The 72,089-nt window shown below is 28.9% G+C and overlaps 2 protein-coding genes and 1 long non-coding RNA gene across 8 annotated transcripts; 2 read left to right on the top strand and 1 right to left on the bottom strand.

The window, feature by feature from the left end:
• Nucleotides 1–42,998: 42,998 nt before the first annotated feature.
• On the top strand, nt 42,999–47,478 carry LOC111293990 (serine/threonine-protein kinase BSK2-like). The gene is made up of 9 exons (XM_022887091.2): nt 42,999–43,335; nt 43,428–43,778; nt 43,926–44,059; nt 44,667–44,772; nt 44,961–45,046; nt 45,775–45,963; nt 46,071–46,229; nt 46,546–46,659; nt 46,999–47,478. Exons 1-9 carry the CDS (start codon nt 43,251–43,253, stop codon nt 47,269–47,271), a joined length of 1,497 nt encoding a protein of 498 aa, XP_022742826.2. The 5' UTR covers nt 42,999–43,250; the 3' UTR covers nt 47,272–47,478.
• A 1,725-nt stretch (nt 47,479–49,203) lies between these two features.
• On the top strand, nt 49,204–50,433 carry LOC149515051 (uncharacterized). Its single transcript, XR_016327532.1, has 2 exons — nt 49,204–49,975; nt 50,197–50,433. It is a non-coding gene; the product is annotated as an uncharacterized LOC149515051 (long non-coding RNA).
• Nucleotides 50,434–50,545: 112 nt separating this feature from the next.
• On the bottom strand, nt 50,546–56,703 carry LOC149515050 (P-loop containing nucleoside triphosphate hydrolases superfamily protein). Of its 6 annotated transcripts, none has more exons than XM_089743553.1 (11): nt 56,403–56,703; nt 56,043–56,144; nt 54,259–54,329; nt 54,044–54,171; nt 53,859–53,967; nt 53,705–53,782; nt 53,414–53,567; nt 53,181–53,251; nt 52,967–53,063; nt 52,639–52,844; nt 50,546–50,881 (listed from the first exon to the last, which is right to left on the bottom strand). In XM_089743553.1, the coding sequence occupies exons 4-11, from the start codon at nt 54,127–54,129 to the stop codon at nt 50,621–50,623; spliced, it is 1,062 nt and encodes a 353-aa protein (XP_089599679.1). In that variant the 5' UTR covers nt 54,130–54,171; nt 54,259–54,329; nt 56,043–56,144; nt 56,403–56,703; the 3' UTR covers nt 50,546–50,620. The 6 variants fall into 6 exon arrangements, 5 of the variants coding, with proteins under 5 accessions (XP_089599679.1, XP_089599680.1, XP_089599678.1 ...); XM_089743554.1 differs by having other exon boundaries at nt 53,859–53,960; nt 56,403–56,700; XR_016327531.1 differs by adding an exon at nt 51,177–51,342 and having other exon boundaries at nt 50,744–50,881; nt 53,859–53,960; nt 54,044–54,329; nt 56,403–56,702.
• Nucleotides 56,704–72,089: the final 15,386 nt, after the last annotated feature.

Raw genomic sequence — 72,089 nt, 5'->3', positions numbered from 1 at the left:
TATCATTCTTGATTGCATTTTCAATGATTTCTCCTGAAATCACCATATTAACAAAATTTTTAATCGCATTTCCTATCATCTTCTCATAGTCGGGTAACTTTAGAGTGTTTACAAATAGCAATGTTATTTTTTTTTCTATTAAGGGAGGCTGGACCTAAACGACAACATTCATCACTTTTGAGCATATTTTTTTAAAGACTCATATGTTTTTTTCTTCATACCTTGTAACGAAAGGCGATCATGAGCCATGTCTATGATGTGGCAATATTGATTGATAAAGGATCGAGTCAAATCCTTTCATGACTTAATACGAGTCTTATACAACTGAACATACCACCTTATAGCAGATTTAGTTAAACTTTCCTAGAATACATGCATTAGTAGTTTCTTATTGCTGGCATGTGCTGTCATCTTACAATAGTACATTATGATATGCATAATAGAAAACTTGGTACTGTCATACTTATCAAATTTTGGTACCTTGAATTTTGGAAGAATCACAACATTTGAAACTAAACAAAGGTTGGTAGCATCTATGGATCTATAAAAATCAATGCCCTCTATAGCCCGTAATCTTTCTTCAATCATGTTCATAGCTTGATCGATCTTAGAGTCTTTTAAGGGTATAACCATCAATAACTTTTCTTTCTCTCTAGTTTCATCCATTTTAAAAATTTGGATTAACTCATCTGCCTTTTTAGTGAAGATAGAATTTGTATAGTTTTGAACATTCCCTTGATTGAAATTTGAGAATGTGGTCTATTGTTGATGAGAGCTTGGAGTGACTTGACTCTGATGTGGAATGAAACCTGGAGGATATAATGGCTCAGTATCTTCATATGAGATATCTTTTTCTGTTGCCTTTCCTCTATTTCCTTTTTTCAAAGCTTCCATAATTTTGCTCAATTTTTCTTCAAGTATCTCTTAAGTTTTTTTTATTTTTTCAAGCCAATCTACATTGTCTTGCTCTATTTTTCTAGCTTTAACAGGAGTGTAGTACTGGTGTTAAGCTATCCTTGAACCTTGATTTCCCATAATTATAGTGCAAAATTAGGATGATATTTATGAATCTATTAGATTATGTATGAGAATGAATGTAATGATGCATGAATGCATGTATACAAAAAAAAAGTTAGTAAGTATAATATGTAATCTGCATGTATTTTTATGAATATGCATAAGAAAAAAAGAAATAAAAAGAAGATAAAAAATCGATTAGTCACCTAAAAAAAAAAGAATAAACACTATAAGTAAAATAACAACATGACTATAAATTTGGATTAACTATAAAAGGTGGAAGAACATGGCTCTATTTATGGTTAGGCTCTTAAAGTTAACTATATGTGGTTTGGATTACTTCTAAAAGGTTCACAAATTGTTTCTTACATCATAGTCTATCACAGACTATTAGGCATCCCAATCCTCACCCATTATAGGCTATAAGCGAAAAGGGTCCAATTTGAGTGAGAGTGTTTTGTAGGCCCATGCGGAGACTTGAAATCTCATGAGAATATAAGTACTTCACTCCCTCCTAAAAGTAGAGCTCGGGTGAAAGGCTTATGTTATGCATATGCAAATGAATGATAGATATATACAATAAGTAGATAGTTAAGAAAATATAAGTAATGAATAAAAAGACAGACAAATGAACAATTAGGCAAGTATACACAATGAAAGGAAAATAAATAATAAAAAAAATATAAGCAATGAAAGGGAATAAAATAACTTCAAATTTATTAAGCGAGGCCTAGATAATAAGAAATTATTTACTTGCTTGACTCTCAATGTCCCCAGCAGAGTCACTAAACTGTCATAATATATAGATCTGTGGACTTATCGCTAGACATTGATTAGAGGAGTCGCCACCAATCTTTTTTGGTTAGGTGTGATTGGCCACTTGAAACATATTTTGATCTATGAAAATAGATGTTAAGTTCGGGAGTCGATTATGCATGAAAAAAGTTATGGCACCCCTACAACACCCATTTAAAGGATGGTACTAGTTTAATTTCAAATTATCCAAGCCTTGATCATTTTTATGATTTTCAAATAATTTAATATTGAAAATTAATCTTAAAATTATCTCAATAGTTTGGTAGCAATTTAAAATAAATTTTTCACCTCAAGAGTATTCATAGAGACTAGTGTCCATTCCTGAAGAGGTTTCATCATCGAATTTATTGATTTATTTTATTATAAAAAAATTAGTAAAGTCTCACAATAGTTTGGTGGGACTTACTTTGAAGCAATCTTTCAATAGTTTAAAGGATAAAAATTATTTTTGTTTATTTAAAAGACTTTTTTTATTGAAAAGCTTTTTTTATTATTTTGAAAACTTTATTTACAAAGATTTTTTTTTATTTGAAAAGATTTTTTTTTAGAATTTTTTTTTTACTTTTAGAAACAAAATGGCAGTAATAACCTTTTTTAAAAAATTAAAGCCAAAAAAATAATATGAAAAAATAAAATGGGTTAAAAATAAAATAAATTGAAATTAAAATTAAAAAATAAAAATAAAATAGAAAAAAAAACCTGCGATTGGGTCAGGTCACAACGCGGGCCGATATACGGGTCATCGGGTCAACATGCGGATTTTGGTTTGCCCAAAACGTTACCTTTTGGGCATCGTATAAAAGGTAATTCCCAACCTTTCTTCTCAGAAAGCCAGTCCTCTCTCTCTTTCTCTAAACTTAAAACAATCTCCCTTCTCTCTAAAATCCAACCAAGACCCATCGAAAACTGAAGATTCTTGCCCGTTTCTGAAAAATCCCGCGGGAAAGTTCATACTTCATCGAAAAATTCATCCAAAACCAAAAAAAAACCCCAAAAACCTAAAAATTTCTCAGATTTTCCAAATCTTTTCAAAAACTCCCTAGAAACCTAACCATAATCCTAGAAACCTAAATTTAAACTCATAAACCTCACACCAAATTTAAACAATCAAAATCCAAAATTCCAAAACCCAGAAATCTTAGAAACCGAAATCTAATTTCCAGAATCTTTCCAAAACCTTCCTTCCCTTCTATTGATCATGTCCTGAATTTTCTAAAAGCTGTTCACTTTATAGTAACCTCTAGGACAAATTTCAAAAAATGAATAAAATCAATCCAAGCTTGAATCCTAAAATTTTATTCTGCCAGAGCCTTAGTTTAGGGTTCTGATTTAGTCCCAATTGAATTAGGTCAGTTATTTAGGCTTGATTCATCATTGACTATGAGATTTTGACCTACCTGATTCAGTTTCCATAATTTATGCCAAAAATCAAAAAAGGAAAAAAGGAAAAAATGAAAAATGAAAAATAGAAATAATGATGATGATGATGATAATAATAATAATAATAATAATAATAATAATAATAATAATAATAATAATAATGTAATGCTATACAATATGATAATAACAAAATAATGAAATACGATCCAATTATCCCCAGACATGGTCAGATTGACCTTGGACATAGTCTAATTGACCCTGACACAAATGGGTGTCTACAATGAAAAGTACATTAAAATTTTCAAAAGCTTCGAAAATTCCTTTTAAATTCCTAAATAATTTTTTTTTTTAAATCATAACCAATATATGACGTAACAAAAAGACATACAAAAAAATTCAAAAATCCAAAAGGATTATTTTAAGAAAATATCTCTTGATCCTAAATATTTTTCTTAAAATTTATTTTAGATCTCATCCAAAGTAAAATAATTTGAGAGTACATAAAGGGTATTTTAATTGAAGAAAAAAATTTAGAAAAAAAAAAAAAGAGGAAGACAATATGAAAAAGATCTTTATGAGATAAAATAGATGATGATAGAGTGAAAAAAAAAAAAAGATGACTATAAGCGGCTGTTGAAAGAAAAAAAAAGGGAGAAAAAAAGAAAGTTAGAGTTCTAACTTCTAAGTTAAGGTTTGAAAAGATGTGGTGTGAAAAAAAATGAAAGAAGGAATTAGGATGGATCGTTTGAGGATGAGCCCTGTATGTTTGGCCAATTTATTATTATTGATAATGGTATTTTTTTAAGAAGTAATTTTTAAATAAAGAATGTTTAAAAAGTTTCAACAAAATTTTTAAGTATAAGGATTAGTTTTCAAAGAATCTTGATAAAAAAAAATGAAAATATACAAATAAAATATAAGGAATTTCTTAAAAATAAAATTGAAACTATGATATAATTAAAAAATAAATGATTAAATTTTTGTTAAATTACAAAAGATGAAAAAAAATGATATTATTGCAATTACTGCAACAATATTTAAGGTTTACTTGAATGGGTAGTGAGATTAATTTTGGTGATATTGAAAATTGTGATGGAGGTGAAATTGGTTATTGTTAAAGTGAAATTAAAATTAATGGTGAGATATGTGTTTAAATATAAAAACATTAATGATGGTGAGGTTAAATATAATGAAAAAAAATGACCTTTAAGGGTATTAAATTAAAAATTATATATAATAAAAAAATAAATGATTTAACATTTATAAAATTTATTTATTATATAAAATTTATTAAAAAATAACATATTTTATTTAAATTATTTATTAATATATTATATAATAAAATTTATTTATTATATTAAATTAATAAAATTATTTCACAATAATCAAAATGAAAAAAATAAATTTGAAAGGCATTTTGAAATATAATGATATAATTCAGAGGACAAAAATGAAAAGGAAAAATAAAAACATTGGCCGGTCACTGACTGGACTAAAAGTGACCACTTGATGACTAGCGTTTATTCAACTGCATTGGAACACCATTTGGATGCAAAATTCGTAGTTGACACAATTTTTTACAGTAATTGCACTGTTATTGATGGTGCTTTGAAATCCAAACTCACCCTTAGTGGCTATACAAAATAATAATCTCCAAAATTTTTGTTAAAATTTATGATTTATACATAATAATATCTCCAAAATATTTATTTTTTTGACACATGATGAGTATTTAATAATTAAATAATATTTACAATGCATATAAATTATATTTGCAAATGAATTTATATTATGTATTATAAATAATTAATTATTATATATTTAATTTTAACAATTAACAAACTATATTTATATTTTATATTAATATATAATATATATTAAAACATACAAAATAAAATTTATTTGAGTAAATTATTAAAATATTATTTAAATTAAATAAAAAAATCCCCTGCAAAGCGGGATTATCATTCTTGTTATATATAAAAGTAACCTACAATAAAAACAACAATTTTATCCCTTTAATTTTTACTAATCACTTAACATGTGTTTAAAATGATAATAATGTCTTCTTATGTAAATGATAAAAATATCTCTCTTTTAAATGATAAATTTTTTAATGCCTTTCTTTTTTTTAAAATAACAAAAATATCCCTCTTATAAATATCAAATCATTATAATACCCCTCTTTTAAATAACAAATAATTATAATATACTTATATCTTAATTACAAAAATGCTCGTCATTATATTGGACAAAAATTACTATATCCCTCTTAATATAATTAAGAAAATGTTCTTATTATCAAGATTGATCAAAATTACTATAATATCTTTCTTATCATAATTACAAAAATAATCTCTTATCAAAATTTATCAAAATAATTATAATACTTTCACCATAATTACAAAAATATCTTTATAATTACTTTATAGGCAATTGATATGTACCATTTTATTTAAAAATCTATAATTATATAATGAAGGTGAACCTTATTGGAAATAACAATTATGCCATTCCAATTATTTGCTTATGACTTGATACATGTACAAATTTATTGCAATGTTCCTCTTTTCATAATCAATCAAAATTACAATAATGTCTTCTTATCATAATGATTAAAATGTCTCTATTATCATAATTATAAAAATACTCTTCTATCGTGATTGGTTAAAATTATTATAATGACACTCATACCATAATTATAGAAATGTCTTTTTTACCATAATTAGTCAAAATTATTTTAGTACTCTTATTAAATTATGAATTTATAACTATAATTAAAAGTAAACCCCACCAAAATTACATTAATACCCTTTTGATTATTTCATAATTCATTAACATGTGACATTTTTTATATCATTTTTACCAAAATTACAAAAATGCATGTTATGTCTATTTAATTACATTATTTAAATTACTAGAATACCCTTCTTCTCATAAATAACCAAAATTATTATACTACCACTACAATCATAATTACGAAAATATCCCTCTTACATAAATGATCAAAATTACTATAATGTTTCTTTTATCATAATTATGAAAATACCCTTAATACTATAATGGATCAAAATTACTATAATACCCTTTGATCATTATTACAAAAATACCATTTTCAATTGTTTCATAATTAAATATTAAATTTTAACATCTATATAATAATAATTATAATTAAAAGTAAACCCTACCAAAATTATATTAATACCCTTTTGATTGTTTCATAATTCGTTGACACGTGACATTTTATGTCATCTCTCACCAAAATTACAACAATACCCTTCTATCCATTTAATAACATCATATAAATTACTATAATACCCTTATTCTCAAAAATAGCCAAAATTATTATATTGCCACCCTTGTTATAATTACAAAAATACATATTTTATTATAATTGATCAAAATTACTATAATGCTCCTCCTATCATAATTACAAAAATTCCTTTAATATTATAATTGATCAAAATTACTATAATACACTCTTACTATAATTACAAAAATGTGCTTTTAATTGCTTCATAATTACATATTAAATTTTAACATCTATATAATAATATGAGAGTAAATATCTTGGAAATAACCATAATGTCTTTCTAATTACTTGACAATTGAATACATGTCTTAATTAACTGTAATGTCCCTCCTTCTATAATCAACTAAAATTGTTATAATAACCCTCCTATCATAATTATTGAAATACACCTCCTACCTTAATTGGTTAAAGTTACTATAATGCTTCTCTAGCCATAATTACAAAAATATTCTCCTACTATTATTGGTCAAAATTACTATAATGCTTCTCTTACTATAGTAAAATTATGAATTTTTTTTTTTTTTACAAAATTAAGTTGAATGGGTGATAATATTAATGGCTTTTGATTTTATGAGTAAATGGGTTTGAATTTGATAATTGATTAATATTGATAATTGGTAAATATTGTATTTGATAATTGATTAATATTTGTAACAGGTAAATATTATATTGAAAAGTTGGAATGTCATGTATGTATATTAGGTTTGGATTTAATCTATACTATTTTTTTAAAGTAATCTTCCTTATTTAAAATATAAACTAATACCTTTCCGATTATAATTGAGTGACATAATTAGAGAATAATTTTTTTTCAAAAGATTATATTTTTAAAAATAAAAATAAAAAACCAAAAAATACTAAAAAATATTTAATTTTTTTAATTTATTATTAAATTAAAAATTAAAAAACTTACAACCCCGGCACAACTGGGTAAGTAATAGAAATAAAAGCACATCCACTAAGTAAAGAAGTGAAGCAAGTAATTTGACTTTTGCTTAATTAGAAAGGGAAATTTATACTTAAATGTCACAACCATTAACATCATATATAGTTCCACCAACATCATCTATTAATTATCTGTGCACTCTAGCTTTATTTTGTAAAGTACGTAGTAATAATCACGTGCATACAAATCCTTCAATAATTAATTTGAATGTCCCCTTTAATATGGATGTTGATTGCAATACGGAAAATCCATTTATTTGATGGCTTGGTTGAAATTCATTATTGTGCAAAACCAAACTTTTAATTTATAACTATATTTAAAAAAAAATCTTAAGAAAAGAAAAAAATTATCCTATAAAGAAACATTGTTTACAATAGCAAAATATATGCTTTACTATCGTTTTAAAAACACACCAAGGACGATTTAAAAAATAGTAAAAATTATAGCTTATTTGCAGAACCACCAATTAATAAACGGTGCAGAGAAATGGATTTGCAGAAAACCAAACAAATCACTAATAGCAAAAGACACATCATTTCATTCTTTTTCAATGATCGGTGTTGTAACAATTTTGTATCCGACTGATAAATTTGAAAACGAAATAAAAAATAACGGAATCATTATCAATTTTTTTTTAGTTAGGTACGATTGGCTACCTACTAAAACATATCATTTTAAAAAATTTTAAAATTACTTAAAATTTATTAAAAAGATAATTTTACAGTCTGCGAAATAGTCTGAGTTCGGAAGTCGATTACGTGTGAGAAAAGATTAGCACCCCCACAGCACCCGTTAAAAACGGTACCAATTAACTACATGTTATCCTTCGATTTTGATAAAAATAATCTTATTTCGGTATTTGAAAATTAATTTTCTTGATTTTTTATTTATTATTTTTATATTAAAATATTATTTGAGAAAAATAAATTAAAAACCTTTTTATTGAAATAATTTTTAAAATATTCCAGTACGTTGGTAACATTAGAAGAACTCTTTCTCACTTATAGATTTCTTAGGCATCACTTTTCGGAATACCTTAGAATTTCATTTTTAGAGGTCTGAATTTACTTTTCATAAAAAAAATATGACATGTATGCAATGCAAATAATAACATATTGATGCACACATTTTATTCTTTTTCAAAAATTTTATTAATTGTTTTATTTTTAATTGAAATTTTGAAGAAAAAAAAATTTATTTATATTGAAGATTTTCTATAAATATTTCAATACGCTGGTAATATTTTACAAAAAATCTTCTCACCTAGAGATTTCTTAAAACATCTCTACTCGAAATACTTTTAGAATCTCATCATTAGATAAAATTTATTTTCTTCCTATTTTTATTACATATATTTTTAATTTATTAACCAATTTTTATTTATTATTTAAAAAAGAAGAAAATCTTTACTGTATTAAATTTTTTTTATAAATACTCCAATACACTGGTAGTATTTTTAAAAAATCTTCTCACCTAGAGATTTCGTAGGCATCACTACTCGGAATACCTTTAAATCTCATCGTCGGATAAAATTTCTTTTCTTCTTATTTTTATTACATGTATTTTTAATTTATTAACCAATTTTTATTTATTATTTAAAAAAAAAGAAAATCTTTACTGTATTGAAAATTTTTTATAAATACTCCAATACACTGGTAGTATTTTAAAAAAATCTTCTCACCTAGAGATTTCGTAGGCATCACTACTCGAAATACCTTTGAATCTCATCGTCAAATAAAAATTTCCTTTTCCTATATTTTTTATTAGTTTAGTATTATTATTAAATTTATTTTTATATTATTTTGTTTTTAAAGTTTATTTTAAAAATTAACAAAATTATAAAAAAAATTAATCACATATTTCATCATTTAATCTAACAAATATAAATATTTTAATATGCATAAATATTTATAAAATAATATATAAAAAATAATAATAATAATAAAAAAAAAAAATTTTTACTTGAACCGGATTGATCAACGGTCTGGTTAATGTTCGGTTCGGTTCGACGGTTCGGTTCGACGGTTCGGTCCGATGGTTCGACTCGATTTGAGAACGGTCTGGGTGGCTCAGCGGTTCGAGCGCGGTTCGGTTCGATTTGATCCGGTTCAGATGGACCAATCAGGGGCTGAAAGAGAAGTGGGTCGCGGGTCGGGTGCACGGACCTCGGGTCGGGTCGCAGGTTGACGAGCGGATCCTCAGGGGTTAAAATGACATCGTTTTGGGCTTTATCGAAACGACGTCGTTTTGGTTTTCAACGTTTATATAAAAGGTTCCAAAAAAATTTTTCACTCATTTTTTTCGTTTTTGAAAAAAAACACCTTTTTTTTTTCTCTCCTTTCTTCTTCAACCGGATGCCAGCTAGCCGATCGCCGTTACAGTCACCGTCGTCGGTAGTCAAAAAATTCATAAAAACACCAAACTGTTTTTCTCGACCTCCTGAATGCAGATCTGATCTCTTTTTCACCAAAAGGAGTCTCCACTTCCCTAGATCTGCTTTCAAAGTTTCGACCAAAAAAGAAAAAAAAAATTTATGTTTTTCTGGTTTGGTTTTTTGTTGTGTGTTTTTATAGGTATGTTTTGGTGCTGGGTTCCCCGTTCTAGGGGACTGTTTTTATTTTTTTTGGGTTTTTGTAAAAAAAATTTTTTAACCGAAGCCTTTTCTTTTGTAAAAATTTTTTCTTTTTTTTTTTCGGTTCCTCCATTTGTTTGCAGATAACATGCTCTATTTATAGAGCTTTTTGGGATTCAAATCCCAGATCTTCTGGATTTGAATCCCATTTTTTTCAACTGAGAAATCATGCCTGCCGTTCGTGATTGATGGCTTGTCAGTCTGTCACTGACAGCTAGCGACGGTGATTTTAAACTTTAAAGATTGTGCATTTAATGCACTAGATCTCAATCGGATAAGGATGAAGAAAAAGGAAAAAGAAATGACGAAAGAAAGAAGAAAGAAAAAAGAAAAAGAAAAACGTAAAAAATGAAAAGAAAGAGAAAGAGAGAAAAAAATTAAATAAATAATAATAATAATAAAATAATAAAAAATTGATGTTTACAGTTGCCCATCTTTGCCTATTTTTGTGAATCAAGAATAAGGCAAAGACAAACAAACAACCATTTTGCTTGGAAAGATGAAACATTGAGAAAAGAGAAAAAAAAAATTTTTTATTTTTTGGTTCGATAGAAAAAGGACTTCTCTCAACAGAGGTTTAATCGGTATTTTTGAAAGTTTAAAAGGCTCCTCTTAGCAGAGGCTCAACAACTTTAAAATTTTTTTAGAAAGGGCTTCTCTCAGCAAAGGCTTAATAACTTTAAAATTCTCTTGAAAAAGCTCCTATTAGCAGAGGCTCAACAACTTTAAAAATCTCTTGGAAAGGGGTCATCTCAGCAGAGGCTCAACAACTTTAAAATTCTCTTGAAAATGCTCCTCTCAGCAGAGGCTCAACAACTTTAAAATCTCATTTTGGAAAAAGCTCCTCTCCGTAGAGGCTCAACAACTTTAAAATTTCATCTGAAAAAGCTCTTTTCAGCAGAGGCTCAACAACTTTAAAATCTCTTGGAAAGGACTCCTCTCAGCAAAGGCTCAACAATTTTAAAATTCTCTTGAAAAAAGGCTCCTCTCAGCAAAGGCTAAACAACTTTAAAATTTTTTTGAAAAAGCTCCTCTCAGTAGAGGCTCAACAACTTTAAAATCTCATCTGAAAAAGCTCATCTCAGTAGAGGCTCAACAACTTTAAAATCTCATTTTGAAAAAAGCTCCTCTCAGCAGAGGCTCAGTAATTTTAAAAAATTTTCATTTGTTTTCAAATTTGAGTTCTCATATTTGAACAAGTAAATTTTTCTCTTTTGAATTCTTTTGTTTGATACCAAAATCTTGTTTTTCATTAAGAAATGGAAAATTTCTATCTTTGTTACAACTTCTCATGGATGCATGTATTGAGTGCTCTAAATGCAATACATATAATGTAATCAAAATTATTCATTATAGCAAAAAAGTTCTCGAAATCTCTCACTTTTGGCTTCTTTGATCAGAATTCTTATATGACCAATATGTTCTTAACATCTGACCATAATATTTTTCTTCTTCAAAAGTCTGCAACATCAATGTCTGGTCATACTTTTTTCATCCTTTTTCATTTGCCTTTGTCAACTTTAAAAGTAATGCTGAGATATTTCATGTTTGTTTTTCTTTTCATCATTTTAAGTTCAAGACAAATAAAATGCAATCACAAATTTCTCTTATTCACTTGTACGATGAACAAAAATATCAGATAAGGATAAAAGAAAGGATAAGTGTATTTCATTAAGCTGATAACAAGTGCATGATAAAGTGTTTGAGTTGAAACAAAGGTGCCCAAATAATGATCACAAGATAATCATGAATAAAATATTCTTAAATTCTTTCTTTAAAACTAAATCAGATGACTTCTTTGATCATTCAGAGTTCGTCAAACTATACTTGCCCCTGTATTATGGGATCTTCTTCTGATGATGCTTTTGCTTCACATCTAAGCCGCTTTTTCAGGTTTTTAGCTTAGATAAGTCATCATTTTTTTTTCTTTTTTTTAAGTAAAATATTTCTTCACAACATCAGAATTTATTGGAGTAGGCAAATCACCTCCATTCATTTCTGTCAAAATTAATGTCCCATCAGAAAAGACCTTTTTCACCACATACGAGCCTTCTCAATTTGGTGTCCATTTCCCTCGATTATCATGTTGATTTGGAATGATTCTTTTTAGCACTAAGTCTTCTTCCCTAAAGCAACGGGGATGAATTTTGTTGTCATGTTCTCTTATCATCCTCTTTTGATATAATTAACCATGACAAAGTGCTGACGGTCTTTTCTCTTCAATGAGGTTTAATTGTTCATAGCAATTTTGAACCCATTATGCTTCCTCTAACTCTACTTCCATCAGGACTCTCAATGAGGGAATTTTTACTTTGACTGGTAGCACAGCTTTCATTCCATATACCAAAGAGAACAGTGTGGCCCTAGTAGATGTTTGAACTGATGTTCTATAAGCATGCAAAGCAAAAGGCAACTTTTCATATCAATCTTTGTAAGTTTTAATCATTTTTTCCAAAATTTTTTTGATATTCTTATTCGCAGCCTCTACTGTCCCATTCATTTTTGGATGATATGGTGTCCAATTACGATGACGGATCTTGAACTAAGTGCATACTTCATTCATTATTTTGTTGTTCAAATTTTTGGTATTATTAGAAATAATTATCTCTAGAAGCTTATATCTACATATTATCTTTCTTTTTATGAACTTACATAACACAGATTAGGTCACGCTAGTATATGATGCAGTTCTACCCATTTGATAAAGTAATCAATCATCACAAAAATGAATCTATACCCATTTGAAGCTTTTGGAGTAATGGGAGCAATGACATCTATGCCCCACATAAAGAATGGCCACAGAAGAGCCAGAACATGTAATGTTGATGGTGGAGCATGAATCTTGTCAGCATAAATCTGACATTTATGACATCTTCTAGTATAATCAATACAGTCGCCCTCTATTGTCAACCAATAATAGCCAGCCCTCATAATTTTTCTAGCTATCATATGACCATTTACATGTGCCTCACAAATTCCATCATGCACTTCTTCAATAATCTTTTTTGCTTCAATTGCATTTACACATCTTAAGAGTACTTGATCTCGATCTCTTTTGTAAAGGATATCTTCATCAATGAAAAAACTCATAGCCAATCTTTTGATAGTCTTCTTATCATTTTTTGTTACATGTTCTGGGTATTACTGACTTTTAATGTATTACATGATATCATGATATCATGGCCTCCCATCAACTTCTTTTTCAACACCTGAGTAATGTGTTGTACATCTTTTACATCCAGCTTGATGGCTTAAATTTCAGTATTTGATTCTATTTAATCATTACAGCTATAGTAGCCAGTGCATCTGTAATTTGGTTTTCCTTTCTGGGTAGTGCTTAAACTGGATTTTTTAAAATTGTTTGACCAACTCAGAGATGTAGTTATGGTATCGGATCAACTTAGAGTCTTTTGTCTGCCATTCACCTCGTAACTGATAGATGACTAGAGTTGAATCTCCAAACACATCTAACACTTGGATCTTCTTTTCAATTACTGCTTGTAGACTCATAACACAGGCTCATATTCAGTCATATTATTTTATGCAATTGAAATTTAACCTGGTTGTGATGGGGTAATAATGCCCATCAGAAGATATCAAAATTATCTTAATACTATGACCTAAAGCATTAGCAGCTCCATCAAAATACATCCTCCATGATTTTGTAACAGGTTCATTTTCTTCAATGGCTATCACATCCTCATCAGAAAATTCTAATTTCATTGGCTCATAATCTTTGACTGCACGATCAGCAAGAAATTTAACTATTGCACTTCCTTTAATAGCCTTTTGAGTCATGTAAATGATATCATATTCTGAAAGCATAACTTGCCACCATGCTATTCTTTCTGTCAATGAGGACTTTTCGAAGATATACTTAATAGGATCCAACTTTGCTATGAGCCAAGTAGTGTGATAAAACATGTATTGTCTAAGCCTTCGAGCTGTCCAGGTTAATGCACAACACATCTTCTCTAATGGTGAATACTTTAACTCATAATCAGTGAATTTCTTACTCAAGTAGTAAATTGCTCATTTTTTCTTATCAGTTTCATCTCTTTTACCCCAGCACACATCCCATTGAATTTTCATGTACTGTCAAGTACAAAATCAAAGGTTTTCCTGGCATTAGAGGTACCAACACAGGTAGATTTGATAAGTATTCTTTGATCTTATTAAAAGTTTCTTGGCATTTGTCATTCCATTCTTCAGGATTATGTTTTTTGAGAAGCTTGAAAATAGGATCACACTTATAAGTAAGTTGAAAAATGAAGCGAGTAATATAGTTTAATCTCCCTAAGAAACCTCATACTTCTTTTGAGGTATGAGGAGGAGATAAGTTTTGGATAGCTTGTATCTTATCTGGATCAACTTCGATTCTTTTTTCACTGACTATAAAGCCTAATAGTTTTTTTGATTTGGCTTCAAATGTACATTTGATAGGATTCAACTTCAACTAAAATCTTCTCAACCTGTCAAACAGTTTTTTAAGATTGACTACATGATCTTCTCTTTCATGAGATTTTACAATCATATCTTCCATATACACTTCTATCTCTTTATGCATCATGTCATGAAAGAAAGTCATTATTGCTCTTTGATAAGTAGCACAAAAATTTTTTAACCCAAAAGGCATAATCTTATAACAAAATGTCCCTCACATGGTCACAAATGTAGTTTTTTTCATATTATCTTGAGCCATCTTGATCTGATTATAGCCTGAAAAACTATCCATAAAGAAAAATATGGAGTGTCTAGCAGTATTATCCACTAGAGTATCAATGTGAGGTAGAGGAAAGTTATCCTTAGGGCTTGCCCTATTCAAGTCTCGATAATCGACACACATTTTCACTTTTCCATCTTTCTTAAGAACTGGCACTATGTTGGCTACCCATTCAGGATATTTTACCACTTTCAAAAATTTAGCATCGAATTGTTTCTTCACTTCCTCTTTAATTTTCAGCAGCATCTCTGGTTTTATGCTCCTTAGCTTTTACTGCATCGACTTACATTCTGGTTTTAAAGGTAACTTATGCTCTACAATATCAGTACTGAGTCTTAAAATATCCTGGTAAGTCCATATGAACACATCTACATATTCTCGAAGCAGCTCTTTTAGCTTTTATCTTTCAGCTGGTAAAAGAAATATACCAACTTTAACCTCTTTTTTGTTTTCACCATCTCCCAAATTCACTAATTTGATAATTTTTTGATGGGATTCAATTAGCTTATCTTCATGTTCTATTAATTTTAACAAATCAAGAGGTAGTGTGTAGTTATCTGAATCTTTCTTATTATCAAGTTCATCAATATGAATTAATTTTTCAAAATCAAATCTGAGATTATTGTCATGATTATCTTCATGTTCATTGTTTGAGACCCTATAAATGGTAAGATGAAGAGAATATTGGCACACAAAAATGGAATGGCAAGAAAATGTTGAAAAGAAAATAATGGAAAGTAAAATGAAGATGAAAATAATAAAAGAAATATGGATGCATCTTTTAAGTCTTTTATTAAAATGACAAACATAAACACGCCATAAAAGATCTCCTAATACTCATAAAAAGTAGTTAGGGATTTAAAGTTTCACAGTACATTACTTTTTCAAAGTTTTAAAAACAACAGGTAGCTTTATAACTTTCTAGTTATCCAACTCAAAATCTAAAAGACAAGGGTACACGAATAGCTCTTCACTTTGACTCTGCTTTTCTCCATCATCCATCATTTGAATGGTCAACTTTGAAAATTTTTCCATAAATCTTGCACTTGGGGCTGTTAGTAAATCAAGATAAATGTATCTTCTCAAGTGAAAAGAATCATAGAGGTATGAAATGATTATGGACTCTGACTCCGACTCATATCCCCTAAGATCAGCTATCCTCTTATCTATTTTCTTATTTACCATTCGTATTCTATCCCCTCTTATTGGCTTATATCCCAAGCTAAATCTATCTCTCTTTTCATATATAATCGATGGCTTCGTGATTCCTTGCAGGTTCTTTTCAAGTCTGATTTTAGGTCACTATCCCATCTTGGTAACCTGTTTGACTACCATTTTAGTTATCGTAGACAAGTGTGACAAAAATAATTTAGATCCTTCAGCTATATATGTTGCATTGGCAATCTCGAAAGATCTATAAGAGCATTCTAAAGCTTCATTTGTTAATTTCACATATGAAGTATTTATCGATTGAGTTACCAATAAATCTTCTTCTCCTACAACACATGTTAGCTTTCCTTCAACAATGAATTTAACTTTCTGATGTAATGAAGATGGGACAACACCTGTCATATGGATTCATGATCTACCCAATAAATAACTGTATAAAAGAGATATGTCCATAACTTAAAATTTTACATTGAAAGTACATGGGCCAATCTGCAATGGCACTTCTATATCTTTTAGCACCTCTCTTTTGGTTTCATCAAAGGCTCTCACTATCATATGACTAGGTTTCATATAAGACCATCAACAGAAATTTTTGCCAGAGTAGTCACAGGTATAACATTGATGGATAAGCCATTGTCAATCAAAACCTTAGCCATTATATGACTTTTACATTTCACAGTAATGTGAAAAGCCTTGGTACTTCTTCTACCTTCAGGAAGAATCTCTTCATCATTGAAAGAGATAGAGTTTGAAATCATCAAATTACCAATAAGCTGTTCCACATATTCAATAGAAGTATTGTGAGACATATATGCTTGATTTAGCACTTTCAGTAAAGCATTACGGTGTGACTCTGAACTGAGTAATAATGACAATAACAAAATTTTAGTTGACATCTTGTTAAGCTGTTTTACCATGCTATACTCATTATGTTTTATTAACTTTAGAAATTCACCTGCTTCACTCTCAGATACTGGCTTCTGGCATTCTTTTTCTGGGGTTACGTCAAGATCGCTCTAACTTTCATTTTCTTCTTCTACCTTAGCTTTTTCTTTTCTAGCTTTTTTTAGAGCCTTTGGGGTATAGCACCTATCACTTCGAGTTATGCCTCCTATACCCATTATGTTGGCAGTATCTGGGTTGACTACGATATCATAATCATGCTTTCAAGCTATTGCTTTTATCATTCTGATATGAAAAAGGGCTAAGAACTTTAATTGTCATCACTAATTGGGAAACAGGCTTTTCTAGCTTCGATGTTGGCTTCTCATCATAATAGATAGTTACCGATCTACACACAAACTTATTCTTTGAATTAATGGTAGACACTTCAGCTTTTACCAACTCTTCTCTTTCTTGGTAAAACTTTATTCGACCCTCATCCATCAATTTTTATACCTTTTAATGAAATTGGTGACAATTCTCGATAGAATGCCCCAGAACACCTCCGTGATAATTACAGCTTTCGGTTGAGTTAATCGCTTCCGAGCAATTTTGAGGTTCTATTGGCTTCAACATGTCAGTTTTGACCAAGGCTTCAAACATTTTAGCCATAAGAGTTTTGACCTCTTCTATTCTTCTTTTCACATAGCTTATTTGCCCATCAACCAAAGCATTTATTGATGGTTTGGTATGATTTGGTAGAGGGTTCCCATTGACATTTGGAGTCCCTTGTTGGTTGGTATCAAAATTTAATACTCCTTTATTGATTAACCCTTGCATTTTTCGCTTTAAAGCAGTACAGTTCTCAGTGGAATGACCTGACTTTCCATAGTGATAATCACAATACGAATTGGTGTCATACCATTTGGGAAACGGAGATTTCATAGGTTCAATAATAACAAAAGCGAATAGATGTTTCTCTACAAATAGAGGATACAAATCTGTGTATGTCATGAGAATGGAATCGAAAGTGAGTTTTTCTTGGATATTTCTTGAGGCTCTTGGACCACTATTAGGTCTCCATTCTGGTATTATAGGTACAGTAGGATGACTGTAAGAATAGGTGGGTGTTCGAAAAAATGGTTAAAAATGGGATGGATAAGCTAGTGGTTGTAGTGGTTGGTATGGTTGATATGGATAAGGGATGGATGTAACATTGTTTATGGAAAGGTAATGGGTTTGGTAGACTAGTACAGTGTAGGGCATGAAACCTCTAAACTGTTGCCCTACATAGTTTACTGCTTGGGCTTCATTCTCTTTTTTTTTGGGAGCTCCATTTTTTTTTACTCCAATTGTCTCTCCTGTATCGAGCTTGTCATTCTTTATAGCACTTTTGATAATCTCACCTGATATCACCATATCTATAAAGTTCTTGGTTGCATTGCCTATCAATCTCTCATAGTATGGTGCTTTTAGAGTATTCACAAATAAAACAATTATCTCTTTCTCAGTGAGAGGAGGTTGAACTTGTGCAACCACGTCTCTCTATTTTTGTGCATACTCTTTGAAGTTTTTAGTTGCTTTCTTTTTCGTACTTTATAGGGATAGACGATCTAGAATCATATTCGTGACATGCCGATATTGTGTAAGGAATGTCTTTGTAAGCTCTTACCAAGAACGAATACGAGTCTTATCTAATTGAACATACCATCTAGCTGTAGAACCCGTAAAACTATCTTAAAATATATGCATTAACAACTTCTCATCACGAGCATGCGCTACCATCTTTTGACAATACATGGTGATATGGGTCATCGGGCATTTTGTGCCATCATATTTTTCAAATTCAGGGACCTTGAATTTAGGCAGAATGATCACATCAGGGACTAAACAAAGCTCGGTTGCGTCTATGGAACCATAAAAATTCATTCCTTCCACTGCTCTAAGCCTTTCTTCTAATAACCTCATCTTTTTCTGAGCACTATTATCTTTCACTTTCTCAGATATCTTTATCCTTAGCTTTTCTTTTTCTTTGGGATCATCCAAATCAGGAACTAAGATTGGCTCGGGTGGTTTTTTCATCATAACAAGATTAACAAAATTTTGAAATTGTCTCAGAGCAGGTGTAGATGTCATTCGTGGATAAAGATTGGGATATCCACCGAAAATAGAAATTTGTACTCTAGTTCTTTGAGAAGGTTAAGTTGGTTGTGGCTCAAACCTTAGAGGATAAACAAGATCCACCATGTCTAGCGATTGCTCTTGAAAGCTGAGATTTTCTTTCATTACTTTTCCCTTGTCAAGTTTTCTGAGCATATCCATTATTTTACTAAGATCCCTTCTTAGTTCTTCTTAAGCTTTTTCGATTCTCTCAAATCGACTGGTCTGTTCTTGCTTCATAATTCTTGTTTGAGTTTTGGTGTTGTATGAATGGCAAGTGGGTTGAGTCAAAATTTTTGAATGGCGAGCTATTCTTGAACCTTTATTACCATAAAATTTTTAGAAAATCAGAATGCCATGTGTCGAAATTTTTATTTTTGAAATTTAAAAAAAAATGATGCAAATTATGCATGAATGCAAAAAATATTTGCTATTGGATAAATTTCAATACTAGAAAATTTCATTGATTCTATACAACTTTGATTACATGAGATTTATCATCCTAGAATTATATCCATAGAAGCGTTTGACTTGGTCATAATGGTCTTTTACCTCATCTAGAAAGTTTACTAGGCACTATCCATATTCTCCTACATGATTGACTTCTTATCTTAATGCTTCTACCTTTTTAACCATTTTTTATACCTTTTTTATCGCCTTATAAACTTGACTGGTTATGTGCTCTATGTACTGTTGCCTTTTTAAACTTTTTATTTTCCATATCATGCGAGCATCTCTTTCTGAATCACATGTAAAGATCCAATCTTTTTTCCTTTTATGCCACTCATCTATCATTACTGAAATATGGCTCTTGTGATCTTGCAGTTGTAGCTCCAACCCTTGGATCATCTGGTGAAGTGATTCTTTTTCATTCAGTACTTCAAAGTACTTTCTTCTCTCTTTTATGAGCATGACTTTCAACCTTTCCTTTTCGTTTTGGCATTCCACCAATCTTGTTGAAGTTGTAGAATATAATCCCTTCTAATTCTGACATTCTTGAGAAATTTTGGTGGTCTCCTCTTGCTTTTCTTGAGCTTTGTCCTTTCATTAGTTTATTCCCTCTCGGAGTTTATTCCCTCTCGGAGCTTATCCATTTCACGTTATCGACTAAGGTAAGACTTGGTGACTTTTTCAATTTTGAATTAAACTCGTAACCTTTTATTTTCTTGGTGTAGATATTTTAAATCACTATTGACCAGATCCCGTTCTTTTATGACTTTTTTTAATCTGTTTTCTTGTATCTCTGCTTCATATTTCAATTACCCAACTTTCTTATGAAGTCTCAAATTTTTTCTTCTTATTTTTTATTTTTCAACTTCTAATTCTTTCTTGACAAGCTCAACTTCTGATAATTGCATCTCTTTTGAAAGATTAACCAATTGATATGAGCTATCATCAGGAGAGAGTACTATATTTCTAGGCTGCCTTACTTTCCAAATCTGGTAATCATGAGTGACTTTATCGATAAGAGGCCTTAATCTCATTCTTCATATTTTTTTTCATGCTTGGATTAACTGCTTCGAGGTTCTTAATGGATTCGATTCCCCATAAATGAATTCTACTTGGACCAGGCCATGAGTAACAGGAACAAACTGCTTTGCACCAAATTGCCTAAGTACAATCAATGGAGTGTAACTTACAATACCCCATAATTCTAACAACGATATCCACGGCTCATTTCTTCCATGATACAACAAGGGCACATGAGGCATCCAAGGTGCCATCCACTCGATTTCATCCCCAGTAAGCGTTCATAAGAAAAAGACCCAATCTTTCTTAGTCTTCAATGTTGACCATTGGCTTTTACAAAACTCTTCGATTGGTGCCTTATTTTGAAGATATGGTTTCAAAAATGCACTCTTTCCACACTTGAAATGACTTTTAACCTATACGAATAATAGAGATGCACATCCCATGAATCCTCTTTTTTTATTTCGTCGACAGAAATTTAATGACCTGATGGTTTCGCCAGGACTGCTGGAGAGGGATTAATTGCTTGGGTTTTAATTTGCTCAAAAAAGTCTACCATAGTTATCTCAATGTAACACAAAGTCTTCGAAAAGATTACCATGCCATATAATGCTAAAGCAAACACAGCCATACCTTGATCATCATTTAAATACTCCTGAATGAAGTTTTGAAGAAAATCTTAACGAATACTGAGATATTCACCTTTAGATTTCGTGAAAGAATCAATGGTTTCTACTTTAACCCCCATAAGCTTGGCTAACTTTTTACGATAACCTGATTTTAGCTTTCGGATAAATACTTTATCTAGACATTGTAGTTTTTTCTCGAGCAAAATCGAATACTCCTCAATAGTTGCACCAAATCTTTCTGATTAAAAGTGAAGCATCTATAGGATGGATCTCAAAACTATATAGCTGCTTTGATCAGCTGTTCATCAATCACTACTGAAATGAGGGATACAATCTGCCCATACTTTTTGTAAAAGCTTTCTTTTTTTTCTTCACTTAACTGACCCAGACAGCAGCTAACTCTTTTAAATTATTCTGTGTGACATCTAAATACACTTTTTTGAGTAATTCAAACACATAACCGGTAGGCAAACAATCTTCATTCTTTTGTTGAACTTTTTTCGACCAAACATGTACTTCATTATATGATTCACATGGCACACTGACAGAGGATGAGCAAATTTATAGTTCTACGGGATCCATGAAAACTTCTTAGGAGAAATATGTCTTAGAGCAAATATCTCGATGCAAAACTGTATGATATGATTAATGCAAAAAAATAAAACAAAATTGAGTTAGTGTGGTTAAAAAAAAAACATTTTTTGTTTTTTAGTGTTTTTGAGATTTTTTATGTTTTGTTTTGTTTCATATTATACACAATTTTTATTTTTAAGTATTTCTACAAGAAGATGGACAAGGCTCTACATAAGGCTGGTTTTCTAGGTTTATTATATGTTAGGTTTGGATTGACAGAGTCTAAAGGTTCTTAAATTGTTCCTCACTGTCGTCCATGTTGGACTAGTAAGGCACCCCGATCCTCACCCATTACAGGCTATGAACGAAAATGGTTCAATTCGAGTAGAAGTATTTCGTTTGCCATTGCGAAGGTTATCATCTCACGAGAGCATAGGTACTTTACTTCCTCCTATAAAGGATGAAGCCCGGGTATAGAGCTTATGTATGAGATGCATTGTGTCATTGTGTGCAAATATATCCTAATTTATTGAGAGCAATATATACAGAAAAATAAAACATGCATAATAAAAGAAATGTGTGTGAATTTTTTTGCTTTTCATTTTTTATTTGTTTTGATTTTTTTTTTACTAAAAATGAAGAATAAAAATTTAAGAAATTGATTAAGACTATTTAAATCAAAATTTGAGGATAACAAGTAGTTAATTTTGGCCTGACTCATAAAAACAAATGTCTATCCCCAGCGGAGTCGCCAAGCTGTCGTAACGGTTTTGTGTCTGCCTAATGAATTTATAAACGAAATAAAAAATAACGGAGTCGCCACCAATCTTTTTTTGGCTAGGTGCGATTGGCCACCTATTAAAACATATCCTTTTAAAAAATTTTAAAATTAATTAAAATTTCTTAAAAAGATAATTTTACGGTTACGAAACAGTCTGGGTTCGAGAGTCGGTTACGTGTGGGGAAGGATTAGCACCCCCACAGCGCCCGTTAAAAATAGTACCAACTACATGTTATCCTTCGATTTTGATAAAAATAGTCTTATTTTCGGTATTTGAAAATTAATTTTCTTGATTTTTTATTTATTATTTTTATATTCAAATATTATTTGAGAAAAATAAAGTAAAACTTTTTTATTGAAATAATTATTAAAATGTTCCAATACGTTGGTAACATTAGAAGAACTCTTTCTCACTTAGAGATTTCTTAGGCATCACTTCTCGGAATACCTTAGAATTTCATCTTTGGAGGTCCGAATTTACTTTTCGTAAAAAAAATTATGTCATGTATGCAATGCAAATAATAACATGTTGATGCACACATTTTATTCTTTTTCAAAAATTTTATTAATTGTTTTATTTTTAATTGAAATTTTGAAGAAAAAGGAATTTATTTATATTGAAAATTTTCTATAAATATTTCAATACGCTAGTAATATTTTACAAAAAATCTTCTCACCTAGAGATTTCTTAAAACATCTCTACTCGGAATACTTTTAGAATCCCATCATTGGATAAAATTTTTTTTCCTATTTTTATTACATATATTTTTAATTTATTAACCAATTTTTATTTATTATTTAAAAAAAAAAATCTTTACTGTATTGAAAATTTTTTATAAATATTCCAATACACTGGTAGTATTTTAAAAAAATCTTATCACCTAAAGATTTTGTATGCATCACTACTTGAAATACCTTTGAATCTCATCTTCGGATAAAATTTTTTTTCTTCCTATTTTTATTACATATATTTTTAATTTATTAACCAATTTTTATTTATTATTTTAAAAAAAAATCTTTACTGTATTAAAATTTTTTTATAAATACTCTAATACACTGGTAGTATTTTAAAAAAATCTTCTCACCTAGAGATTTCGTAGGCATCACTACTCGAAATACCTTTGAATCTCATAGTCGAATAAAAATTTCTTTTTCCTATATTTTTTATTAGTTTAGTATTATTATTAAATTTATTTTTATATTATTTTGTTTTTAAAGTTTATTTTAAAAATTAAAAAAATTATAAAAAAAATTAACCACATATTTCATCATTTAATCTAACAAATATAAACATTTTAATATGCATAAATATTAATAAAATAATATATAAAAAAAAAAATTTTTTTTACCTGAATCGGACCAGTCAACGATCCGATCAACGTTCGATTCAGTTCGACAGTTTGATCTGGCGGTTGACTCGATCTGGGAGCGGTTTGGGTGGCTCAACGGTTCGAGCGCGGTCCGATTCGGTCTGATCCGGTTCAGATGGACCGATCAGGGGCTAAAAAAAAAACGGGTCGCGGGTCGAGTGTGCGGACCCCAGGTCGGGTCACTGATTGATGTGCGGATCCTCAAGAGTTAAAACGACGTCATTTTGGGCTTTATCGAAACAGCGTTGTTTTGGTTTTCAGCGTTTATATAAAAGGTCCAAAAAATTTTTTTTACTCATTTTTTCCGTTTCTCAGAAAAAAGTGCCCCTTTTTTTTTTTCTCTCCTTTCTTCTTCAACTGGATGCCGACCAGTTGACCGTCATCACAATCGCCGTCGCCATCGTTCGCCGATCATCGACCGTCGTCATCGGTGGTCGAAAAATTTTTAAAAATATCAAACTGTTCTTCTCGACCTCCTGAACGCAAATCTGACCTCCTTTTCACCAAAAGGAGTCTCCACTTCCTTAGATCTGCTTTCAAAGTTTCGGCCAAAAAAAATTTTTTTTTGTGTTTTTCTAGTTTGTTTTTTTGTTGTGTGTTTTTATAGGTATGTTTTGACGCTGGGTTCCCCATTCCAAGGGACTGTTTATACTTTTTTGTGTTTCTACCAAAAAAAAAATTAACTGAAGCCCTTTTTTTTTGTAAAAATTTTTACCTTTTTTTTTTCGGTTCCTCCATTTGTTTGCAGATAACAAGCTCTATTTATGGAGTTTTTTGGGATTCAAATCCCAGATCTTCTGGGATTCGAATATCATTTTTTTCAACTGAGAAATCATGCCTGCCGTTCGTGATTGACGGCTTGTTGATCGATTGCTGGCAGCTAGCGACGATGATTTTGGACTTTAGGGATTATGCATTTAATGCACTAAATCTCAACCGGATAAGGATGAAGAAGAAGGGGAAAGAAAAGAAGAAAGAAAAAAGAAGAAGAAAAATGCAAAAAAGGGGAGGAAAAAGAAAAAGAGAAAAAAAATTAAATAATAATAATAATAATAATAATAATAATAATATGGTGTTTACAATCGGAAGCAATCAAATGGTTTAAAACTAAAAATAATAATAATAATAAATCAAAGAAAAAACACAACAGTCTTCGAAACCCACAAGAAAGAGAGAAAAAAAAAGGGCAGAGAACTAAATAAGGCTTTTTCACCCCAAAACTTTAACATGCGTTAATGAATACTAATAAAAAACTACAAAGAGCAAGTAAAAGAGGTGATATGGTAGGATATGAGAGTTTAACCTTTCACTTTGCACTTTATATATATTGTATTTATTATTATTTGCTGTTGTTTATCAGTGCTTTGCTTTCAAGTAACCAGCTGTAATAATAAATGTGATATATGTGAATAAGCACACTCAAATATATCTCATCCAAAGCTTGCTTGCTATTACCTTTTAGGCTTTTACATGTTTAGCAGCCTAATCTGCAAGTGGCCACTTTGTCAAACGTATCCTACCTAGCTATAAGAAATACTATATGTATAGCATACTATACTATACTTTATATATAGCTTTCTTTCTCTCTTTCTTTCTTTCTTTCTTTCTCCATTTTCTTTGTTTGTGTCCAATTTCATGCAGGTTGACTACCATGGTTTCAAAAAGTCTTCTTAATTATGATTACGACAACGATTAACATTTAACAAACATTTCAAAAAACACGAGCGTCTCTGGCTCCTACCATCATTTTCAGGACATAAAATGAAATCATTGATGGTTTCTATATATTTCTTAAAATATAATTAACATATGCATATCCTGGATGATAATTCTTTTTTTTTTTATGGTAAAAAGAAAATTGTAATAGAGAGATAAAAAGAATTGCATGTGATGAGATTTTAATTTTAGAACTGCTGGATATTACTTCTTAATCAGATTTGTACATATGCACCAATTAAATTAAATTTCAGATTTGATTATTGTCCTTATTACTTAACAATTAGGAAGCAAATATAATAATATAAGTAAAAATATCTGACATATATCATAATCAATTGGTAACTACATTTGCATATGCTTTGGACAGAACACATATAAGATAAAGAGCAAAATGATTTACACGACTGACTTTAGATTTGCCGAAGGTTAAACTTATCATTTGATGTCTATAATGTTATCAAATTGCATGAAAAATTATGATTCTATAGTAAAAGTGCAGGCAAGGGGAAGCATATATAGTTAAGGAATTTATGAGCCATAGCAATTTATTCTTCATGTATATTTTTTTTGTCATGCATATTTTTATTTAGTACAAGTGATTCTGACGCGGAGGCCGTGGACTGGGAAAAAACGAGACAAATATTTATACATATGTTTGATGTTATAGGGCTTCAATATGTTGAAAAAAGTGGGCTGCTGGTTATTTCGATGGGTTAAGAAGGGAAGTGGGATTGCTGTTGTCCTATGATTCGATCCATGACTGAAATGGGCCTGTGGTGGGGTCCGATGGTTCTAATGCCCACTAGTGGTTGCCCAACTAGTGGTAGCACGACTGCACTAGCAATAGCAACAGTAGTTGTAGTATACATATATGCGGATATGTACATGTAAATTTAGAATTTATTTAGAAGTTTTATTTATTAATCTAAATGATATTAATAAGTTTAAAGTTTTAATCCAATAATTATTATCTTTTTCTTTTCCACATATTACGAACTTCTTTTGCATAAAAAAACATGTGTATATGTATATTGTATACGTAACCAAGGGTTATTGGAGGTTGATGATGCTTTTATCTAAGAGACTAAGGCTAGACTTTGACACAGATTCAGATTGCAGCAGCCATGATGAAGTGGAATTATTTTGGTTTTAGACAGACGTGTTCTAAATTCAATTTTAGTAAGTAGTATAGCAAGCTTTAACTCAATATATGTATGTATATTCATTGAAAAGCAAAAGCTGCTTGTGAAAAAGAAAGGCAAAACGCAATCCTGCAAATGGCAGAGACTTTTGGGGAAAGTGGGATTTTCCAGACCATCTCTCCCTGTCTCTTACCACTGCTACCAGGATGTGTCTTCACTCTTCTGGAATCTCTCCTTTTCACATATTATTATTATTATTGAAAGTAACGAAACTTTTGTTGGGAGATGAAGACAAAGTAGAGAGCAGAAACGAAAACAAATCGGAACCGGTGGCTTCTGACCATACTACTTTAACTCAACTCAACCCCACCTGTAGAATTATTAATAACTATCAGTAGCATACATATGGGAATATACATATATCGAGTATTGATTAAGGAGCATCCATCCGCAAGACTACTACAAACTACTTAAGACATATAAAAATAATACTGCTGCTCCAGTTATTATTATTATTTTTTAATAAATAAAAAAATAAAAACAAACAAATATCTATCTCTCCATCCTCACCTCTTGAAGTTGAGTTCACGTGCTGATGATCAGCAAGTCATGTGACCTCTTTCTTTCTCTCTCTTTCTTCAGACTTTTTTACCCTCTCCTTGAATTACGCTCCTCACCTTTCCTTCTCTATTGACCTTGACCCATCCCTCTATTCTCTCTCAGGGCAATGCTAGGGACAGTCACTTTTTCAGCCGTTTTATAACATCTGCTTAGTTATGCCACCACGTCATCCTTACTTTACAGTACAGTATGAAATCGGCTACCTGATGTCTGTATCAAAACGTTAACCACACCTTTCTTGTCTTTTTGTTTTATAAAACGAGCCTAAACTTTTAAAAGAGTTGCCTGCTCATCCACTTATCTTTTTCAGCATTTTTTTGAGTTAAAGTTTGTAGTAAGCACTGCATAAGTGATATTTCTTTTTTAAAAAAAATTTTGGATAAGCTATTTGGTAAAATTTTTAATTTTTTTTAATTTCATAATAAAATTTACTTTTAAACTTATTGACTTAATGGCCTTCTTTTACAATATAAATTTTTTATTTTACAATGGGGGATGCTCACTGGAGAATTGTATATATTTATTTATTTGATTGCTGTTTTTTTGTAATATCTGTAAATGTAAGATCATAATCAAATAATAAAGTAAGTAAGTAGAATATTATTTTCATAAAAATTATATAATTGAATTGTTGAGTGACATTCAAGTATTAAAAGAGATAGACTATTGTTTTAAAACCAATTGAAAATAATGAAAGAAAGATAATGTAGATCTAGAGCTACTTATCTAACTATTACTTGAAATGTATTGGAATGTGATCAAAGAGATCCATAACTAAAATAACTGAAAGATTTGAGAGAAAAAAAATTAATGAAAGCATAAAGCTATAAAAGTATAAAAGAAACGATGGAAACAAGATTGCATTAAATCGAAACTTAGAATGAAAGAAAGTAATATGGTTGAAACTATAAGAATGATAAAACAACTTAAACATGAAACTTGTAAAGAAAGCTTTAAAAAAATTAAATCTTGAATGAAAAAATGCTTATATTAAAAAAATAATAATTTAGAAAACAATTTAGTTAGACTATTTTGTGACTTTAGCCAAACTATAAAAGAAAAGTTAAAGAAACTAAAAACTAAGAAAAACCAAAAAGAAAAGAAGAGATATTTAGAATGGGATATTGAATACAAAAGAGAGCCTCTCTATTTACAATAGTGAGTTCAGCCATGAGGAGATTTAGATTACAAAAGTTCTTTTCCTATCTAAATTTTAAGAGATAAAAGTTATCTTAATTTTCAAGTGGTTGGTCAAATATGGAATTTTGGATCTTGAGTCTTGGTCAAATGGGTCATCTTGGGATTCAATCTTGTCCATCCAATTGTCTTGATGATTGATCTTGCATTCATCAAAAATGGTTCGACTAAACATGGTTTATGAAGACTCGCATCTAATCCAAACTCTTTTGAATAAAAGATCAAAGTGTTTTCGTCTTTGTAAACCTCTCTGGGCCGAATATAATGAAGTGCCCTTCTTCAAATATAAGTCATCAATTTTCAATTGAATGTAGGAGTCTTCTTGTAAATAGGATAATCAAAATGCATGTAGGAGTTCTAGTGTCGTTAGGATTCTTAATACCAATGGATTTTACTAATCTTCATTTAACATGGCCAAACAAGACAATGATTAGACTTGTCCTAATCTTGCATGAAATTCACGTCCAAGTACATAAAATCTAAAGATTAAAAAAACAAACATTAAAGGCACCAAATTTTATCAAATTTCAAAAAATTTCAATTAAAAAGAACTTGTAAAATACTATATATTTTAGTGTTATCTTACTATTTTCTTAATAATTTAGAACTTTTTATAAAAAAAAATTAATTAGACCCCCTCAAACCTAAATTCATTATGTTCATATATATTATTTTTTATTTTTTATATCTATATTGGATATAATAACAAAAAATATTTATATTTAAATGTTATCACTATTTAACTTAGGTTTGTTTATTATAAATGATTTGCAATTTAAAATTAATAAGTTTGTTATTATTATATTTTTACAAACTTGTAGAGTTAAATTTAACATATATTCAAGTACAATAATAACTAATATTGAATTGACAAATATTCAATTGTGATCCTTTTTTCAACCAAACATGTTTTTCTTGCTATATCCCGCATGCTTAATATTTTAAAATTACTAACTTAAGTAACTTTTCAATTTTTATAATATAAAAATACCATTTAAAAAATTTGAAGGTTTTAATTTATCATATTAAAATCTCTATTTTATTATTCTAAAGTCTATTTTTATTTAAAAGATATAATTTTTTTATGATTTTTTCTTAATTTTAATACTAAAAGTATTAAATATGATAAGATAATGTGTTAAAATGTAAAAAAAAATAATGATTTTATTTTTTTATAAAGAATGTTACTTTGATCCTCTCAAAGTTAAAAGTTAAACATCAAGATCTGCCTATTATTTTATTTTAAATCTGCCTACTTTTTGTACTACTTTTATTTTTATTTAAATTATCATTACTTTCAAGAGTAAGAAGATAAGAAAAAAAAACTAAAAAAAAAAATGCTTATTTATACACATATCTCTAGTATTATTTATGGAATTGAAGTTATCCGCCGCCACTAGCCATGATCATGCATGGCAACTAAATTTGTGAGTTACATTGTTTTTCTGTTGAGTTCTATCAAGTAGCTCTCTTCAATTCCCTTACTATTTATTCATAGAGACTATTTATCATATTTATTCATGTAACGACCTTTCTTTAGAAAATCTATCCATAACTTAAAATGATTATATCATTGTTATACTAATTATTGAGTCAATTGGATGAGTGAACTCAATTCCATACTTGCATATTTTGTTTCAACTTTTCACTAAAAAACCTTCATATAATCTTAAAAACAAATGCTTCGACAATTCAGTGTGAGAGAGCTTTAAGATTGTTTTTTCTTTACAGGAAAATTTGGCTTGAAAAGCTTTTAAGATTTGATCTTTGTGATCTTCACTCTTTTATTTATAGGGAAATCAATTGGTAGATATATTTCCACTAGTATTAGTATTAGTATTAGTATTAGAATTACTACTTTTACTCTGTATATTAGTACTAATATTTAGCTGAACAAAAAAAATAATATTTAGGATTTTCATTAGTATTAGTTAAAAAAAAAAGTATTTAAGGGTTTATAGTAGTAGTGGTGGTGGTATTTCAATTTTATTAGTAGTATTTTGTACATTACCCATTTCCTTTTCAAAACATTTTTGGTACCATTATTATTCTTTACTAGTCATATATGTTCAGTAGTCACTTTGACTTGTTAGTTGTTCCCTTTATATATATACATACATATATATAATAATTTATAACATATTTTTGATAATCATTGATAAAATTTGTACCATCACATATCTAATAATAAATTCCTATAGTAAAACACATGTTCCATATAAAATAATTTTTCTTTATATAATAATATTGTTGTTTCATTCAAATTTAAAATTTTTTACTAAATTTTTTTATTGAATAGGTTTATTGTTCATTGTAGGCTTATCCTAACCTCTCAAAATGAAAGTTCTAACTTGGTTTCTACTAGTAAACAATGTTTAAGTTATTATTGATTTACTATTATATTATTAGTAATTTACTACTAAGCTATTAATGATTTACTATTAAATTATCACCAATTTACAACTAAGTTATTAATTATTTACTATTATGTTATTAGTAATTTATTATTAAATTATAAATTGTTAGCTCAAATACTTGAATTAAACTAAGAGGGGGATGAAATGGTTGATTATAAATTTTTCAAATTTAATATCTAATAAACATAAAATTCACAAATAAAATTTTCTAAGTAAATAAATATAATAAATATGAGTATACTAATAATCTTAAAAGCAAAGTGATAGAGATAAAGAATCAGACACCAAAATTTATAGAGGTTTGGCCTTTCTTTTAAGTACCTACGTCTTTTTTCTTAGCTTCACTTGCAAAAGAATCCAATCCATGATGTGTAGAATATTACAACCTAGCTCTTTAAAGCTCTATACAATCAACAACACAATTTCTAAAGGGTTATCATTCTCCTTAAGCTCACAACCTCACAATACAAGTTTTGAAATGTTTTACAAACTTAAAGAACCTCTTTAAGGTTGGGTGTTTATTAATTTGAAATACAAATCAAAATTAAGAAGAGAGAAACAAATAGAAGATGAAATTATGCACTTTTCACACAACAAAATGCTCTTTAATACTAAAAGAAGATGGTAGATGGACGTAATAAGTTTTCTTGGCTCTTGAAGACTTGAAATATGGTGAAAGATCTCTTTTTATATGTAGAGAGTGGAAGACAACCATTGCTTGCATTAATTATTTGGAGCTTCTGTAAAATTTCAGACAAAAATAGGGTTGCTTGCTTTTTAGGCACGAAGGGATCATTCTTTCATATATGGGATCGATTGGGTTAGTTGAAATACAAACAAATTTTTAAATGAAAAGCCACACCCAATCGATCCATAATGGGTACCAATTGATCGCTTTATCAGGTAATCGATCCTAGGCTAGGTGATTGATCCTTTTCATGTTTTGAAAATAATTTTTTATTTTGATTAAAAAACCAATCAATCTCTATAGGAAGAGGATTGATCTTGTCTTTGAAAACTTATACCAATCGATCCATAATGATTGGTTTTCATCAAAATTCACAAGACACCTTTTTGGCCAAAAAATCAATTGATCCTTTTGAGGAGAGGATCTTCTATGTAATTTTGGCCAATTTTGTTTTTAAACAATGCTAGATGAATTGAATATATTTTTAACTAGATAAAAAGCTAGAGAAATATTCAAATTAAGTTCAAATCATTTTAATTCAATTTTAACAAATTTTTGTTTTGTATTTTCAAAATACTTTATTAATTCAAGACTTTTTTTTGATATGATAAAACCACTAGATAAAATTTGCTTTGAAAGCATTTTTCTCTTTGAAAAAATAAGCTCTTCTTGAATTTAAGCATGATTAACAAAATTAAAAGGCCATTTTTCAATAAGCTTTCAACAAATATACAAGGTATAAGTCTCCATTTTTCATCAAGAAAATCATAATATAAAGAGCATTTATAGGATATAAATACAGGCAATATAACAATTTAGTAAATTTTCATAATACACAAACTTCTCTCCATTTTTGTCATAGCCAAAAAAAATCTAAGAGCATTCATTTAAACCCCACAACATCAACTTGCTCAATCAATTCAAGGCAACAATACTATAATCAACGTAAGGCTAACATCATCGAATTTCAATACTATAGCCCACCATAGCATCATAATATTAAGAATGAACATAAGCACAATAGACAATCCATAGCAACACAATCAAGCACAATAAACTTTGAATCTCAAAGTCACATAATCAAGTACAATATAAAAAAAAGTTCATGCCATTAAAGATGAAGTATCAAAGTTGATGCTATAATAAATTTTGTTTTTAAGAAAATTAAAAACAAAAAAACATGTAGGAAAAACATTTAGGCATGGTTTAAAAGATAAATCAAGATGGAGAAGGATAGAGAGGAAAATGATGAAAATGCTGCTCCATTTGCTTTTGTGTAGTCCGAATTTATCCAATGTCTGTCCTTACTTGTTGAACTTATGAAATCAACTCATTTTGGGTTATTTTCATGCTTTTCAATCTAGAGTTCATATTCTTAACCAATGAGTGTAAATTGTTCATTTGAGTTATAAGAATTTGTAAAGCTCTTTGGGTATCAAATGGTGAACTAAAATGACCTTTTTATAGAATATCTTATGAAACATCTTGTGAAATATCTTGAATCTCATGTTTTTCTTCATGCTCAATTTCAAATTCACTTTTTTTAGCCCATACACCAGTAATATTGAGTATATCTCATACTATAAAGTGTATGAACTCCAAAAATAGTAGCAGGATCGAATTCAATCTCTCTATCACTTATAGTATTGATACCCAACCTTTTGAGTCGATTGCTAATGACTATCCCGTATACCAAAATGTAATCCATATTCTAAACAAACTTTATCATATCATTGAAAATGAAATGCACAAAATCAAGTTTCTCCTTATGTTTAATCTTACATATCCACCAATAATCTTGCTTTCTAATGGTGGAGTATTGGGTTCCAATGGTGCTAGAACATGTGTGACAATAAAATAAAGCAATCTATCATGCATGGTTAACCTAAAAGCTTAAGTTAGAGTAATCCTCAAATCATTATTCTAAAAAATATCTTAGGTCAATCCAAGCATATCACACTTAATGTTTGTGTCTCGATTATCTTATAACATGAAAGCTTCATCTAACAAGTTCTTGTTCACAATTATTTGTTTACCCATATAAATGTTTTTAATTTATTAGTATAATACTTATTTCCATATCCATCAACTTTAATATAGTTTGCATTACTATAAATACCCTAACTAGATTCTCAAAGACAATTCCATCCAAGCTAAAATAGTTCATCCAACCAAAATCTTCAAAAATATGTAAATAAGAAACTTAAATGGACTAAAGGAACTTAAGATTAATTACCTTTCCTTGCTTGACTTTTTTATGAGAAAAATAAGTATCATATCTCTCATTTGTAGTAGGATTCTCAAATTTTTAGTTAAAGAAAGGCTTGATTAATGAACTAAAAGCTCCCTTTAGTGGATTTCTCTTTATGGCAAGTGGGGGTCTTGTTTTAGGTGCCATGAGAAAAAAATTTAGAAATTTGAATATAAGAAAATAGGCAAGCTTTGGTAAAATTGATGAAAGAATTTGTGAATGTAGGTGACAAGAAATTATATATATTTATGAAAAGTAAAAAGATTAATTGAATGAAGGAGTTTTAAATGGGGATGAAATTTTTAAAAAAAGAAATGAAAGAGATGGATTTGTGATGATTTGGAGATAATTTGATGAAATTTGATGAAAATATTGCAAGAAATCAAAACACCAAAAGATTTTTGCAAAAAATTATGGTTGAAATTGATGAGTTGTGGGAGAAATTGAGAGTTTAAGACCTAAGGTTTGAGAGCAAAATAAAATGAGGATGAAAAGGAATAAGACTTGGCTAGGCTTGAAGAGAAGAGAAACCAGATAGTTAGATTCAAAATGGGGCATTTTTAGTGACCCAACCATGGATCAATTGATTGGGTCATAAGGGAATCGATCGGGTCATGTAATTCTTAAATTAATTTGGCTACTGGAAGACAACCCAATTGATTCGGTCCTCTAGGATCAACCAATTGACTTGTAGCACATTTTTTTTAAAAGAAATTTTGAAAGAAATTTTTTAATTAACATGCATGCAATATAACCATTCAAATATGCATCAAATAATCACAAATATGATTATAAACAGGTTATAAAAAGTATATCAAAATAAATATACATTTGTTCAAGCAAGGTACAAATATATCAATTTATCAAGAGTTGCATTTCAAGGAGTATTCATCAAACCAAGTTTACCTCTAATTGTATAAATTTATCTCTATCAAGAGGTTTTGTAAAAATATCAGCTAATTAATGCAAGGTATCAATATATTCATGTACAATATCATCCTTTTAAACATGATTTCTAATGAAATGATGTTTAATTTCAATGTGCTTTGTTCTTGAGTGTTGAATTGAATTTTTGGTGAGATTAATGGCACTAGTATTATTACATTTAATAAGAATGTGATCCATGGTAATTCTAAAATCCTCTAATTATTGTTTAATCCACACTTGAGCATAACAACTGCCGATCACTACATATTCAACTTCTGTTATGGATTGAACAACACTGTTTTATTTTTTGAAAAATCATGATATGGGTATATTCCCAAACAATTGACAAGTACCGAAAGTATTCTTTCTATTAATTTTATAATCACTAAAATTCGCATTGGAATAAGCATGCAAAGCAAAAGATGAACCTTTTAGATACCATAATCCTAAATTAAAAGTGTCATTAAGTTATCTAAAAATTATTTTAACAGCAAGTAAATGTGATTCTCTAAGTAATGATTGAAATCTAGTACATAAGCACACTAAACATTATATTAGGCATACTTGTAGTAAGATATAACACTGAATAAATCATAAATCTATATAATTTAGAATCAATACATTTACCTCTTTCATTCTTGTCAAGTTTTGTTAAAGTACTTATAGGTGTTAAGTAAAGCTTTGATTCCTCAAATCCAAACCTTTTAAGCAAGTCATTGATGTATTTGGCTTGATTGATGAAGATATCATCTTTTGTTTGCTTTATTTGTAATAAAAAAAAAATGTAAGCTTTCCAATCACGCTCATTTCAAATTCACCTTGCATAGTCTTGGCAAATTTTTGACAAAGAGATTCATTAGTGGCATCAAATATAATATCATCAGCATAAATTTGCACAATGAGAATGTCATTTTTTTTGTTTTAATAAAAAGTATAGTATTAATCTTCATTCTATTGAAATCATTTTTAATTAAAAATTTTGATAATCTTTTATATCAAGCTTTAAAAGCTTGTTTTGAAGCATATAAAGCTTTTATCAGTCTATAAACATGATTTGAAAATTAAGGATTTTCAAAACTCGGAGGTTGCTCTACATATATCTCTTCAATTATAAAACCATTTAGTTATGCACTCTTAATATCCATTTGAAAAAAATATTGAAATATTTGAAACAAGCAAACACAAGCAACATCCTAATGGTTTTAACTTTACAACCAGGGCATTGGTTTCATTATAATCAATTCTTTCTTCATGATGATACCTTTGAGCTACCAACCTAGCTTTGTTTCTAACAATATTACCATGCTCATCCATTGTATTCTTAAAAACCTATTTGTTGCCTATGGTAGGATGATCACTAGGTCTAGGTATAAGGTTTTACACTTGGCTTTTTTCAAATTGGTTCAATTTCTCTTGCATAGACAATATCTAATAATCATCTCTTAAGGTTTCATCTATATTCTTGGGTGCACTATGAGAGAGAAAAGTATTATAATTATACACATTGTAAGAAAATCTAGTTTTATCCTTTGAGTTGGATCACTAATAATTTCACTATCTTTGACATACCTCATTTCTATATGGTGATTTGGTTCTAACTCTATTTATTATGGTTTCTCTAGAAACTCATCATCCTTCTTTTAAATATTCTTCTCAATGTCATATAATGCATCATTAATATTCTCATGAAGTATACCTATATCATCATCATCAAAAGAAACCTTTCTCGGAAGTGGATTACATTCATAAAAGAAAATATGTATAGACTTTTCAATAACTAATATTTTTTTATTAAAAGACTTTATAAGCTTTTGAATTCAAAAAAATCTTAGAAAAATGCCTTTATCACTTTTCGCATTAAAATTTTCAAAATTATCTTTTTCATTATTCAAAGCAAAAAATTTGCAACCAAAGTGATGAAATTAGCTTATATTAGGCCTTTTTCCTTTAAAAAGTTCATAAGGAGTTTTTTTCAAGATTGACCTAATTATAGCTCTATTTATAATATAACACGAGATATTTATGGCTTTTGCCCAAAAATATCTAATTAAATTATTTTCATAAAGTATGGTTTTAGCCATTTCTCCTAAAGTTTTATTTCTCCTTTCTGTTATCCCATTTTGTTGAGAAGTTCTAGGAGTAAAAAAATTATGACTATTACCATTTTTACTACAAAACACATTAAAGCCAAGGTTTTCAAAATTTTTTTCGTGATCACTTTTAATTCTAGAAATTGAATAACCTTTTTCATTTTGTATTTGTTTGCTAAAAGTGATAAAATTTTCCAAACCTTTTATTCTTTGAATGTAAAAAGAGAACCTATGTATATCTAGTAAAATCATAAATAGTAACAAACCTATATTGTTTTCCACCAAGGCTCATTGTTTTAGTAGGATCAAAAAAATCAATTTGAAGTAGTTGAATGGTCTAGTAGTTAAAATGCAATTTTTAGGTTTAGAAGATTTTTTTTATGTTATCCTTAAACACATACATCACAAATCTTGTCATCTTCAAATTTCAATTTTGGTAAACCAACAACCAAATCATTTTGAAAAAGTTTTAAAATTACATACATACTTTTATGTCCAAGTCTTCTATGCCAAATACAACTTTCATTTTCTTTTTGAATCATAAAATAAATATTTTTAAAAGATAGATCATCCAAATGCAACACATAAATATTTTTTTTACGATGTCTAATAAAAACTAGTTTGTTAGTCTTGATATCAATAACTTGACAACATATGGATTCAAACATAACTTTAAGTCCTTTATCATACAATTGGCTAATACTAAGTAAATTATGCTTGAGTCTTTCATAAGTAAAATATTTTCAATAGTAGTAAAAAAATTGTTACCAGTGGAGCCAATTCCTTTAATTTGGCCTAAAAGTTGTCTCTAAATGTAATATCTCCTTCACTTTTATTCTTTAAATCCTTGAATTGAGCATTGTCTCTGATCATATGCTTTGAGCATCTATTATTAAGGTACTATAGATTATTCTTGCTTGAATTTACCTTATAGCAATGCTCATCCACCTTGGGCTCATCAAAAGTCATAAGATATAGGTTCGTTACTTCTTCTTCATTTGATTCATTATCGGAGAAGTCACTATCACTTCATGTTGCAACCATTGCATTTTGCTTCTTCTACAAAGGACAATCGAATTTGATATGACCAAGTTTATTACATTTATAGCAAACAATTTAATCTTTTTCTCTTCTACTTGATTCTTCCTTGATCATTTCCCTTTTATGGTCTTTTTTATTTGAGAATTTGTTCATTTTCATGAACTTTTTAAACCTTTTTACAAACATGGCCATTTTTTCGTTTTCATCAACCTTATATTTTTTAAACTTCTTTTTTTCTTGGTGATAAGTTGATTTGAGAGTAGTACCATCTTTTTTTATTTCTTTTTGTTCTCTTTTGAGCTTCATTTCATAGGTAAAGAGAAAACCTATGAGTTTATTGAAAGAGAGTATGTGAAAGTATTTAAACTTTTCAATGGTTGTCACCTTAGCTACCCAACTCTTTAAAAAACTATTTAAGATTTTCTTCACTATCTTTACATTTGAATAAGTCTTCCCAAGAGCCTTTAAATCATTAATAATGTTAATGAAATGGTTTGACATTTCACTAATGGTTTTTTCTAATTTCATCTTAAATAGCTCATAATCATGAATGAGCATGTCAATTTTGATTTCCTTCACTTGATTGGTACCTTTATAAATGATGGCTAACTTGTTCCAATTTTTTTTTTTTTTGCATTTTCACATAAACAAACTCAATTATACTCACTAGATCCCAATGCATAAAAGAATGTATGCATTGCTTTGGCATTGAATTCAGCCACATTCATATCATTGGTAACCCATTCACTTTCTTACTTGATTATATCTCTATCATCCACCTTTTTCATTAGGATTTGAAGATCATTGGCAATAATTCTTCAAACTTCATAGTCATTCGCTTGAATAAACAATTTCATCATAGTCTTTCAATATGAGTAGTTGTTACCAACAAAGAGAGGAAGCTTTACCATATAATGACTTTTACCTTCAAGAAATATAGCAATCATTTCATTAGCTATGAGACACACTTATTGTTACTTACTATATTTATTATAGCTTAAGGATGGTTACTCTACATTCATCACTATACTTCTTTGAACCATTTTTAGGATTATTCTTAGGTTGTTTAGACCTATAAAAATAGAGAACTAGTTCTACTACTAATTGTTAACTTAAAGACTTGAATTAAACTAAAAGAAGGTGAATTAGTTGATTATAAAATTTTCAATAAATATGAGTATACTAATAATTTTAAAAGTAAAGAAATAGAGATAGAGAATCAAAAACTAAAATTTATAAATGTTTGACCTTTTTTTAGGCATCTACATCATTTCCTTTAACCTCACTTGCCAATGACTCTAATCTACTATGTGTTGAATGTCATAATTTAGCTCATCAAAGCTTTATACAATCAATAAAAAATCTCTTAAGGGTTATCCTCCCTCTTAAGCTCACAATCTTACAATACAAGTTTTAAAATATTTTACAAATTCAAATAACCTCTTTAAGGTTGGGTGTTTTCTAATTTGAAGTACAAATCAAGATTAAAATAATTATCAAGAGAGAAACAAATACAATAGAAGAAATAAGTTTTCTTGGCTCTTAATGCTTGGAGAAGATGGTAAATAAAACCTCTTTAAGGTTGGGTGTTTACTAATTTGAAGTACAAATCAAGATTAAAAAAATTATCAAGAGAGAAACAAATACAAGATGAAAATTTGCACTTTTCACACAGCAAAATGCTCTTTAATGCTTGGATAAGATGGTAAATAAAACCTCTTTAAGGTTAAGTGTTTGCTAATTTGAAGTACAAATCAAGATTAAAAAGATTATCAGGAGAGAAACAAAAACAAGATGAATTTTTACACTTTTCACACAACAAAAATGCTCTTTAATGCTTGGATAAGATGGTAAATAGAAGTAATAAGTTTTCTTAGCTCTTAATGACTTGAAATGTGGTGAGAAATCTTTTTTTATGGGTACAGAGTTGAATATAGTCGTTACTTGCATTAATTGTTTAGAGCCTTTACAAAATTTCAAACAAAAATAGCTGTTGTTTACTTTTTGGGCACAAAAGGATTGATCTCTTCATAGAGGGGATCAATTGGGTTAGTTGAAATACAAACAAATTTTTATGTGAAAAGCTATACCCAATCAATCCATAATGGGTACCAATCTATCTCTTTGTCAAGTGATTGACCCTCTAGGCTGGTTGATTGATTCCTTTTCATGTTTTGAAACCAATTTTTCATTTTGATTACAAAACCAATCAATCCTTACAAGGTAAGGATCGATCCTATCTTTGAAAACTTGTACTATTTGATCCATACAAGAAATGGATCAATTGGATTTCATCAAAATTTCACAAGACACCTTTTTGGCCAACAAATCAATCAATCCCTTTAAGGATAAGATCAATCTTTTCTATGCAATTTTGACCAATTTTGTTTTTAAACCATGCCAGATAAATTGAACACATTTTTTACTAGATAAAAAGCTAAAAAAAATATTCAAATTAAGTTCAAATCATTTTAATTCAATTTTAGCAAATTTTTATTTTTGTAATTTCAAAATATTTTATCAATTTAAGGCTAACATAAATCATTTATTATTATGTACTTATACATTTACTACCATGCTATTATTGATTTACTACTTAGTTTGTGGTTATTTATTACAAAATTATCACAAATTAGATTTGTCACTAAATTATCTATCACTATCCAAATTATCATTGATTTATATTAAATTATCCATAATTAACTATTAAATTATAATTAATTAACTATTAAGTTATTGATGATTTATTACTAAATTATATTAAAAGTTCCTTATTTGAGTTTTTTTTCCTTCATCTTCAATGCCTCATTTTTTTATTATCTTTTACGGTTAAATTAGTTAATTTTTAAAAATATTTCTAAAGTAAAATTGCACTTATAGTGATTAAGTATCTTTTTTATTTGAATTTAAGATGATTTGAATCTAATTTTTTAAACAAAGAAAAATATGCCCTAATTATTAAGTTAATGTTGCTTTGGTGCTTAAGTGAATAATTTAGTATACTATAAATAAATAGAAATAGATGATAAAATTTGACTTAACTTAGTTGATCACTGATCTTAAGTCTAAAATCATACTCAAAATTATGAAAAGTCAAAATTTAAAATGACTGAAATACTAAATATATAATTAAATAAAAATTTATGAAATGAATTTTGCTAATGATTGTCCTTAAATCATTTCTAAATTTAGTTAAATTATAATTTTATAATAATATTTTCATATTAAATATAATAGTAATAATTAATTTGATGAATTTAAATCTTTTTAAACAAATATTAGGTAACCTTAAAAATTTAAATACAACAGTGAAAATCTTTCAACTGAAATAATAGAGATAATAACAGATTATACAATATTTTTTCCTAATAAAAAATTTTCATATTAATTCTAAAACATTTGAAATCAATACATTTGTATATTAAAACATTATATAACACTAATATTATTTATCATAAGAAGAAAATGCAGTTATGCATAACTAGTTAATCTTTCATTTTAATTTTTGCCTAAAATAATTTTTTGTTGGTGTTTCCATCGATTGAATATAATTATATGTTCTACTAATTGAAAGCTTAATTTTTCTTTTATTTTAAAATTTTATTATATATAAATTTTTATTATATATAAATATTAAAATACATAATTAAAAAATAAAATAAAACCCTAACCTTGTGCTTTCTTCTTAAAATTTCAATTCTCATAATACAAACTTGTTTTTTAGCACCTATATAATTTATAATAATTTTTTTTTCGGCATTAATAAAAAAAAATTCATAAATGAATATAATTTTGTTATGAACACATTTAAAAGATGATTCCAATAAATTTTGTTACACATTGAAAATTCACAAAAAACAATTAATCTTACTTTCACTTAATAATTCTTTATTTAAAATAATTCACATTAGATCATTCAATTATCTATATGACAGAAAAATGAATAATTTAATAAAATTGAGAAAAATTAAATTATCTTGAGATAGAAAATAATAAAGATAAACAATTCTTATGACAATTTGGTACTTAGCTATCGATAACTCTATTACCTCCAAAATCATCTAATTTTACAAGTGAGAAATCCAATTGAAATGTTCAAAGTGTTAAATAAATCACGTAATGCTAGTTATCAGTAGAAGGTGTGCAATTGATTTATATTTGATTAGTTATTAATTTTTGTTTATGAAAATAATAATTATAAAATTCTAAAAAAAATACAAAATAGAAATTAATTATAGAGATGGCTAAACTATATGATAATATTAAATAATTATTTCAAGTGATTAAAAGGATTTATTATATTATTAATGATCAAAATAATCAACCCATAAAACATACAAACATAAAATTATTAAAATATATATAATTAGTAGATCAATTAAAACAAAAAATAAAAATGGTTAATGATTTAATTATGTTTATTTTTAATAAATTTATTTATAAACATAAATTAAATGTGCAATTATTTTTACAAAAATAAAGAAACAAACTCCATACAATTATCTTATTTCCACACACACTAATAAATTTTGATCTCATTATATTGATATTTTATTTAGTGTGAAAATTATTTTTGTGTTTTAATATGACTCTAATTATCAAAAATAAAAAAAATTATTTAAATTAAAATTTATAAAAAAAATTATTAATGATATTTTAATGTATTCTATTAAATTTATTTTATAATTTAATAAAAAATTAAAATTTAATTTAATTTAATTTAATTTAATCAATCATTTTTAGAACTTTTAAACCGAATTATAAAAAACGTTTAATAATAATAAAAATTTCATTTTAATTAAAATTTATAAAAAATTTACATAAAATATTTTAATCAATAAATTCTAATATTTTTAAAATTAAAATTTTAAAAATTTAACTAATTTAATTTAACATAAATTATATTATTAATCTATTTAAATATAACTTAAATAAATTAATAAAAATATATATATTTAAAAGTAATTTATTATTTAAAATTTTATTAAAATATTTCAATCAAACACTTTTTAAAATTCAAATTCATGGTCTTCGCATTTTCAGTGGAGACTATTTTGTATTTGTAAACTGCAACCCCCGTTCCCGTTCCCGTTCCCATTCAACTTTCTTTCTTCTAACTTGTGCCTCCCCAAACTCAAATATCAAGTCTTCTTCACATTTCCAACTATACTACACGATATATACATATATACACTATATATACATTTCCAACTATATATACACTATATATTCTAAGACAGTTCCTGCTCCTGCTTCCTTTTTCTCATTATATGTGACAAAGGCAGACGGACAGTTATGGGCTGCTTTCAGTCCAAAACCACCGATCTCCCATCCCCTGATCAACATCCTCCTCCTCCTCTTCAAACCAACTCAGATCTAGGTCTTTTTCTTTTCTTTTCTTTACACTGAAAGACAATATACATGGAGTATTATTTATTGCCTGATTATGCTTTTTATTATTATTATTATCAGATGATAACGGGGCGCAGCCGGCAGTGCCCGCATTCAAGGAGTTCGGACTGGCGGAGCTGCGGGCTGCTACCAACGGATTCAGCAGCGAGCTCATAGTGTCAGAGAGTGGAGAGAAAGCTCCCAATGCTGTTTACAGAGGGAAGCTGAAGAACAACCGAGTGGTGGCCATTAAGCGATTCTCAAAGCAGTCATGGCCCGACCCTCACCAGTTTGTTAACGAAGCTACTGTGGTTGGGAAAGTACGTCACAAGAGATTGGTGAATTTAATCGGCTGTTGCGCCGAGGGGGACGAGCGCTTGTTGGTCGCTGAGTATATGCTCAATGATACCCTCTCTAAGCATCTCTTCCACTGTATGTCTTTTTCCTTCATTTTGCCTTTGCTCCTTTCTAAAATTTTCTTTCTTTTTCCTTTTTTTTTCCCTTTTAATAGTAAACAAAAACACCACCCTCATTTACTTCCCTCATTTGTGTATGTATAAAATACTGTGGATAATGCAGGGGAAAAACAGCCTTTGCCATGGGAAGTGCGCCTTAGAGTTGCGTACCATATTGCACAAGCCCTTGATCACTGCAACGCTGAAAACCTTAAAATTTATCATGATTTAAATGCTTACAGAGTTCTTTTTGATGAGGTAAAGCTTTGCTCATTTCCTTTCTACCACGATATTTGTCTTACCTCTCCTTCCACTGCTTTAGTAAATGAGGGATCATTCAACAGGAGATTTAGTAATGCCTTGTTTAGTAATACTACAATATTTCAGGTTGGGACTAGTTTTATTATTATATCCATTGATTTCAACATTCTTTATGGTTCAATTTTTGAATCTTTTGGACATTATGATATGCGGTGACTTCTTTTTAAAATTGGTGGAAAAAGGGCTTCTTTCGTGGTTATGGAACCTTCTTGCTGACTTTGCCCTCATATATGAGATTTAGGTAAAGTTTTTTCATTACATTTAGAATGTCAATCATATATGAGGTTGGCCTCGCATGGCCTTTGTGTTTTGGGAAATCCCAAAATTGATTGTTTCGGCTGGATATAAGAATAGAGAGGGTAGCACTAGAAAATTAGAAATTAAGACCCATCTTCATAAATATTAAATTGCCATGTTCAATGTGTAAATTTATGGATTGATATGTTCTTCATGTTTATGACTTGCCTTTGGAGGCAGATTAGTTGCCAGCATTGACATTGAACTTTTCGGTTTCTTTGCTTCTTTTAACTTCTTTTTATACCAGGATGGTGATCCTCGATTATCTAGTTTTGGACTAATGAAAAATAGCCGAGATGGAAAAAGCTACAGTACTAATTTGGCTTATACTCCTCCTGAATTTTTGAGGACAGGTACATTCTTCTGATTTCACTTGGTCACCTACGGACTGCTATGATTTTCAATTTCAACAAACTAATTTGTTTTCCTTTTTCAATCTTAAAATAAGAAAGAATACATTTTATAGCCCTTTTGAAAGGAAAGGGATGTTACTGAATTGATATCCTTTCACTGCTAATTATTTGAATGCTCAACTCTGCAGGCAGGGTCATCCCTGAAAGTGTGATTTACAGTTATGGAACTGTTCTCCTGGATCTTTTAAGTGGAAAGCATATCCCTCCCAGCCATGTACGATACATTCTATTTATCCAAATTTATTTATTTTTCTTTGTATTTCCCTGCTACTGCTGCTCTTAAAGTTCTTAGTGATGATAAATAGCTTTTCTGATAGAATTTGGATGAATCTATTTTGAGTTTCTTAGCAACTGTTTCTTTGATAATTGAGCTTGGGATTGGAATTCAGTGATGTTGCTGTTCATTAAGAACTACCTGGTGCTGAGGCTTTCGGTGTTTTTTGTGTACATTTGGGAGCTTTAATTAATTAACACTTATGACCTCCTGCCAGGTTTCCCAACAAGTTGTTAATGCTGGGAGGCTTAGAAAGTGATGTAAGATCTGTAAAATGTTAGCACAGTTCAAAATGTCCTAGCTCAGAAGTCCTTAATATCTACTATACTATTCTGGAACAGTCCTATAAGTGATTTTGAGATTTATCTGTCTCATAAGATGGGTCAAGGAAAAAAATGGAAATGCTAACAATATGCACATGCACATATAAACACTAAAGCAGATGTGTCTTGCACTGTTTCAAGGATGGTGCTTACTCTTGTTTATCCTTGGGTGGCCTTATTTTGGGACTGTGTTTCGGGCTTTTTCTTTTGGTTTATGGTGACATTCTGCTTATTTATTTATTTTGGTCTTTGTTCTTATAAGCTTCTGAGGATCATAACACTACAACTGCAGTCAATTTTGTGTATTTCAATTTTAACACTATTACATGACTGTTGATTTTCCAGGCATTGGATTTGATAAGAGGAAAAAATTTATTGTTGTTAATGGATTCTTCCCTCGAAGGACAATATGCTAATGAAGATGCCGGCGAATTGGTTGAATTGGCTTCAACATGTCTTCAGTATGAGTTTAGAGATCGACCTGATATTAAATTCCTCCTTTCAGCTGTAGCACCTCTTCAAAAGCAGAAAGAGGTGAAAATTTCAAGTCATTGAGCCCACTGCCATTTCAATTTTAGAGTGTGATGTATATATGCATCTTAAACCCTACTAAATTAATATGTTCCCATTGCTTTCCATAGGTTGCATCACATATCCTAATGGGTCTATCAAAAACCCCAGTGGTGCAGCCAACTATGCTTTCCCCGCTTGGAAAGGCATGTGCTAGGATGGATCTTACTGCAGTGCATGATATCTTGCTTAAAACTGGTTATAAAGATGAAGAAGGTGCAGAAAATGAGGTTGGTTACGAGTATTTTACTTTCTCAATGTTACAAAATATTCTGTTATTGAGCCTGAAGAACAGATACAAGTTTTGGCTCCTTAATGGGAATCAGTAACGTCCTAAGATAAGTTGTCATCTTCTAAAGGTTTTATTGGTTTAAAAGTAGTAGGCATTCTTGAATTGAATTGGAGGATATTGTCTCCTTAATTTTTTTTTTCAGCATAGAAATTGTGATTGTTCTGATATAATTGGCTATTCATAGTTTCATGTCCTCTCTCTCTCTCTCTCTCTCTCTCATGGTCTAATTTGCTTGCACTGTGTTATTGGTGAAGCTGTCATTCCAAGAGTGGACACAACAGGTTCAAGATATGCTGAATACAAAGAAATTTGGGGATATTGCATTTAGAGACAAGGATTTTAAAAATGCTATTGATTATTACTCAAAGGTACCTTTCTTCCTCTGGTGGATTTGTTTACTTATCACAAGCTTGATTACTGAGATGTTATATTAAAAAATGAGTTTTTCTTTTTGCATTTTGTTAGAAAGTATTTATTGGCATTTGTTCAATATCCAAAAGGCAATTTAACCGGCTGATATGTTAAGTAGCTATTTCAACTTCCAAGTTCATTTTAGGTACTCAAAACAACTTCATATTTGTTTTAGGTACTATAGAATTGCCCTAGCTTGGTCTCTCTGCTTGGTTCCTGAATTTCCATTCTTCATGCATTTAGACTAATTTCAACCTGTGTTTTGTGTTTTAAAAGTTGATTCATCTTTTCCCCAGTTGGTATCGATGATGTCTGTTCCTTCTGGTACCGTATTTGTGAGAAGAGCCCTCTCATACTTGATGATTGGTCAACCAGAACTTGCCTTGAGAGATGCCATGCAGGCTCAGGTGTGCCTGCCCGAATGGCCCACTGCCTTATATGTGCAAGCTCTTGCCCTGTCCAAGCTTGGAATGGAAACTGATGCGCAGGACATGCTTAATGATGGAGCCTCATTTGAAGCAAAAAAGCAGAATGGCTGGCGTGTCCAAGCAAGCAATCTTAAGCATTGAGGCACTATCTTTTATTTCTTGATTCATTTGCCTGTGTTTGTCGTGTGATGCTGAGAGCTTGGAAGAAGATGGTGGGTGTGAGGATCATTTTGAGTGGAGAGTCGTTTAATTATGTTGGAGAATAGTTTGACATAAAGAAATGTGTAAATGATAATAAAAATGAAGAAATAATTAGACAAGTGGCCAGCGACTTTGATTTTGGTGGTACTGATTTTCTGCTACAAGTTTGGCTTGGTGGTGGTATGGTTATTTATTTTGTTATGGAATTAAATAAAGCAAAAAAGATTCAAGCAATAATTGGCAATAAGGCGGACTGAAAAGAAAAGAAAAGAAAAAGGTCAAATTCATTTCCTTTTATTTTTTCTTCAATCTCTTTTCCATATTCAGTTTGTTGGTTCCAAGTTCCGACGCCCGTCCGTCCACCCATCGCTGCTTTCTTTTCATCGTTACTCTGTTGTCAATTACTTACTAGTAGTACTAGTTCTTTGTACCTCAATTTCCTTTTCTACCTGTTTGTTTGTTTAGGGTTCCTTTTCCTGTTTGAATCGCAGCATTTTTAAAGCATGCTTAAAAATGGGCTTTTAGACTTCACTTTAACGGATCTATCTATTCTTTTCCGGTTTCATTTCAACTCTATTTTTTAATATTTTTCTTATAAGCTCTGGCTGCTAATCACCCCATCGCCAATTTTAACAAAACATGCTTGTAAATACTACTACTAAGAAAAGAAAAGAAAGGAAAAAAAACATCTAATCGATTCACAATTATTGGGACACGAATTTCGCTGTTGCAATGCCATGTTTAATGCCGTGTTTAATGGGCTCAGAAGAAAGTCGTGTCTTTTATGTGAAAACGTTGTCATGTCCACTCTGAAATTTTATTTTCCATTGATTTTTAATGATGCGGCAGTTTTGCTTTTGAACATAGGGCATCGGCGTGTGTGCTTGAGAGGGGTCAATCTCTATTTTCTTACACCTTTCTGCTGCCCCTGTTCACTGCTTCTGTATGTTTTTTTCTTCTTTTTTTTTTTTTGCAGGATAGTTTTTCAAAGTTTGTGTTTGAAAATATTGGGAAAATCAACTAATGGAAGTCATTTTCTGGAGGAGTTTAGTGAATCTTAAGGGTTTACCAGGATGTTAGATTATGTTTATACGTAAGATTATGATAAAATAAAATAATATTATAAATAAAAATAAAATAAAATAATATTATTTTATATTTGATATATATAAAAATTATGATAAAATAATTTATTTATTAAAATTATTTATTTTTAAAATTTATATAATTTAAATTATTAATATAATTTTTAACGATATAATTAAACATATAAATTTAATTTTATAAATTAAAAGTAATTCTCTTAAAATGAAAAAATTAAATAATTTTATATTAAAAAAGAATTAATTTTTTTTATAATTTTTATCTTTTCCTTTAAATACAAGTCAATCATGTATAAAATGATTATAATCCTATATTATCAATAATTTTATATATCAATTATGATTTTAACATATTTCGTTCAATCCTTCTGCACTGTACAAGTCCTTTTGTGTTGCTCCTCTCCTGATATCGTTTTTATTTTTTTTATTTTTGCATTGAAGTTGAGTGTGTACCAAATAGAATAAACTTATCAGCTACAACCAGAGCTAGCAGATTTTCATTTTATGGATAACAAGACAACCCGGCAAGGAGGGAGCTGAGGAAGTGACACGGGAGTCACTCATTGCTCTCTCTTACTCCGAACCGGACAAGGATGTTTCCTCTAAACTCTCATCACATGATTTGAATGGTGAGAAGCTGGTTGAAGGAATAGATTCTAATGGGACCGAAAAATACAGGCCTCCATTGATCTCAATATCCTATTCCCAATCACCTGACAGTAAGGGCTTACAATCTACACTGAGCGGAACGAAGAATTAGCATTGACAGTGGATTCTAGTCTCCTCTTTCTTCTCCTTTTTCGCTTCTTGAGAGAGTTTGTGGAAGGGTTTTCTCAAACTCATGAATGGGTGCATGTAATATATTGTTAAATCATGGTCTATTATAATCTAGAACTGTTGTCTTTCTGTGTAATTTATACTGATGAAACTGCCGATATATCCGTTGAACTTTGATTATTTGCCAAATAAATCTCACAAAGACTTTGCAGTCGATGCATGCTTTCTCCTGAACACGTGTCTTCCTCATCAGTTCAATGCATGCTTTGCAAATTCTATTCTTCTCTCATGAGTTTGTGACTGTTGCCCTTGTTAACATTGGCTGCATTAAGGAATCCATGTAGCTCTTGGATACAAATTTCTTTGATGCAAAACGAAATCTGTTGTGTATTGCCGATCAAATTTCTGTGATAGGGTCACAGCCCAAGAGAATTACAGGGAATTTCTCGTGTTTAATTTGCATTGGACCTCGAATAGAACTTTGTCGTGTTACTGTGCGGAGTAGGGACCATTTACCCGTTATGCATTGGTATCGTAATTCCCCAGTCCCAAGACGAAACAAACTTTTATGATATGAGTTGGCTGGCTGCACATGTCTGCCTCCATGTGCCTTCAGTTGGAACTTGGAAGTCGGCATGACTTTTCTTTTTTCGTTGCCTTTTCTTGCATTTTGCAGTTAAGGGCAGAGCAGATGGCCATCAACCCCGGTCTAATGTTCTTGCATTGTCTTTATTTTAGGGAGCCTCCCAAAGAAGAACAAACAAGTACGACAACTTCCTACCCCTTTTTTTTTTTTAAATATACTTTTACTTTCTTAGTTTGATGCTAACAAACGAGTGACAATCCATGGTAAACACTAAATCTTAATAACCTGATGACTAATATGTCCGGTCATAATCCCATGATCATGTTGTTACTGAAAATTATTCAGGGGTTGGGGTCGTAGCTCTTTAACTCATTTTTTGAATAAATTTTCTCTTTTCAGGTCCCAAAAAGAAGAAATTATTTAAGGAAAGACTGTGTATAAGAGAGGAAACAGAAGAATGCAGAATGCCATGATGGTTGGCTAACTGATCACAGGAACGTCTTTGGCTTAGTAATAATTACTTTCCAGGGTTTTATGTTGAATTTCATTTCAACCCAGCCATGATGATAATTTCTTTTATGGCTGCAAGAGACCACCAATGATAATAATCAGTAAACCAATATTCTACCAATCTAATACGTGGTTCTCCATTTATTTTTGGAAAGTAGAATATATTAATTGTTCCATTGGTCAACTGTATCTCAATCCAACTCAAGCCTTGCTAATAATTGTTTTCAGAATCCATGAATAAACAAGAATTACAACTTTACTAATATATATACATATATATATATGTATATACATATATGTATGTATGTATAGCTTACATACGATCACAAAATGTTACAGGCAGTGGATCTAGAGTATAATGCCCAAGCCTCCCAGTGCGAAACAAATTCAGTAACTTAACAGCAACTTTGTTGTAAACATTTTGATCTAATTCTTCCAGAACACAGAATGCCTCCCTTAAGGCTATGAACTGTGCCTTGATAAGTTTTATCATATCATCCTCACGCTCTAGATTACCATCAAAAGATGAAATGCTATCAAAGATAGCCCGACGAACATCATGCACTATCAAGTCCTGCATCAACAATATCTTTTTCTTTAGGTGTTTGTGAGACCCAGAGAAAATAAGCGGAGGTCACTAATCTTACAGATAAATTTCATTTTTCTTGTTTAAATTTCAAAATTCATATGTGCAGAGAATTGTTATGGGATACAGGAATAGCTAAAGCTTGGTGGAGATGTCTGTAAATGCCAATCCAAGCACTAGTTGCTATTTGACAAAGGACCCAGGACAATCATGACCAATGTCAAGCTATCTATTCTTACCCTGTTATTGAAACAAACAAAAAGGAATGCAAGAATAGCTAAACCTGGGTGGTGATGTCAGTAAATGCCTCAAATTAACCCAAGCACTACTTGATCAATCGTCAGGTCTCAGGACAAGCCCAGGGTCAAGCTCTTTGTTCTCGCCCATTATCAGGGCTCTCCATGAGCACAAGTGCCGCATGGTAGAAATAACTTTTGACACTTCATAACCTAAACACAAGTTTATCATAAGTACATTTTAGTGTAATTACATTTATTAAGCAAGAAATTATGTGTCCCTTAGGTAACATAGACATAGGATTTGTTTACTTTCAAAATAAAAAGCTTAAATAGGATTTGTTTACTCTCAAAATGAAAAGCCAAAAGCTTTTTATTTCCAATTAGAAGTTTTTCATAAGCACTTGAGGCAATTTTTATAAGGAAGAAACAGCAATGCAGCAGAGAAGAACACACACACACACACACACACACACACGAACGCATGCACGCACGCACGCACGCACACACGCACACGCACATATACATACATATGTGCAGATATATATAGATTTAAAAACCAAAAAAATTAACAAGCCTAAAAACAACAACAAATAACAAAACACTAAGCCTTATATCCTATACTCGGGTTGGTTGTATGAAAAATCAAATAAGAGAATCATGTTAGGTTCTAGTTTGAATCTTCTTGCGCCACTCATTTCTATCAATAACCACTTTTTCATCTAATTTTTTAACCATCATATCGTTTTTTATTACTTGCATCCATATTTTTTGTGGTCTGCCTCTAGCTGTTTTGATCTCTCGTAGATCTAGAAACTCATTCTTCTAACCGATGCACTGCTAGACCTACATTTCACATGTCCAAACCATCGCAAACAGCCCTCTCTCATCTTCTCTTCAATTCGAACTACCCCTAATTTTTCTCGAATCTCTTCATTTCTGATTTGTCTCTTCTAGTCTTACCACACATCCATCTAAACATCCTCATCTCCGCTATGTTCATTTTCTTCTTATGTTGTTTTTTAACAGCCCAACACTCAATTCCATATAGTAATGCAAGCCTTACATTTGTTTTATATAACTTCACTTTTAATTTTAAAGGCATGTTGCGATCACACAAAACACCTGAAGCACTTTGCCACCTCGCCCATCCTGCTTTAACCTTATGTTTGACATCTGCTTCTATTTCAGTATCACTCTGAATAATTAATCCCAAATATTGAAACTGGCTACTCTTTGGTACTCCCTCACCATCTAACTTAATCACACTAGTACCCACTTCCTTGTGACTACTAAACTTGCATTCCATACATTCAGTTTTAGATCTACTCAATTTAAAACCTTAAGACTCCATAATTAACAGGCCTAAAAGCACCTAAAAATAGATCTAGAGGAAAATTTTACCATAAATTTTTGGGATGTTTCTAATTCTTTGGTTTTAAAAAAGTGAAACATAGATAACCAATTTTATTGTCAGGGTAGTTTTATAAGTATTACAAGTGCACATACCTGCGTGTGATCCATTAGGTATTGCTTTTTCTGTCTCATCTCCAACTTAGAGCCAATTGAAGGTTCTTTTTTGTGCTCTATGAATGAGACCTTACCCTGATTGGTTGAAAACTTTGCCCATTTCTTATACTGGTCACTTAAGTTAAGAATAGTCAAAAAATATTGAGCAAGTTCCTTTTGGTCAAACAAATCGTCTCTAATTGCTCCTGCAATTGCAAAAAGACAAACTGTTGGATTAAGCAGGGGGATATTTCAGCCTGATATAATTGAACTCGTACAATTAACTCATACCCTTGAAAGAGAGAAAAAATTAAGGTTATTATCCCACCTGTCAATGCTAGCTTGGAGCAGAGGTCAGCATCATGTATTGTAGGAGGCAAAATACCAGGAGTATCCAACAAATAGATATTGGGATGGCTACCAATCTGGCGACAAGACTCGAGTATGAATCACACCATAATGTTGCTAAAAACACACTGCTGATGAAGGAAAATTAATCCTCGCCGAATTTAAAAAAGATCATCACATGGTGGCATATATACCTTCATGCTGCTAATATCTTTTGTCTCTCCAGGCTGAGGACTCACAGTAGCATGCTTCAACTTTCCTTTCTCTAAAAGAAGGAACATGGCATAATTTAGATTTCATTAAAGGTAATTAAGCAGGAGAGCAACAAGAGAAAATTAAATGAGTTATTAAAATTAGCGCCTGCAATCACTCCACTCTAACAATAAAATAATGTTGGGCCTGAGAGGATTTGAGGAGGTTAAAGCACCTGCAGCACTAATCCTCCCAATTTGATGCAAAGAATTAGCTAGTGCTGATTTACCAACATTAGGAATCCCAACTAGCATTACTGTTATAGTGTCACTAGAATGATTATTAGTTGTGCACAGTCCCCTAACTTGAGCTTGTATAAAATTGAGCAGCTGTAAGATATGAAGTGTCATCAATTGTTAGTATATCTTAACAAGAAACAAGGTTTCATCAAAAGAAAACAAGACATAAGGTTACTTTAAGACTAACAATAGGAGATCTTATTGGCTAGATAAGAGAGATAAAATACCCCTTTGACACTGTCCTTGTTATGGGAATTGACTCCATAAGAAATGCAGTTTTCTTGCTCAAAATATCTTATCCATTCCTAAAAAATGGAACAGAATCTTAAAGCATATAAAGTCAATTGGAAGTGATAGGCAACACAAGAAACAGAGACCAACCTTTATGTGGGTTGGGTTTGTGAGGTCCATCTTGTTCATGACAACAATTCGTCTAGATGAAGGGAAGTTTCTCAACAGTTCATACTCAGATGATAAAGGAATCTGAAAGCTTAAATCAATCAACAAATTGATTGAGAAATTTCATCATGCAGAAAAGCATAAAGATAATTAAAACAAAATTATACCCTGGCATCTCTGATCTCAACAACAAGGTCAACCAATGGAAGTCGTTGAGCAATGGCACTAGAGGCCGCAGCCATGTGGGGGCCATACCATCCTCTATCTCTGCTTACTGCTTTCTTCACTACAATTCCTATTTCCCTCGCTATTTTACTTACACTACTAGCTGTTGCCATTAGTAAATTGAAAAAAGACCATCAAAACAAGGCAACATATATACCTTTGAGCAGCTGATATCTTTTGTCTCTCCACACTGAGGACTCATCATAGAATGCTTCAACTTTCCTTTCTCTAAAAGTAGGAACGCAACATAATTTAGATTAGTTTCAATGTCATTTAAGCAAGGGAGCAATAAGAGAGAAAATTAAAACAATGTTTCATGTTTAGTTACACTTTTTCCAGGCTATTTTACTCATGCTACTAGCTGTTGTCCTTGCACAATTTCAAAAACCTTTTCATTTTTCTTCATCACCCGGAAAACAATACAAGAAAAAAAAAAAACAAAAACAGTTATTTCAATCAAATAACAATAAAAGAAAACAAAAAAAGAAAAAAAGAACCCTAGAGCGGACTCCTAACACAAAGCAGTGATTCTGTCGTGAAGGGCTTCAAGCACTGTCCTGGGAAGCAACTTCTTTGAATTGTTGGGTCCTCTCTTCTTGTCGATAAAAGCTTTGTAGCCTTTGTCACAGAATGACAGAAATAGCCTTCTTTGAAGCTTCACTGGCTAGGGTTTGAGGGAGAGAGGAAAGGACAGAGAGAGAAGAGGAAGAGGGTAATGGAGCGAGAGGAAATAAAAAGTGGGGAAAGACTTAAATGAAATTTTTTAGGTAAAGTTGGTATAGTTTTTTATTAGAAACGATTAAATAAAAATAAAATTAAAAATTAAAATTGATAGATTGAAAGATCTCTAGATTATATGTGTAAAATTTGAAAACATTTTAATATATATTTTTATATAGACGTTTTTAGTAAAAATATTTGACAGAATTTTTATTGTTGAATAAGTATAGATCAAATTTGAATTATAAATAATATTTTTTTACATATTATTGATCTTCACATTAAACTTTATCAATCTATCAATTTGAATTTTTTATTAAAGTTTTTATTAAATCATTTTTAAGAAAGAACTTCACAAACTTCACCTAAAGAACTTTAAAAAAAAACTTCACAAATTTCACCTAAAAAACTTCATATAAATTTTAGTTTAAAAAAAAAAAAAAAAACTTCATATAAGTTTTGTCCTAAAAAGTGACCTGGATTTGGGTTTACGTGTCACTTATGTGGCAGTTACATTATTTTTCTGTGGATGGAATTATTAGATTTAATGTGCTAGACAAAACTTTGGTAATTTTGTTGGGCAATTAAAGTTCAATGATTAAAAGTAAAAATTTTGTAATCAGTAATCATTCTTATAGTAATTTATTCCAATTAATTATATTTTTACAAGAATGTTAAAAAATGTTGGCTGAGGTGATAATGTATAAAAGATTTTAATAATTAATATATATCATTTTCGAATTTAACAATGAAAATTATACATTAAAAAAAAATGTAAATTTTTAGTTTCACCCTTGAATTTTGCATCAAATAAGATTTCAATCAAGTCATAATATATTACTAACTTGCTTCGATTATCAAGTTCCACATCCACATTTTCTAATCATTAACAAGATAGTAGAACAAACATTACCAGGTAAAACATAAGCATCTTGTTTCTTCTTATATTCACTCCTTTTTTTTTTTTTTGGTAACATTGCCAGGCCTATACAATAGGAGAATCTAGTTCTATAAACAGTTAGTTATAGCAAATATCTCATCTTGAAAATTAATTATTTGAAATCTTGAAGCAATCATAGGGATAAGAAACATAAATTACATGATTTAACAAATGCAACCATCACAGCAAGTAGCATTTCATTGCCATTCTATTCTATACCAAGCAAAAGAAGAAACTACAGTTCAAATCAATAACAATTAAGCAACAAAAAGAGGACTTACCCAGTTTTATCCAAGAATTGCTGGAAATTGCATCTTCGAGTAAGTGCAGGGGCATATTTTCAATAACACCATAATTTCACGAATGGAATTTGAAGAGTGCCACTGAAATTTGAAACAATAAGCACGTCAAAAAGGAAAATTTTTCAATGATTTGAATTAAAAGAATAAAACTGGATACTCAAAGTCTGAGTGTTTGTCGAATTCCTCTATATAAGTAAACCCTAAACCCTAAACGCTTATCATTACAGGCAGTTCAAGACCTAAATAAAGATAGGAGAGATGAGATGGCATGATCTTGGGAAAACAAAGAAAATTGGAAAAATAAAAGAAAAATGAGAGGAAAAGTCAATGTAAACAGACCTTCAAATTTCTTGAACCAACTTTTCCGTCATTCGCGTCCTTTGTATGATCTAGTGAGTGTCAGCTACGTTCATTAGAAAATCAAAGCTAGAAAATGAAAATTGAAGTGGGAAGAGAGTGATTTTGTCGAAACAACCTAGTTGAAGAGAAAAAAAACAGCAACAAGTATAAGGGATGAGGCGGCGAAAGTGACGAAAGAAAGTGAGTGATTTTGATATTCAAAAATTAGGGACAGTAGCACTACGTTTTGATTGGAGATGAAAGGAAAAGGAAAACAAAATTTAGTTATAATTAGATGGATATTAATAAAGGAAAGGAAAAAAAAATGTTTTAGAAGAAAGAAAAAAGTTTATGTAGATAGTTAAAATTAATAAAAAAAAAAAAGAAATTTTTAATAAATATTATTTGAATAAATAGTGACAGAAAAAAATAATTTATTATAATATTTTTTTAATTATAATTTTTTATATAAAATAATATATAAATATAATATTATATTATTTAATTTGTATAAATAAATTTTTTTAAATAAAATTGAATATATTTAATATAATAAAATGTATTAATTAATTTTTAATTTATTTTTAATTTTGTATTTGATTTAATTTTTTCTTTTAAGACTTAAAAAAATCATAAAATATTTATAAACTATAATATTATATAAAATACTCAAAAAAAATTATTTTTATAAAAAGTATCAATTATATAATTAAATTTAATATCATAATAAAAATATTAATATAATAATCTTTTCATAAAAACAAAATTTTTAAAATTTTTTTTAAAATTTTTTCTTTAAATTAAGATATTTAAAAAAAGAGAATTACAAAAAAAATTAAAAATTATTTGAGTTTTCATACTTTTTTTAAATTAAAAATTTATTTAAACAAAAATTTTTTTTTATGTTTCTATTACTTTCTTTTATTTTTCTTTTCTTCCTTTCCCTTCTCAATCCAAACATAATATTAAAGAAAGAGAAGAGAGAGATTTTTTTTTTTAATTCTCAAAATTTTAATACAAACAGCGAAAGAATGAAAGGGAAAAAAATTTTTGTTAGACGTGAAATGTCTATAATATTTCTCATGTTGCAAATTTACCTTTAAAAATGTTCGGACTTTTTTGTTTGTTATTATTATTATTATTATTATTATATTTTTTTAATATTTTAATTGTTTGTGTGGGGGCTTTTAAAATGTCACGTTTCAAGCTCTGTTTTCTTACTCTCCTTTTTTTTTTTTTTTACTTTTTGTATATTTTACTTTTTTATATTTAAAATTTTTTTATGTTTTACAAATTTTTTGTAGAGATATTTTAAAAAAAAATATATTTAGTTTTAAACATATATACATTATATTAATAAAGTAAATGTTTTTATTTAATTTAAAAAATTTTATTTTAATCTCAATATAAAATGTGAATGTAGCACCATTTATTAACTTTTTTTACTCATTTTTATTTTTTTTAATTTTTTTGTTTACTTTCAACTTTTTGTTTTTTTTATTTGGATGATAATTTTTTAGATTAATTTTATGAGAAAAGGAAACCAATTAAAATATCCATGTTACATTACATCTTGTTTTTCTTTCCTTATTTCATTTTTTGTATTTTAAATTAAAAAAATTTGCATAAATATACAGTGAATACATATAGCAAAACAAAACATTACTTGTGGCTAGATCGGGTAATTTCAAATACAATACAAAAATAATACGAAAAAATATATGAAAGTAACATAAATTAAAATTTTAGAAAAAATATATATATATATATATCGTTTTAACATAAACTAGAAAATGTATTTTGTATTTTTTTTATCTATATAAATTATGACATATAAATTTTATGTAAAACACAATGTGAACACATGGATTTTTATTAACCTAATCACATAAAATATAAAAAATTAGTTGCATATTTTTTTACTTTTGCAACTTACAATTAAAATTTTTTTGCCTTATTTTTTTATTATTTTTAAAAATAAGTTTGACTGTATTTTTTTATATATTTTTATGTAATTTAATTATTTCGTAAGTGAAAATAAATATTAAATAAATGTACTATATATTTTTGGTTTTTGTTGGTTGATTTTGTTGTTTGAATTAATAATAACAATAAAATAGATAGTTAGTTTTATTTTATTTTTATTTTTACATTTTATAACAATTTTTTAAAAAATATATTTTTTTTCAAACAATTAAAAGTTATTATACATTATTTCATAATTTGATTTGATATTTCAAAAAAAATTAATTTGATATTATATATTATTTTATAAAAAAATTATATTAAAAAATATTATAATGAATTTTTGCTTTTCTTTTAACTTTGTAATCAACTAATGATGGTTAAGATTTTTGTATTAATTTTATAATTTTAGCTCTTCAAACAAAAATACATAAATATTGTTTCTTTTTTTTTAAAATTTTTATTTTTTAAATTTTGTTTCAATGTAGCTAAATCTATAATGAATTTTGTAAAGATTAAAGAGTTTTTGGGGTGTCTATGTCACCCAGCTGCTTTTTTTTTTCTTTTTCTTTCTTTCTTGATTCTTTTTTTTAATGGGTGGGTAAAAGATTACCGTACAACCCCCATCTTTCTTTTCTAAATAATTTTTATTATACTTTATTTTTACTTTATTTTTATTTTTTTTATCGAATGTCACCTTTTTTTTTATTTCTTTCATTTCTTTTCTTTTATTTCCTTTTTCTCAAACATGCCCCCATTTACCATCATTTACTTTCATTTTATTTTTTAATCTTTGTACCCAATAGTTTGAAAAAACCAATGAAAAAGAATAAGGTTACCTTACTTTTACCTAACCCAACATCTCTTATCTCCTTCTTTCAATTTGTAGAAACCTCATTTAGTTTGAGTTAATTTTATATTTTAAGATTAAATATTTTAATAAGATATATTATTTTATTTTCTAGAGTGCTTTTTTGTTAATTTAAAAAAAGTATTTTGTTGAGACTAAAAGAAAGGAAGTAAATCAATTGAAAAAGAAGTGCATTTAGGTAGAAGATGAAAAAGAAACTTGTATTAAAAATCCAAGATTGAGTTTGATTAGGATAATGGAATCAAGAAAGTTATATCCTATTATGATTAAGATTAAAAGGTTTATTTAAATATCCCATTAGGATTAATGCAAAATCAACTAGAAAAAATCAGAGAAAATCAGAAAAGAAAACAAGGATAATTTGTGAGTCAATCGACGAAAAGAAATGCAATGTTATTTTTTTAAGATTTTGGGAAAGTTCTTGGTTAGATTATACGATTACTTAGGAATTAAGGGGGTTTAGATTTAGGAAAACAAAAAAAAAAAAAAAAGAAAGAAGAAGTTCAACTTTGGGTTTTTTTTTTTTTTTTTTTCTGGGAAAATCTAAAATTTTTTTAGTTTTCTTGAATTTTGATTGAATTTTTTGACGACTTTCTTGTTGGATTTTATGTTTCTTCATCAAAATTTGGGTTGGGTTAAATTTCTTGACCTGCATTCAAGGGTTCTTAGAGAAAAGTTAGAGAAAAATTCTATACAGAGAAAGTGGAAGGGAAAAGTGGAAAAAAAAATTTTTTTTATTGGCTTTTATGTTACCCCAAAATATATTGTTTCATATAGCTAAAGAGGATATGCGTGTTTTCTCATATTCTAATTTGATCGGGTTGCGCTCTGCATATTAACCCACTTTCATATGTTGAGAGTTGAGCCGAATATCCCAACTACTCTTTTTTGTCTCTACAACTAAGCTAGGTCGTATCTTTGCTAAGCTAAGTTGTTTTTCGAGCCATTTTTTTTGGTAAATTTTTTTTTCCTTTTTCTTTTTTTTATTATTTTGAGCATTTATTTATTGTTTTAATTATTTATTAAATTATTTAATTGTTATAATATTTATATAATTGTGTAACTAATTTGTAAGATAAAATAAAATAATTAGGGATAAAAAAAATTTTGCCTAATGATAAAATTTTAGGAAAGTTATGGGTGTGTAATTTTCTTGAAAATTTTTAAGTGACATAACCTTTTTATAATTCAATTAAGGCCTTGGAGAATTTAAAATTGATCTTAATATAAGAAATTTTTTTATTTCTAATTTGAAAAAAAATTAAAATTTGGAACAAATTATGATGATTTTATTTAATTTCATGCTTGATTAAATTGTGATTACATGATTATTGTATTTTATTGCATTGTGAATTTTATTTATGTATTTTATTGAATTGAGTATGTCATTTATGTATTTTATTGAATTATGCATATTATCATGTATTAATAATTAATTATTTTTTCATAAAATATTTAATAAATTTGTCGACGGGACTTTTTTAAAGAAACATGTATGTTACTTGAATACTCTTGAACAAGATGTTGAAAAAAACTTAAAAATATATCCAATATTAATAATTAGAATAGTAAGATGATATAAGAAATTTGTGCTTAGTTTAAAATTAAGCATCATAATTTGACACCATATTGTCCAAAAATAAATAGGGCAATAAAGGCTGCAAATAGAAATATAAAGAGAATTTTAGAAAAAATGACTGATACTTATAAAAATTAGCATGAAAAGTTACTTTGCATGCTTATAGAACCTTAGTCTGTACTTTTATTAGATCTATCCTATTCTCGTTGGTATATAGGATGGAAGCAGTGTTGCTTGTGGAAGTTAAAATTTCTTCCTTAAAAGTCCTTAGGGAAGTTGAATTAAAAAAAATAAAATTGGTATGAAAATGCTATGAATAGCTTAACCTCATTGAGGAAAATAGGCTTATGACATTTTTTCATAGTCAATTGTATCAAAAAAGAATTATGAGAGCTCATGATAAAAAGATTTGCCATCGCCATTTTTTAGAATGAAAGCTGGTTCTAAAGAAGATTCTCACAAGTTAGCATGATAATAAAAGAAAATGAACATCAAATTGGAAATGTCCATATGTGGATAAGAAAACATTTTTAGGAAAGGCATTAATCTTAGCATAAATTGATGGTGATGATTTGCCTAACTCAATAAATTTCGATGTTGTAAAGAAATATTTTACATGAAAAAAAAAAGAAAAAAAGAACAAAAATGAGGACTTAAGGTGAAAACTTGAAAAAGGACAGTTTAAGTCAAATGAGGAATGTTTAAATTAAAAATCTAAAAAGCAGCTTAGATAAGAGAGCAAATGTAGCATCATTTAGGAATACCAAAATACAAGGGCAATGGTGGTTTAACGGGCTTTGAAGGATGAAAAACATTAGTTGGATGGTATTTTGAGAGAAAAACTATGTTCCCATTCATGGTTATTGATTTATTTGAGAAATTGTGTCCTTATTCAAATATTTACCTTTGAAACTTGATTGTTTTCTTTCTATCCAATGCTAGATTTGTTACCTTTTTTTTTTAATAAGAAACATTTTTCTTTCTTTATTTCGTTTCCATGCCTTTCTTTTCTTTCAATAATAAAAAATGGATTATTGCATCGTATTTGTCACAGAATTAAAATAATGATGAATAAATAAATGATAACATGAAAGATCATTACATTACTTGGAAAAGATGATAGAGATAAGGGTAGAGAGAAAAAAATGAAATGAAAGTAAAAAGCTTGGTAAAACATTGATATTCAAGATTTTTTAGGCTTCTAAACAATGAGATTATGAATGATGAGATTAATAAAAAATCGTGGAGCAATTATGGTTGCCTAAAAGATGAAAAAGAAAGATTTAAAAATTTGAAGAATGAAGGCATTGGAAGGATCTTGAGAACCATTTTGCCATAATTAGTGTTGGATTCATGACATTACATTTATGACATTGCATTCATAACATTGCATTCATGTAATTTGTGTGATAAGAAATTATGATCTTGGATTTGAAAATGGTGATTAATGCGAGTGTGAAATATTTTTATTTGATTTTAATCCTTGGTGGAAGATAATTTTGGAAGATAAAATTTTAATTCCTGAAAGAAAATTTTTTTTAAAAATGAGTAAAGTATTAGTCTTCGATTGTGGAAAATTTTTTTACAAAGATATGACCTTTTGATGAGATTTTGATTCTTCTGTGTGAAAATCTTATGAAAATGAGTTTCAATTTTCATTAGAGAATAGTTTGAAACCTTTGGATAAAGGAAATGATTTCAAGAAAAGTTGGTAAACCTTGGTTAAAAAGGCTTTTATATTTTTCAAAATTGTTAAGCCTCTGATGATATGAGTTTTTTAATTTTCAAAGCTGCTAAGCCTCTGATGAGAGGAACTTTTTAAAATTTTCAAAGTTGTTAATAAGAGCTTTTTAAAATTTTCAAAGGTGTTGAGCCTCTGATGAGTGGAGCTTTTTAATTTTTCAAAATTGTTAAGTTTCTACTTAGATGAGTCTTTTACATCATAAATAAAGTCTTTGAGTTTCTTTTTAAAGGAGTCTTTAAAAAAAATGTTGAATTAGTTATCTAGAAATAAAAAGCTATCTACATCTTTACATAATTCTTGTTTCACAGAAAAATAAGCAAAGAGGGATAATTGTAGATACCTCATTTAGTGTATGGCTAATTTTGTGTTTTAAGATTAAATGTTTTAATAAGATAGATAATTTTATTTTCTATTTTATTTTCTAGGGTGATTTTTTGTTAATTTAAAAAAAATATTTTACCAAGACTAAAAAAAGAGAAGTAAGCCAATTCAAAAAGAAATATATTTGGAAAGAAGATTAAAAGGCAACTTGGATTAAAAATTCAATTTTGAATTTGATTAAGAGAATGGAATCAAGAAAGTTTTATCCTACTATGATTAGGATTAAAAGGTTATTTAAAGATCCCATTAGGATCAATACAAAATTAATAAGAAAAGAGAAATTCAAAAAAGAAAGCAAGAAAATTTTAAGAGTCAATTGAAAAAAAAATTTAGGTAGTGTTATTTTCTTAGGATTTTTGGGAAGTTCTTTGTTAGGTTATAGGATTAATTATGAATTTAGAGGGTTTAGATTTAGATAAGTAAATAAAAAGAAGAAGTTCAACTTTAGGGTTTTTTTATTTTTGGGGAAAATCTGAGAATTTTCTAGGTTTCTTGAATTCCAATTGAATTTTTTTGTAACTTTCTTTCTAGATTTTGTGTTTCTTCACCGAAATCTGGGTTGGGTTGAATTTTTTGATCAACATTCAAAGCTTCTAAGAGAAAAGTTAAAGGAAAATTCTAGAGAAAGAAAAAAAAGAAAAAGTGAAAAGAAAAAAAATTTTGTGTTGGCTTTTATATTACCCTAAAACACATTGTTTCATTAAGCCAAAAGGGATTTATGCATTTTCTCATATTTTGACCTGACTCGATTACGCTACGATTGTTAACTCACTGCCATCTGTTAAAAGCTTAGTTGAATATCCCAGCCACTATTTTTTATCTCTATAGCCAAGTTAAGTTGTTTCTTTTGGTGTTTTTTTTTTTGCTTTTCTTTTTTTTATTTTTTTTATTATTTATTTACTTGTTGTTTTGATTAGTTATTAAATTATTAAATTATTGTAATGTTTATATATTTGTTTAACTAATTTGTACAATAAAATAAAATAATTAGGGATAAACAAAATTTCACCTAATGATTGAATTTCAAGAAAATTATGGGTATGTAATTTTATTATAAATTTTTAGGTGAGAACTTTTTTTAAATTCAATCGAAGTGTTGAGGATTTAGAAATTGATCTCAATATAAAAAATTTTATTTATTTCTAATTTGAAAAAAATTAAAAATGGGAGCAAATTATAATGATTTTATTTAATTGCATGCTTGATTCAATTGTAATTATATGATTATTGTATTTTACTGAATTGTGTATTTTATTGAATTGAGTATTTTACTTATGTATTTTATTGAATTATGTATATTATCATGTATTAATAATTAATTATTTTTTCATAAAATATTTAATAAATCTGATAATTAAGCATCTTTAAGAAAACGGGCTTGTTATTTGAATTTCTTAAGGTAAGAAATATTTTTAAGGGGTCAACCAAGGTGTTAGAGAAAACCAAAAAATATGTCCAATATTTATAATTAATAAATAATTAGGAATAAAATACCATTTTGATTAAGATTAAAATAATATTTAAAATTAATTAGTACAATTTAATATGGGCATTACGGGGGTGCTATAACATTCTTTATTTGTAATTAAATTTCAAAACTTAATTTTATTTGGAAGATCAGAATCTATTTTTCTAAAGACTCTTAGTCAAGCTTAGGATAACCTTAAAAATGATAGATTCATTTAAGTGACCAATAACATCTAAATAAAAAAAATTGATGGTGACTTCATATGTTGTGTCTAATGGTTGGTTATCAGACTTACACATTATAACACAATCTTTCACCTGTCAAATTTTATTAGTTTGACAAAAAAAAATCCATACCTTAAAACAAAAGCGATAACTCATCAATCAAATAAATAAAGCTATCAACTTTTTCAACATTCAAAACCTCAAAAACTAAAATTTTCACAAAAAATACAATGACTCAAATCCATAATCGGTCCAATTGAAATTGGCAAGTGAGTTTGTTTCATAAATCTACCGATTGGTTTTTTTTTTATTGATTTTCTTTTTAAATTATTTTTTCTTTTAAAAAAAGATTAAAAAAAAAAAAGAAAGAGAAAGAGTCAAGAGCAGAAAATGAGGAGGATGGGGGAAAAAGAAAAGGAAATGAGGCAGGGAAAAATAACGATTATGTCACAGAATGATTAATGGAGAGAGAAAAAGGAAAAAATAAAAAAGTGAAAAAAGAAGAGAGAGAGGATAGAGGACAATATCGGCCATTAAAGTAGTAATTTTCTATGAGTTTCTCTATTTTTTTCCTTTTTTTATTGTATGTTTAACTTTTCTATTACCCTTAATAATATTTTTATTTTTGGTTTTTTTTGCTTACATGCATGTTTTTTTCTCTTTGTTCAACCACTAATCAATTCAGTGATTATAACACTCCGATGCCAACTATTTGATGATTAGTTTTTGTTTTTAATTAAAATTTTATGAAAATTGTAATAAGTTCTTTCATAATATTGCAATTATCTTGGAGTTAACTACTATAACCCATTAAGAAAATTTATTATTACTAGATCTTGTTCGAGCAAGCACTAAAATTTTGAAATTATTGCTTTTGGTAAATATGAAAATTTTAAAAAAAGGCTCTAAGGCATGTAACGGTGTCACTTTCCTTAATGTTTTATTTACCGCCATCGTATTATTTAGTTAGTAGGTGTGCAAAAGGTTTATAGGTAATAAATCTCGAGGATATAATGATGCCCAATGACTAACTGCATTTTGCACTGATAAAATCTGTGCATCGAGCAATCTCCAACATATCACAAGATCACTGAACTTCTATAAAGGTTTTCTGCAGCAAAACTTTTATAAAAAAAATTTGGAGTTTAAAGAAAGAGAGAGTTCCAAGAATTATTTTTTATGTATTTTTAGAAAACTAGAGGAGCCTTTTATAAATAGATAAATGTTATTTCCTACAGACATGATTGTCTATTTTAAATAGACAAAACTATCTATTTTTGAATAGTTAAAACTATTTATTTTGAATAGATTTACCTCTTTATTTTGAATAGACTTAACTGTTTGTCTTTATTTTTTTTTCTAATGTGAGATTATTTCTTATATTTTATTTTGAAAATCTCTAACAATCTCCCACCATTTTCAAAATAATCCAGATTTATAATGACCTTGGAAATCAATTGCATAAATGAACATATCTTCCAATTTGAACTTTCACTTAGTGAAAACAAGTTAAAGTTAACAAAAATCACATGGTAGAATATGTTTTGAGCTAGCTATTCCATTTGGTTAATTGAACTTGTCTCACATAATGATATCAATACCTAATGAATGTTTGGTATCCAGTGACACATTTATAGTCATGTGTCTGCATCCTCTTTTCATGAGTATTGTTAAAGCCAAGCTCTTAAACTCCTAGAAGCGGTTACACTTCACACTCACATAGGTAGCTCTCATCAAGAGTATTCTTGTAACTATAATACTCTAATATATTTATGTTATGGGTCTATTAAGAGTATATTACTTATCCTTCCTTTACTATTATGGGTACTTAGCACTTTACGTGAGATGACATTAAACATTACTATAGTGCTAGCAATCACATATAGATGATGCATTTTATCTCATTGAACTCAAGACTTGATGTTATACCAAGCATTAAGTCGAGTTTTCATCACGAGTGACTTTACTTCATGAGCTTGAGCTCCACCCTATTGAGGCCTTTTTTTGCCAACTATCTAGCAAGACTTTTGGTTAAAAGATTCGTAAAGTTTTCACTTGACCTCATATAATTTATAGTGATCACTCCATCTAAAATTAATTGTTGAACATAGCTATGTCTTAATCTAATTTGTCTAGGCTTTCTATTATATACTTAGTAATATAACCTTGCTAGAGTTGCTTCATTATCACATTGGATAGAAATTGAGAAAAATTAGTTTAGGCTATAAAGTTACTACATATAATAAATTTTTTAGTCATTCAGCTTCTGTAGCTATTGTGGCTAATGTAATAAACTCGACTGCCATGGTGAAATACGTTATGCATGTTTGTTTCTTGGAACTCCAAGAAATGATACCCCTACCAAGTACAAAGATTCACCTGCTTGTAAAAGCATAATTTTTCATTTTAGTAATCCAACTAGCATTAGAATATCCTTTTATAATTGAAGGATGTCCACTATAACACAATCCATAATTGATTGTTTTCTTCAAATATCGAAGTGTATTCTTTTAATTGCTTACCAAAGCAAGTTACTTGGATTACTTATGTACTTCTCAACTTTCTAACAACAAATGCTATGTTTGGCCTTATACAAGTCATTGCATAATTGGACAACTAATTACTCTTGCATATTGCAATTGATTGATTATTCTACCAATATTAAATACTAATTTCAATTGAAAATTTATGGGTGTAGACACTGGAATTCAATAAAAAAGATCAAACTTTTTAAGTACTTTTTCAATATAATGTGATTGTGACAACATTATGCCACTATCATTCTGGATTATTCTAATTCCAAGAATAATATCCGCTACACCTATATCTTTCATTGAAAAGTGTTTGATAAAAATTTCTTTGTTTCCTTAACTTATTCTAAGTTAGTCCTAAATATTAACATATCATCCATATATAAGTAAATTATGACTCCTTTGTCATTTTTAAATTTGCTATATATACACTTATCTGACTCATTAATTTTAAAACCATTAGCAATAATGATTTCATCAAATTTTTGGTGCTATTTGTTTTGGTGCTTGTTTAAGTCCATACAAGGACTTTACAAACTTACAAACCTTATGCTCTTGACTTGGAATGATAAATCATTTCGGTTGTTCCATATGTACTTCATCTTTTAATTCACCATTTAAAACTATTGTCTTTACATCTATTTGATGAATAATCAAATTATAAATTGAGGTAAGTGAAATTAGAAGTCTAATTCTAGCAATTCTAGCTATTGGAGTATAAGTATCAAAGTAGTCTATACCTTACTTTTGTGTAATGCTTTTAGCTACCAACCTTGCTTTAAATTTATCTATGGTTCCATCCACCTTCATTTTCTTTTTGAAAATCTATTTACAGCCTATTGGATTAGAACCTGGTGGAAAGTCAACCAAAATTCAAGTGTTATTTCCCATTGTTGAGTCCATTTCATCATTTATTGCTTCTCTCTAAAAAGCAAAATTTTGAGACTTCATTGTCTTTTCATATGTAATAGGATTAGACTCCGTATTAAAACAAGAAGGAATTTTATTGTTTATGCTTTCACCTGTCATTTTCATAAGAAACATAAATTACATCTCTTGATTCAATAACAGTGTTAATTGAAATTAAATTATTTAGTTTAATAACCATGAATCTATATGCTTTACTATTTTGTGCATATCCCATAAATATGTATTATATTCCTCTTTCACCCAACTTTTTTCTTTTAGGTTTTGAAATTTTAACTACAGCTTTATGTCCCCAAACCTTTAAATAATTAAGATTTGTTTTTTTTTCCATTGCTTATATGGGTTATTTTTGTTTCTTTGTTAGGAATTCTATTAGTATATGATAAGCTATTAATAAAGCTTCACCCCATAATCCTTATCCAAGACTAGAATATGATAACATTACATTTACCATTTCTGTTAATACGTTGTTCTTCCTTTTAGTTACACCATTTTGTTATGGTGTATAAGGAACAATAACTATTACATTTACCATTTCTGTTAATACGTTGTTCTTCCTTTTAGCTACACCATTTTGTTATGGTGTTTAAGGAACAATAACTTGATGGATTATTCTGGTAGATTTAAGTAACTTGGACTATAATATTCTCTACCCCTATTCGACCTCAAACACTTGATAAAAGATTCATACTGAAGTTCAATTCAGATTTATATATTTTAAATTTATCAAGTACTTCATTTTTTGAATATAACAGATAAACATAACAATATCTAGTACAATCTTTTATAAATGTGACAAAATATTTTTTTTTCAAATAATGTAAGAATGCTATGCATATCACAAACATCATTATGAATTAACTCAAGTAACTTTGTATTTCTTTTAACCTTAGGAAAATGATTTCTGGTAATCTTAGTCAATATGCATGTATTACATTTATTAATATCTTGACTAAATTCAGGAATTAATAGAAGCTTACTCATGTCAAACAATTTTTATAATTTAAATGGTGAATCTATAATGCTATAAATATGAAGATTCAACCATATAAGCAAAAACAACATTCTTATTTTTATTAATAATATTAAGTTTGAACATTCCCTCATACATATACCATTTCCTAACAAAAATTTTTCCTTTAGGCAAAATAAATTTATCTACCTCAAATACAAGTTTAAAACCAAACTTGTTCAATAGACTTCCAGATACTAAGTTCTTCTTAACTATCAGTACATAATAAATATCATTCAAAGTTAGAGTTTTCTCAAAAGTGAATTCAAGGTCAACAGTACATTTGCCTTTGATTGTTGTTATAGAAGAATTTCCCATTTAGAGGACACTGCTATATTCACTTAGTTTGAGTGTTGTGAACATGTTTTTGTCCTCACACACATGTTTTGTTGCCTTAGAATCAACTCATTAATATTCATCATTTTCAAGCATGTTGATCGTGAAAATTATGGCAACAAATTTTTTAGAAGCATTCCCTTATGAGGAATTATTTTTCTTTATAACAACTAATATTTTTTCTTGAAATGTCCTAGCTTACCATAATGATAATATGAGCCTTTCTTATTTTTCTTGAATTTAAGTCATTAGCAATCTTCTTGAACTTGAAGTTCTTTTTGTCAGGTTTTGTAATTTGTCTTTCCTCTAAAACATGAACTTTGGCATCATTATGAACTTTGACATCACCAGAACGAAAATTTTGTTTTTACTTTTTGTATTCCTTTTTAATTCGAAGATAATGAGCCAAAGTCTTAAGAGTGATTTTCTCTTTTTTTTTTTTATGTTTAAAACTTCTTTTAAAGTCCTTTCATGATGGAGGAAGTTTGTCTCTTATAGAGGACAAAATAATTTTTCATTCATACTTATATTATGTTGTTTAAACTATTTAGGCATTTTTTCAATTTCACACAATTGTTCAATAATAGAACGTCCATTAACCATTTAATAATTATTGAAATGACTAACGAGAAATTTCTTACTTGTTGCATCATCGATCATATACTTGGTCTCCAATTTGTCCCATAACTTCTTTACAATGGCCTTGTTTTGATATGTATCAAATAAACTATCAGATAGACCTTTCAGAATATGACATTTACACATGTAATTTGCATTATCTCATTTTTTGCCTCTCTTTTATTGTGGTAGTAGATTCTTCTATTTCATTTTTTTTTGGCTTGGAGTAGTCAGAACATATATAACCTTTAAGGTTGAAAGTAGGAAATGCATCTTCTTCTGCCATCTTAAAAAATTGCCATTATCAAATGATCCAATTTGACAAAACTAAAAGCCAATTCACAGAGCATTGCTTCAATAGCCATTGTTGAATTGAATAAAACCTTAAGATTATTTGAGCAAACATTGAAAATATGAAATTATTGCTTTTGGTACATATGAAATTTTGAGGAAAGACTTCAAGGTGTGTAATGGTGCCATTTTTTTTAAGGTTTTATTTGCCTCCACCATATTATTTATTTAGTAGGTGTGCAAAAGGGTTGTAAGCAATAAACCTTGAAGATACAATAAAACCCAATGACTAACTGCATTTTGCACTAACGAAATTAATCTATCAAGCAATCACCGACGTATTACAAGATCATTGAACTTCTATAAATATTTTCTGCAGCCAAACTTTTATAAAAGAAATATAGAGTTTGAAGAAAGAGTGAGAGTTCCAAGAATTGTTTTCTATATATTTTTAGAAAACTAGAGAAACCTTTTATAAATAGATAAGTGTCCTTTTCTATAGACATGACTATCTATTTTGAATAAATAAAAATGTCTATTTTTGAATATTTGAAACTGGTCATCTTGAATAGATTTATCTCTTTATTTTGAATGGATTTAACTATCTTTATTTTTTTTTCCAATATGAGATTATTTCTCATATTTTATTTTGAAAATCTCTAATAGATCCATACTCAAGTTCTTGAATCTTAATGCTTGACTGCTTGTAATAGCTAAAAAACTTGTTTTTATCATGGGGTGAACAGGTGAGTTATGATCTATTATCTATTGTTAAATTTGTGTTCAGCCAGGCAGGGCAAAAGAATCATTACATTGGTCATTGCCCAGTGAGAAACCATTTAAAAAACTAACTATTAAAACATTTTTGGACTCAGGAATTTAAACTTTTGATATTCCAACTCATTTCATTTTGATGAAATTGTCCAACTCTGAACTTTCTTAGAGTCATTAGCAAGCTATTATTTGTATCCAAATGATCATTTGGACTGACACAATGCTAAAACCCTAACGTAATGTGCCTATTTTGGTTGACGTGGAACTCTTATAAGTTTTGCATCATTCTTAGAGGGCCATCAAGGCAGACATGATGAAATCCGTAGCATTTTTAAGCCCAGTTGCATACTTAAGCCACGTGAGTATTGCACTTGGTGTGGTTGCTGATAAAGCCCTTGTTGGTGAGGCCTGTAAGGAACATTCTCTTCATCATTAATACCAGTTAATTCAATTTAACTGAATATTAATCGCTTAAAGAATTTTATTGGTTTTGGCAACAGATCACTACAATGTTTAGAGTAGCAGAATTCAATCCAAATGGGTGAGAATCAAGAGCTGAAAACCTATTTTTCTAAACAATATTAGAGAGTGAACCTCATTCTAGCTTTTTTTAAGCCAACAATTGATGAAAAATTATGAAAAGTCTTTTTACATTTTAGTTTTACCTTAGACAATCCTTCACCAACCTTTTTTTAGGCATTTTCTATTATTAGTGACTCATATCTGTTCTTATTGTCTCTATTCCATATCGTAAGCAGATACCTTTGATTTTTCAAGAATCAAGAGCCAAGCCAGATGAGATGAGAACTGAAGATAGACTACTATATTTCTCTGAACAGTAAATATCATATCCTACGGATGATGTTAGTAAACGTTTATATAATTGGGGATTTCTTTTTCTTTTTTTCTAATTATAAATAAAAATAACCTTTCCTAAGATCATAGAAGTGTTATAAAAACACAGTG

This window comes from Durio zibethinus, chromosome 14, assembly GCF_047325235.1.
Source record: "Durio zibethinus cultivar Kanyao isolate XHJ-2024 chromosome 14, ASM4732523v1, whole genome shotgun sequence".
Classification (NCBI taxonomy): domain Eukaryota; kingdom Viridiplantae; phylum Streptophyta; class Magnoliopsida; order Malvales; family Malvaceae; genus Durio; species Durio zibethinus.
This window is presented reverse-complemented; position numbering and strand designations above follow the sequence as displayed.

Excerpts from the sequence above, each read along its gene's own strand:
- LOC111293990 (XM_022887091.2), top strand. The coding sequence starts at position 43,251 with ATGGGCTGCTTTCAGTCCAAAACCACCGATCTCCCATCCCCTGATCAA. Across the intron at positions 44,773-44,960 it reads TCCTGAATTTTTGAGGACAG|GCAGGGTCATCCCTGAAAGT; the intron begins GTACATTCTTCT and ends TCAACTCTGCAG. Across the intron at positions 46,660-46,998 it reads CTATTGATTATTACTCAAAG|TTGGTATCGATGATGTCTGT; the intron begins GTACCTTTCTTC and ends TCTTTTCCCCAG.
- LOC149515050 (XM_089743550.1), bottom strand. The coding sequence starts at position 54,214 with ATGGCAACAGCTAGTAGTGTAAGTAAAATAGCGAGGGAAATAGGAATT. Across the intron at positions 53,064-53,180 it reads AAGATATTAGCAGCATGAAG|ATTGGTAGCCATCCCAATAT; the intron begins GTATATATGCCA and ends TCTTGTCGCCAG. Across the intron at positions 50,882-52,638 it reads ACCTAATGGATCACACGCAG|GACTTGATAGTGCATGATGT; the intron begins GTATGTGCACTT and ends TTGTTGATGCAG.